Source organism: Dendrobates tinctorius, unplaced genomic scaffold, assembly GCF_039654945.1.
Source record: "Dendrobates tinctorius isolate UK_male_01 unplaced genomic scaffold, ASM3965494v1 ptg000456l, whole genome shotgun sequence".
Taxonomy (NCBI): Eukaryota; Metazoa; Chordata; class Amphibia; order Anura; family Dendrobatidae; genus Dendrobates; species Dendrobates tinctorius.
In genome coordinates this window covers 356812-428900 of record NW_027362118.1, presented here as the reverse complement: position 1 = coordinate 428900, position 72089 = coordinate 356812, and the positions used below count along the sequence as shown (strand labels likewise).

Here is a 72089-nt window from a genome sequence, read left to right as displayed (position 1 = left end):
CAGACACAGATCTAGCTTATTATTTGGGCAAAGATAAAAATACAAAGTGGAACAAAAAGGCACCCAAGAACAAACAGCGCAGAGAATCCCACAATATTATTACACACCTTCCTGGAGTTATTGGAAGTGCTAGAAAAGCTAAAACTGCAGTGGAATGTTGGAGTAATCTAATTACAGATAGCATGTTGGAAACTATTGTTCGGTTCACTAACCAGTATATTGACACAATCAAAGAGCAATTCTCCAGAGAGAGGGACATCAAAAACACTGATGTGATTGAACTCAAGGCATTTATTGGCTTGTTATACCTAGCTGGTGCTTTCAGAGCAAATAGGCAAAGTTTGGAGGAGCTGTGGGGGACAGACGGTGATGGCATCGAAAAATTCAGCCTTGTGATGAATCTGAAACGATTCAAAGTCCTGATCCGTTGCCTCCGTTTCGATGATCGAAGTACCCGGACAGAACGAAAAGGTTATGACCGGCTTGCACCAATTCGGGACATATTTCAACAATTTATTATGAATTGTCAAAAAAGCTATTGCCCGGGGCAAAACCTCACTATTGATGAGATGCTTCCAGGTTTCCGTGGAAGATGTGGTTTTCGGCAATATATACCATCAAAGCCAAACAAATATGGAATTAAAATTTTTGCCATGGTTGATGCAAGGATGATGTACACTATGAACATGGAAGTTTATTGTGGAAGACAGCCACCAGGTCCTTTCAATGTGAGCAACAAGCCTAGTGATGTGGTAAAGAGAATTGCTGAGCCAATGTTTGGATCTGGTCGAAATATCACTGCTGACAACTGGTTTACTGACTTTGATCTGAATGATTTTTTAAAAACGAAAAAGCTGTCATATGTGGGAACTGTTAGAAAAAACAAAAGGCAGTTGCCACCAGATTTTCTATATACAAAAGGCAAACAACAGTATAGCACTATGTTTGGGTTCAGTAATGGAAAGATTTTAGTTTCTTACAGCCCACGCGAGAGGAAAAATGTGATTTTGGTCTCTTCATTACATAATGATTACACCATTGATCCAGAGTCTGGGGAGCTAAGGAAACCAGAAATCATAACTTTTTATAATTTGACCAAAAGCGGCGTTGACACTGCTGACCAAATGTGTGGCAATTTCAATGTAAGTCGAAATACCAAACGCTGGCCGATGGTAATCTTCTTTACAATGCTGAATGTGGGTGGCATCAACTCACAAGTAATTTACCTTGGTAATGAACTTAAACAAATGCGCAGAAGAATGTACCTAAAACAATTGGCTAATGAACTGGTGAGTGGAGAACTAAGCCTAAGAAGTACAAAGACGGTTGGAATGCCCCTTGCCCTGCAACACCGGTTGAAGAGATATCGTCCCAAGGACGTTCCAGAACAAACACCGACTCTACCACCTTCTAAAAGACGCAGTTGTACTACCTGCTCATTTGTATCTGGTTTCAGAAGGCTTTCTAAATATGACTGCAAAATATGTAAAGAATCAATCTGCCTTTCCCATGCAACTTTCGTCTGCCAGCCTTGCTTTTCTAAGTGTACCTGTGCTGCTTCTGCTGCAATTGAAGCCACTGAAGATGAGTAGAAAATAATTAAGTAACATCTAAGTGCAATATCCTTTAAGTTTTTTTCCATAATTTTATATTTAAGCAATAGTTAAGTAAAGATAACTGGAGCCTATTTGGCGGTACTACCGAAAAGTGGTACTTTTAGTTTTAATAAGTTTATGGTTAATAAATGTTTTTTTTTGCATCTGATTTGGTGTAATCTCTTTTAATACATTCCTATGAAGGTCACTGACTACTTCTATAGTCCTGAAATTGAAATATGTAGCTACTATAGGTGGTTTTCTGACCTGTGCTTGTCAGGCACATTGCGCATGAACGGAGGAGAATCTATATTGCGCCTGACGGAGGGTTAAACACCTACCTATTGCCATATAGTAAAACAAAAAAGATTTTTACTTACTTTGGGGTCCCCCCCTCACCCTGGCGTTAGATCGTTGCCCCTACTTTCGTCCGTGTAACTATGGGCGCATATGCACACTGCTCTCACTTCTCATTTTAATCGTGATTTATATTAAAAAAAAACCTTTTGATTTAAATCAGTGATTTAAATCATGATTAAAATCATGATTTAAATCGATCCGATTTAAATAGAAAAAAATCTTTTGATTTAAATCGTGATTTAAATCATGATTTAAATCGGCGTGATTTAAATCAATCCACCCTGAGCAGCACCCTTGTTCGTTGGGTGAATTGACCTTTTAAGGGAGCCCGACGTACTCACTAAATTGTCCCTATCCCTAAGTTTTTTTGGATGCAGATTGCTCTCACACGAGTGTTTTTTTGATTTGGAAAAGAAAGAAATGAGGATGGAGAATCAAAACTTTAAGGCTAAAAAATATACTCACACATATATACACCAACTGTATAGACACACATATAAATATTTATGGTGTATACATTAGGCTATAAGACCTGGAGACTTATTACACATGCTGCCACTAGGTTTCTTTTCTTTAAAAAAAAACAAAAAAAAAAAAACTGTCGCTGTCAGGAGTGGGATTCGAACCCACGCCTCCACGTGGTGACTGTTATTACACATGCTGCCACTAGGTTTATTTTCTTTTCTTTAACCCCTTACCTACAATTGACGTAATATTCCGTCCATGTGACCATGGACCTAATTACCATGGACGGAATATTACGTCATCGCGATCAGCGGCGCCCACGTGGTGAGCGCCGCTGATCGCGGCCGAGTGTCAGCTAATTATCATAGCTGACACCCGGCACAATGTGTCAGGGGCGGTCACGGACCGCCCCCGACACGTTAACCCCTTGCACACCGCGATCAAACGCGATCGCGGTGTACCGGGGGTTAAAGGGAAGCATCGGCAGGGAGGGGGCTCCCTCCGTGCTTCCCTGAGCCCCCCACGGCAGCGCAATGTGCAGCGCTGCTGCGGGGGACTCCCTTCCTCCAGGCCCCCGAATCCAAGATGGCGACGGGGGCCTGAGGAAGCTGGCTTCCTCAGTGCCTGCAAAGCGCAGGCATGAGGAGGTCTGCAGCAGTGCCTGTGACAGATCGCTGATCTGTCACAGTGATCTGTGATGTGACAGATCAGCGATCTGTCACAGGACAGTGATGTCCCACCTGGGACAAGGTAATAAAGTAAAAAAAAAAAAAAAAAAAGTGTTAAAAATAATTAAAAAAAAATCGCTAAATAAATTAGTTAAAAAAAAAAAAATATTCCCCAATAAATCCATTTTTTGAAAATAAAAAAAAAACAAAACAATAAAAGTACACATATTTGGTATCGCCGCGTCCGTAATGACCTGCCCTATAAAACTGTCCCATTAGTTAACCCCTTTAGCGAACCCCTTAAAAAATAAAAATAAAAAACGAAGCAAAAAATAATGATTTATTATCATACCACCGAACAAAAAGTGCAATAACGCGCGATCAAAAAGACGCATATAAATATCCATGGTACCGCTGAAAACGTCATCTTGTCCCGCAAAAAACGAGCCACCATACAGCATCATCCGCAAAAAAATAAAAAAGTTATAGCTCGCAGAATAAAGCGATACAAAAATAATTATTTTTTATATAAAATTGTTTTCATTGCAAAAAACCGACAAAACATAAAAAAACGACCTAAATGAGGTATCGCTGTAACCGTACTGACCCGAAGAATAAAAACGCGTTATCAATTTTACCGCACGCGGAACGGTGTAAACGCACCCCCCAAAAGAAATTCATGAAAAGCTGGTTTTTGTTCATTCTGCATCCCAAAAATCGGAATAAAAAGCGATCAAAAAATGTCACTTGCCCGAAAATGGTACCAATAAAAACGTCAACTCGTCCCGCAAAAAATAAGACCTCACATGACTCGGTGGGTCAAAATATGGAAAAATTATAGCTCACAATATGTGGTGATGCAAAAACTATTTTTACAATAAAAAGCGTCTTTTAGCGTGCGACAGCCGCCAAACATAAAAACCACCATAAATCGTAAATCAAACCCCCGTTATCACCCCCTTAGTTAGAGAAAAATAATAAAACTAAAAGAAAATGTATTTATTTCCATTTTCAGGGTAGGGTTAGGGCTAGGGTTAGGGCTAGGGTTAGGGCTAGGGTTAGGGTTAGGGATAGGGTTAGGGCTAGGGCTCAGATTAGGGTTAGGGGTGTGTTGAGGTTAGGGTTGGAGTTATAATTGGGGGTTTCCACTGTTTGGGCACATCAGGTGCTCTCCAAAGGCAACATGGCGTCTGATCTCAATTCCAGCCAATTCTGCGTTGAAAAAGTCAAATGGTGCTCCTTCCCTTCCAAGCTCTGCCATGTGCCCAAACAGTGTTTTACCCCCACATGTAGGGTATCAGCCTACTCAGGACAAATTACAAAACAACTTTTGGGGTCCAATTTCTCCTGTTACCCTTAGGAAAATAAAAAACTGGGGGCAAAAATATAATTTTGCGGAAAAAAATGTTTTTTTTATTTTCACGCCCAGGCGTTATAAACTTCTGTGAAGCACTTGGGGGTTTAAAGTGCTCTCCACACATCTAGATAAGCACCGTGGGGGGTCTAGTTTCCAAAATGGGGTCACTTGTGGGGAGTTTCAATAGTTTAGGTACATCAGGGGCTCTCCAAACGCACATGACACCCGCATACCAATCCATCAAAGTCTGCATTCCAAAACGTCACTACTTCCCTTCCGAGCCCCGACGTGTGTCCATACAGTAGTTTTCTCCCACATATGAGATATCAGCGTACTCAGGACAAATTGGACAACAACTTTTGGGGTCCAATTTCTCCTGTTACCCTTGGGAAAATAAAAAAAATGGGGACTAAAAGATGATGTTTGTTGAAAAAATACGATATTTTTATTTTCACGCCCGGTCGTTATAAACTTCTGTGAAGCACTGGGGGGTTCAAAGTGCTCACCACACATCTAGATAAGTTCATTAGGGGGTCTAGTTTCCAAAATGGGGTCACTTGTGGGGGGTTTCCACTGTTTAGGTACATCAGGGGCTCTCCAAACGCAACATGACACCCGCAGACCATTCCATCAAAGTCTGCATTCCAAAACGTCACTACTTCCCTTCCGAGCCCCGACGTGTGCCCATACAGTAGTTTTCTCCCACATATGAGGTATCAGCGTACTCAGGACAAATTGGACAACAACTTTTGGGGTCCAATTTCTCCTGTTACCCTTGGGAAAATAAAAAAATGGGGACTAAAAGATCATGTTTGTGGAAAAAATACGATTTTTTTATTTTCACGCCCGGTCGTTATAAACTTCTGTGAAGCACTGGGGGGGTTCAAAGTGCTCACCACACATCTAGATAAGTTCATTAGGGGGTCTAGTTTCCAAAATGGGGTCACTTGTGGGGGGTTTCCACTGTTTAGGTACATCAGGGGCTCTCCAAACGCAACATGACACCCGCAGACCATTCCATCAAAGTCTGCATTCCAAAACGTCACTACTTCCCTTCCGAGCCCCGACGTGTGCCCATACAGTAGTTTTCTCCCACATATGAGGTATCAGCGTACTCAGGACAAATTGGACAACAACTTTTGGGGTCCAATTTCTCCTGTTACCCTTGGGAAAATAAAAAAATGGGGACTAAAAGATCATGTTTGTGGAAAAAATACGATTTTTTTATTTTCACGCCCGGACGTTATAAACTTCAGTGAAGCACTGGGGGGTTCAAAGTGCTCACCACACATCTAGATAAGTTCCTTGGGGGGTCTAGTTTCCAAAATGGTGTCATTTGTGGGGGGTTTCTACTGTTTTGGTACATCAGGGGCTTTCCTAATGCGACATGGTGTCCGATCTCAATTCCAGCCAAAAACGTCAAATTGCGCTGCTTCCCTTCCGAGCTCTGCCATACGCCCAAATAGTGGTTTACACCCACATGTGGGGTATCAGCGTACTCAGGACAAATTGCACAATAACTTTTAGGGTCCTGTTACTTTTGGAAAAATAAGAATTGAGGGTGAAAAGATCATTTTTGTGGAAAAAATATGATTTTTTAATTGTACTGCTGTACGTTATAAACTTCTGTGAAGCCCTTGGGGGTTCAAAGTTCTCACCACACATCTAGATAAGTTCCTTGGGGGGTCTAGATTCCAAAATGGTGTCATTTGTGGGGGGTTTCCACTGTTTTGGTACATCAGGGGTTTTCCAATCGCGACATGGTGTCCGATCTCAATTCTAGCCAAAAACGTCAAATGGCGCTGCTTCCCTTCCGAGCTCTGCTATGCGCCCAAATAGTCATTTACACCCACATATGGGGTATCAGCGTACTCAGGACAAATTGCACAAAAACTTTTAGGGTCCTGTTACCCTTGGAAAAATAAAAAATGGGGACTAAAAGATCATGTTTGTGGAAAAAATACGATATTTTTATTTTCACGCCCGGACGTTATAAACTTCTGTGAAGCCCTTGTGGGTTCAAAGTTCTCACCACATATCTAGATAAGTTCCTTGGGGGGTCTAGTTTCCAAAATGGGGTCACTTGGGGGGGTTTCCACTGTTTAGGTACATCAGGGGCTCGCCAAACGTGACATGGCGTCCGATCTGAATTCCAGCCAATTTTGCATTGAAAAAGTCAAACGGCGCTCCTTCCATTCTGAGCTCTGCCATGCGCCGAAACAGTGGTTCCCCCCCACATATCAGGTATCAGCGTAGTCAGGACAAATTGCACAATAACTTTTGCAGTCCAATTTCTCCTGTTACCCTTGGTAAAATAAAGAAAATTGAACCTGAAGTATTTTTTTTGTGAAAAAAAGTTAAATGTTCATTTTTTTTTAATATTCAAAAAATTCCTGTGACGCACCTAAAGGGTTAATAAACTTCTTGAATGTGGTTTTAAGCACCTTGAGGGGTGCAGTTTTTAGAATGGTGTCACTTTTGGGTATTTTCTATCATATAGACCCCTCAAAGTGGCTTCAAATGTGAAGTGGTCCCTAAAAATAAAATGGTGTTGCAAAAATGAGAAATCGCTGGTCAAATTTTAACCCTTATAACTTCCTAGCAAAAAAAAATTTTGGTTGCAAAATTGTGCTGATGTAAAGTAAACATGTGGGAAATGTTATGTATTAAGTTTTTTGTGTGCCGTATCGCTGTGATTTAAGGGCATAAAAATTCAAAGTTGGAAAATTGCGAAATTTTCAAAATTTTCGCCAAATTTCCGTTTTTTTCACAAATAAACGCAAGTTATTTGAATGCAATTTTACCACGAACATGAAGTACAATATGTCACGAGAAAACAATGTCAGAATCACCGGGATCCATGGAAGCGTTCCAGAGTTATGACCTCATAAAGGTACAGTGGTCAGAATTGTAAAAATTGGCCCGGTAGTTAACGTGCAAACCACCCTTGGTAGTGAAGGGGTTAAAAAAAAACAAAAAAAAAAAACTGTCGCTGTCAGGAGTGGGATTCGAACCCACGCCTCCACGTGGTGACTGCAGACGCTGAACACGCTCCCTGGTGCACAACAGCTTGCACCTCCAGGGACCAGTACTGCTGCTGTCAAGGAGTGGGATTTGAACCCACGCCTCCACATGTGGTGACTGCAGACGCTTAACACGCTCCCTGGTGCGCAACAGCTTGCACCTCCAGGGACCAGTACTGCTGCTGTCAGGAGTGGGATTCGAACCCACGCCTCCACGGGAGACTGTTATTACACATGCTGCCACTAGGTTTATTTTCTTTTCTTTAAAAAAAAAAAACAAAAAAAAAAACTGTCGCTGTCAGGAGTGGGATTCGAACCCACGCCTCCACGTGGTGACTGCAGACGCTGAACACGCTCCCTGGTGCACAACAGCTTGCACCTCCAGGGACCAGTACTGCTGCTGTCAAGGAGTGGGATTTGAACCCACGCCTCCACATGTGGTGACTGCAGACGCTTAACACGCTCCCTGGTGCACACCAGCTTGCACCTCCAGGGACCAGTACTGCTGCTGTCAGGAGTGGGATTCGAACCCACGCCTCCACGGGAGACTGCAACCTGAACACAGTGCCTTAGACCACTAGGCCATCCTGACTGCTGACATTGACATGCTCCCTGGTGACACAAGAGTTTGCACCACCAGGGACTTCAGTACAGATCTGCTGTCCAAATCAGACATTGGGGCCCCTGGTGGGACTTCTGGCAAAGCCAGAGGGGACATTGGGATGTCATTTGAAAGCTAATTACCAGACTGAGGTGAGGGAGCAGTTCTTGGGGCTGTGTGGTGCTCTGTTGGGCATTTGTGCACCCTCAAGCCTGCACCACAAGGACCACTTTTATCCATGGACAGCCAGGCTCTGACCCCCTGAATTCAAATTCCATTTGGAGCAGGGGGACAAGTGATGTTGCTGTATGTAGGTGGCCTCCTGGATGATGTTCCTGCCAAGCTTGATTTGCCTGACCCCTTCTGCAGAGTAGTTAAGGGGATTGAGAACCCCCAAGACTGCCCCAGACTGAAAATGTCTTTTCAAATCTGCTGTCCAAATCAGACATTGGGGCCTCTGGTAAAGCCAGAGGGGACATTGGGATGTCATTTGAAAGCTAATTACCAGCTTCTTTTTCATTACTTTAGTTCTGCAGACAGATGGTAAACGCCATTGTCTGTAAAGACCCCGTTACACACTGCGATATCGCTAGCAATATTTTTGAACCCCTCTCCATAATCTTTGAAAATTCTTGGAGAACAGGAGAAGTGCCAGAAGACTGGAGAAGAGCAAATGTTGTTCCTATCTTCAAAAAGGGGAAGAAGGTGGACCCAGGCAACTATAGGCCGGTGAGTCTGACTTCTATACCAGGAAAGATCTTTGAACAAATTATTAAACAACATGTATGTCAATACCTGGATAAGAATGAAGTGATTAAACAGAGTCAGCATGGGTTTCTAAATAATAAGTCATGTCAGACTAACTTAATTTCCTTCTATGACGGTATCACTGATTGGGTGGATCAAGGAAATGCTGTAGATATAGTATATCTTGACTTCAGCAAAGCATTTGACAAAGTCTCTCATACAATCCTTATTGAAAAAATGACTAAGTATGGAATGGACAAGGCAACTGTTAGGTGGATTCATAACTGGCTTAGTGATCGGACCCAAAGAGTGGTCGTAAATGGCTGCACATCCAGTTGGAAGAATGTCTCAAGTGGGGTACCACAGGGCTCTGTCCTGGGCCCTGTATTGTTCAACATCTTTATCAACGATTTAGATGAAGGAATTGAGGGGAAACTGATTAAATTTGCTGATGACACAAAGCTAGGAGGGATAGCTAATACTAGAGAAGAGAGAGAGAGGATTCAAAAAGATTTAAATAAACTGGAGAAGTGGGCAGCAACTAACAGAATGGTTTTTAACAGGGAGAAATGCAAAGTACTACATCTGGGCAATAAAAATGAAAAAAGCATATATAGAATGGGAGGAATAGGGTTAAGTGACAGCACATGTGAAAAAGACTTGGGTATACTAATAGATCACAGACTGAATATGAGTCAACAGTGTGATGCAGCAGCAAAAAAGGCAAATGCAATTCTAGGATGTATTAACAGAAGCATACAGTCTAGATCACGTGAAGTCATTATTTCCCTCTACTCCTCTTTGGTCAGACCTCATCTGGAATATTGTGTCCAGTTTTGGGCACCACATTTTAAAAAAGACATCAACAAACTGGAGCAAGTTCAGAAAAGAGCGACCAGAATGGTGACCGGTCTGCAAACCCTGTCTTATGAGGAAAGGTTGCAGGATTTGGGAATGTTTAGTTTGCAAAAGAGAAGACTGAGAGGAGACTTAATAGCTGTCTACAAATATCTAAAGGGCTGTCACATTGTAGAAGGATCAACTTTATTCTCATTTGCACAAGGAAAGACTAGAAGCAATGGGATGAAACTGAATGAGAAGAGACACAGATTAGATATTAGAAAAAACTTTTTGACAGTTAGAGTGATCAATGAGTGGAACAGGCTGCCACGAGAAGTGGTGAGTTCTCCTTCAATGGAAGTCTTCAAACAGAGGCTGGACAGACATCTGACTGGGATGATTTAGCGAATCCTGCTTTGAGCAGGGGGTTGGACCAGATGGCCCAGGAGGTCCCTTCCAACTCTACGATTCTATGATTCTATATTGCTGTAAAGTCACCGATTTTGTGACGTTGCAGCGATATTGCTAGCGATATCCCTGCATGTGATACTTACCTCCGACCGGCTCCCCCGCTGGTTATCACTGATCGCGCGAGAAGCTCCTGGTCCATTCCTCGTCGGCCACTTCCTGCTGGGCTTCCTGTGGCGCCCAGGGCGGGAGGACGCAGGATCGCCGCGTCTGACAGGTAAGTAGCGATCCCCGTCCCCAGCAATGTCGCTGGTGAGATCTGCCTGTGTAGCAGCTCACTAGCGACCACCTAGCGATGCACCAGCGATCCTGACCGCGTCATATCGCTAGTCGGGATCGCTGGTGCATCGCTAGGTGTAACGGTACCCTAAGTGTTACAATGAGTCACTTCTAACTGGCTAGATAGAAAAGTTGCAGACTCTGTAATCTCAGGATAAATTACCGTATTTTTCGGACTATAAGATGCAACGGACCATAAGAACACCCCAATTTTCAGTAGGAAAATAGGGGGAAAAAAAATAATGTGTCAAATGGGGGTCCGTCTTACAGTCCGAATTCAGCTTACCTGGGAAGGGATCTGGCACAGGTGAAGTAGTCACAGGGGTCATTCAGTGGTCCAGGCTCGTGCGGTGGCGGCTCTGTGCTAGGGCAGGTTGGTTGTGCTGGGGCAGCTGCGCTGGGGGAGAGGCAGCAGCGCTGAGGCAGGGGCAGCAGCAGCAGCGCTGGGGCAGGGGCAGCAGCAGCAGCGCTGAGGCAGGGGCAGCAGCAGCAGCGCTGAGGCAGGGGCAGCAGCAGCAGCGCTGAGGCAGGGGCAGCAGCAGCAGCGCTGAGGCAGGGGCAGCAGCAGCAGCGCTGAGGCAGGGGCAGCAGCGCTGAGGCAGGGGCAGCAGCGCTGAGGCAGGGGCAGCAGCGCTGAGGCAGGGGCAGCAGCGCTGAGGCAGCAGCGCTGAGGCAGGGGCAGCAGCGCTGAGGCAAGGGCAGCAGCGCTGAGGCAGCAGCGCTGAGGCAGCAGCGCTGAGGCAGGGGCAGCAGCGCTGAGGCAGGGGCAGCAGCGCTGAGGCAGGGGCAGCAGCAGCAGCGCTGAGGCAGGGGCAGCAGCAGCAGCGCTGAGGCAGGGGCAGCAGCAGCAGCGCTGAGGCAGGGGCAGCAGCAGCAGCGCTGAGGCAGGGGCAGCAGCGCTGAGGCAGGGGCAGCAGCGCTGAGGCAGGGGCAGCAGCGCTGAGGCAGGGGCAGCAGCGCTGAGGCAGGGGCAGCAGCGCTGAGGCAGGGGCAGCAGCAGCAGCGCTGAGGCAGGGGCAGCAGCAGCAGCAGCGCTGAGGCAGGGGCAGCAGCAGCAGCAGCGCTGAGGCAGGGGCAGCAGCAGCAGCAGCGCTGAGGCAGGGGCAGCAGCAGCAGCGCTGAGGCAGGGGCAGCAGCAGCAGCGCTGAGGCAGGGGCAGCAGCAGCAGCGCTGAGGCAGGGGCAGCAGCAGCAGCGCTGAGGCAGGGGCAGCAGCAGCGCTGAGGCAGGGGCAGCAGCAGCGCTGAGGCAGGGGCAGCAGCAGCGCTGAGGCAGGGGCAGCAGCAGCGCTGAGGCAGGGGCAGCAGCAGCGCTGAGGCAGGGGCAGCAGCTGCGCTGAGGCAGGGGCAGCAGCTGCGCTGGGGCAGGGGCAGCAGCAGCGCTGAGGCAGGGGCAGCAGCAGCGCTGAGGCAGGGGCAGCAGCTGCGCTGAGGCAGGGGCAGCAGCTGCGCTGGGGCAGGGGCAGCAGCTGCGCTGGGGCAGGTGGGCTCTGTGGTGGTGGCAGCGGGCGGCGCTCTGCGGTGCGGTGGTGGCAGCGGGCTGTGCTCCGGTACAGGGACGGCGGCTCCGCCGCGATTTCTTCGCAGCCCGGAGGCCCCCGCACTTCCCTTGCTGGCCGCCGCCATGTTGCAGTGGCCTCCGGGAGCATGGACGCCGGAAAGAATCTGCCGCAGACCTCAAAATTTGAAATCTCATTTTCAAAAGTGAGAGCCGGCTAATGGTGCCAAAAATGAGAGCAATAGCTTTAACAACCGGTTCCACCGAACCGGGGAGAACCCGCTGAATCCCACCCCTGGCTGCGCCCCGAGGGCTCATAGTGCTGCGCTGTGTGGAGTGGGATTCGAACCCACGCCTCCACGTGGTGACTGCAGACGCTGAACACGCTCCCTGGTGCACAACAGCTTGCACCTCCAGGGACCAGTACTGCTGCTGTCAGGAGTGGGATTCGAACCCACGCCTCTACGGGAGACTGCCCCGAGGGCTCATAGTGCTGCGCTGTGTGGTGCGGGGTGGGCAGGGTCAGCGCTGCGCCCCCAGGGCTCATAGTGCTCCGCTGTGTGGTGCGGTGTGGGTGGGGTCAGCGCTGCGCCCCCAGGGCTTATAGCGCTGCGCGGTGCGGCGTGGGCGGGGTCAGCGCTGCACCCCCAGGGCTCATAGTGCTCCGCTGTGTGGTGCGGGGTCATCTCCCATCTCCTCCCTGGCTCTGTGCTGCTGTGTAAGATCGCTTAGTGGTGGGGGAGGGGCGGCAGTGACTGGCCGGTGGGCAGGGTCACTGTGCTATGGGAACCAAGATCCGGCCTGCATAGAAGGTGGAAGAGGGAGGAGTCGTGTGACACGCCGAGCTGCCTGTGACTCATCCCCTGGCTCGGGGGGCGGAGTCAGCGCCGTGCAGCACACAAACAGTCTCTCCCTGGCTTGCAGTACAGTGAGGCTGGGGGATGGGCGGCCGGGCTCTGTGTCACGTGGCTCCGAGCCCACCCCCTGCTTTCTCGGTCTAACTGCAGCAACAATGACGTCACCTGAGCGCCAGATTTGAACCTTGGAGCTGCCGGCCGGTAACTGTATGCCTGTATGGGGTCAGCTGTGGGGGGAGGCAGGGGGTCCCTGCAGAGTGTATGGGGTCAGCTGTGGGGGGCACTGCGGGTAGACAGGGGGTCCCTGCAGAGTGTATGGGATCAGCTGTGGGGGGCACTACGGGGGAGACAGGGGGTCCCTGCAGAGTGTATGGGGTCAGCTGTGGGGGGCACTGCGTGGGAGACAGGGGGTCCCTGCAGAGTGTATGGGGTCAGCTGTGGGGGGCACTGCGTGGGAGACAGGGGGTCCCTGCAGAGTGTATGGGGTCAGCTGTGGGGGGCACTACGGGGGAGACAGGGGGTCCCTGCAGAGTGTATGGGGTCAGCTGTGGGGGGCACTGCGTGGGAGACAGGTGGTCCCTGCAGGGGGAGGTGAGGACAGTGTATGGGCACAGCTGTGGGGGGCATGGCGGGGTACAGGCGTTCCCTGTGGGGTAGGGGAGGGTTAGGGGGGCTGTGTTGTCACTCTGCTGTGAACACTAATTATGAATGCAATATTTCCCTTATTAATTATTGTTTTTTTATTTCTCTGTCTCTCAGTAGGTAACACTTGGGGCAGTCGCCCGCTCTCTGTGTGTCTGCTGGCAATATACGCTCGTAGAAAAAGGGGTTAATGTACCAGTACAATTCATAGGACTTTATTTTTATTCTATGTCAAAATTCAATAATTTCCTTTTCCCTTTTTTTTCCAATAGGTAACAAGGCATCGTGGACACTAAACTGGCTCAAGAACTGGCGGGACAAGGACACCAAGTTTGCCTAATGGACGACATCGCTATGGAGGAACACAGCTCTCCGGCCACCATCATCATGTGGAGCAGCTAAGCCTCTTCATCCTCGGTTTGGGTAAGTGACAATCCATGTATGTATGGTCTAAGGAGCGGTCATGGCACATGTACATACATGTATGTGTAAACATGTATATACAGTCAGCTGTCATGGCACTCGGGAAGTCACACCAGGGGGCTGTGTGGCCCTGTAGGCCTCTACACCACCACACAGCCTCCCGCAACCCGCTCTACAGCACCACACAGCCTCCCGCAGCCCCGTCTACACCACCACACTTCCTCCTCCAGCCTCTGTCTCCCCCCTCCAGTCCCTGACGCCCCCCCCCTCCAGCCTCCTTCCTAATTTAGAGCTTTTGGGTTTTTTTATCAGCATAAATTGTCATTTAAGAAACGATTGTCCATTCAAGAAGAGATTTGTGTTGGCAGATTATCCTAGGAAAGCGTGTTAGATGATAATAATCGTGCTGCCCATCTCACCCGACGAGCAAGCAGCACCCTTGTTCGTTGGGTGAATTGACCTTTTAAGGGAGCCCGACGTACTCACTAAATTGTCCCTATCCCTAAGTTTTTTTGGATGCAGATTGCTCTCACACGAGTGTTTTTTTGATTTGGAAAAGAAAGAAATGAGGATGGAGAATCAAAACTTTAAGGCTAAAAAATATACTCACACATATATACACCAACTGTATAGACACACATATAAATATTTATGGTGTATACATTAGGCTATAAGACCTGGAGACTGTTATTACACATGCTGCCACTAGGTTTCTTTTCTTTTCTTTAAAAAAAAAAAGATGCAACGGACCATAAGAACACCCCAATTTTCAGTAGGAAAATAGGGGGAAAAAAAATAATGTGTCAAATGGGGGTCCGTCTTACAGTCCGAATTCAGCTTACCTGGGAAGGGATCTGGCACAGGTGAAGTAGTCACAGGGGTCATTCAGTGGTCCAGGCTCGTGCGGTGGCGGCTCTGTGCTAGGGCAGGTTGGTTGTGCTGGGGCAGCTGCGCTGGGGGAGAGGCAGCTGCGCTGGGGGAGAGGCAGCTGCGCTGGGGCAGCTGCGCTGAGGCAGGGGCAGCAGCAGCGCTGGGGCAGGGGCAGCTGGGCAGGGGCAGCTGCGCTGGGGCAGCTGTGCTGGGGCAGGTGGGCTCTGTGGTGGTGGCAGCGGGCGGCGCTCTGCGGTGCGGTGGTGGCAGCGGGCTGTGCTCCGGTACAGGGACGGCGGCTCCATCGCGATTTCTTCGCAGCCCGGAGGCTGTGGGGGGGAGACAGGGGGTCCCTGCAGAGTGTATGGGGTCAGCTGTGGGGGGCACTGCGGGTAGACAGGGGGTCCCTGCAGAGTGTATGGGGTCAGCTGTGGGGGGCACTACGGAGGAGACAGGGGGTCCCTGCAGAGTGTATGGGGTCAGCTGTGGGGGGCACTGCGTGGGAGACAGGGGGTCCCTGCAGAGTGTTTGGGGTCAGCTGTGGGGGGCACTGCGTGGGAGACAGGTGGTCCCTGCAGGGGGAGGTGAGGACAGTGTATGGGCACAGCTGTGGGGGGCATGGCGGGGTACAGGCGTTCCCTGTGGGGTAGGGGAGGGTTAGGGGGGCTGTGTTGTCACTCTGCTGTGAACACTAATTATGAATGCAATATTTCCCTTATTAATTATTGTTTTTTTATTTCTCTGTCTCTCAGTAGGTAACACTTGGGGCAGTCGCCCGCTCTCTGTGTGTCTGCTGGCAATATACGCTCGTAGAAAAAGGGGTTAATGTACCAGTACAATTCATAGGACTTTATTTTTATTCTATGTCAAAATTCAATAATTTCCTTTTCCCTTTTTTTTCCAATAGGTAACAAGGCATCGTGGACACTAAACTGGCTCAAGAACTGGCGGGACAAGGACACCAAGTTTGCCTAATGGACGACATCGCTATGGAGGAACACAGCTCTCCGGCCACCATCATCATGTGGAGCAGCTAAGCCTCTTCATCCTCGGTTTGGGTAAGTGACAATCCATGTATGTATGGTCTAAGGAGCGGTCATGGCACATGTACATACATGTATGTGTAAACATGTATATACAGTCAGCTGTCATGGCACTCGGGAAGTCACACCAGGGGGCTGTGTGGCCCTGTAGGCCTCTACACCACCACACAGCCTCCCGCAACCCGCTCTACAGCACCACACAGCCTCCCGCAGCCCCGTCTACACCACCACACTTCCTCCTCCAGCCTCTGTCTCCCCCCTCCAGTCCCTGACGCCCCCCCCTCCAGCCTCCTTCCTAATTTAGAGCTTTTGGTTTTTTTTATCAGCATAAATTGTCATTTAAGAAACGATTGTCCATTCAAGAAGAGATTTGTGTTGGCAGATTATCCTAGGAAAGCGTGTTAGATGATAATAATCGTGCTGCCCATCTCACCCGACGAGCAAGCAGCACCAGGGTGGATAAAAATCTTGAATTTTTTAAAAAAATCAAAAAAATCAGATTTTTTTGATTTAAATCAGATTTTTTTGATTTAAATCATTTGATTGCAGTTTTCATAATGTGATTTCAAACGGTAAACAAGTCCTTGGATATCCTTTTGACAGTATTTGCACTTTGCTCTTGCACCTTTCTTTCCAAGATCTGCTGCTGGCATCTCAACAAAATGAACCCAAATAGGGTCTCTCTTACGACCTGCTGCCATGGCTCACACAGATCACTTATGAAGTTTGATTGTTACTACAGCCTGAGCCAAGCACTGCTGATGTTACTACAGCCTGAGCCAAGTACTGCTGACTATCCAACAAGTTTGGGCATGTCAACTGAATGCAGGGAAAAAGAAACTAAACCAAAACTGAAACCAAGCTAGAAGTGTGGAATTAAAGGGGCAGTATGAACAAAATGTGGAGGCTATTAATAGTTTATACAATTAAGACATGCTGCTTTTAAACACCTACCTATTGCCATATAGTAAAACAAAAAAGATTTTTACTTACTTTGGGGTCCCCCCCTCACCCTGGCGTTAGATCGTTGCCCCTACTTTCGTCCGTGTAACTATGGGCGCACATGCACACTGCTCTCACTTCTCATTTTAATCGTGATTTATATTAAAAAAAAACCTTTTGATTTAAATCAGTGATTTAAATCATGATTAAAATCATGATTTAAATCGATCCGATTTAAATAGAAAAAAATCTTTTGATTTAAATCGTGATTTAAATCGGCGTGATTTAAATCAATCCACCCTGAGCAGCACCCTTGTTCGTTGGGTGAATTGACCTTTTAAGGGAGCCCGACGTACTCACTAAATTGTCCCTATCCCTAAGTTTTTTTGGATGCAGATTGCTCTCACACGAGTGTTTTTTTGATTTGGAAAAGAAAGAAATGAGGATGGAGAATCAAAACTTTAAGGCTAAAAAATATACTCACACATATATACACCAACTGTATAGACACACATATAAATATTTATGGTGTATACATTAGGCTATAAGACTTGGAGACTGTTATTACACATGCTGCCACTAGGTTTATTTTCTTTTCTTAAAAAAAAAAAAACTGTCGCTGTCAGGAGTGGGATTCGAACCCACGCCTCCACATGTGGTGACTGCAGACGCTTAACACGCTCCCTGGTGCGCAACAGCTTGCACCTCCAGGGACCAGTACTGCTGCTGTCAAGGAGTGGGATTTGAACCCACGCCTCCACATGTGGTGACTGCAGACGCTTAACACGCTCCCTGGTGCTCAACAGCTTGCACCTCCAGGGACCAGTACTGCTGCTGTCAGGAGTGGGATTCGAACCCACGCCTCCACTGGAGACTGTTATTACACATGCTGCCACTAGGTTTATTTTCTTTTCTTTAAAAAAAAAAAAAAAAAAAAAACTGTCGCTGTCAGGAGTGGGATTCGAACCCACGCCTCCACGTGGTGACTGCAGACGCTGAACACGCTCCCTGGTGCACAACAGCTTGCACCTCCAGGGACCAGTACTGCTGCTGTCAAGGAGTGGGATTTGAACCCACGCCTCCACATGTGGTGACTGCAGACGCTTAACACGCTCCCTGGTGCACAACAGCTTGCACCTCCAGGGACCAGTACTGCTGCTGTCAGGAGCGGGATTCGAACCCACGCCTCCACGGGAGACTGCAACCTGAACACAGTGCCTTAGACCACTAGGCCATCCTGACTGCTGACACTGACATGCTCCCTGGTGACACAAGAGTTTGCACCACCAGGGACTTCAGTACAGATCTGCTGTCCAGATCAGACATTGGGGCCCCTGGTGGGACTTCTGGCAAAGCCAGAGGGGACATTGGGATGTCATTTGAAAGCTAATTACCAGACTGAGGTGAGGGAGCAGTTCTTGGGGCTGTGTGGTGCTCTGTTGGGCATTTGTGCACCCTCAAGCCTGCACCACAAGGACCACTTTTATCCATGGACAGCCAGGCTCTGACCCCCTGAATTCAAATTCCATTTGAATTCAAATACAACACAAAAAACACAAAAAGTTGTGCATACAACTTATACCACAATGAACAGATTAGTAATAAAACAATCCACCAGGAGTTAACAGTGGACATGTGGAGCTTTCATGTAGCCTCACTGTGCCCAGTAACATTGGCTGGTCACCCTACATGAGAAAAAATTGTAATATTCCAATATTCAAAACTCTGTCCCTGTCTAATTTCTTTGTAACAAGACATCAGATGATCGTAGATAAAGGCATTTTATTCAACTTTTCACAAAGTTAACAGAGAGGCTGTAAAAACATCAAGAGACATTTTTTGGCTTAAAAAAAAAAAAAAAAATGTAAACTGATGAATCAGCTGGTAAGTTTTTTTGGATGTACAGTGGTCAGATGGATTTGAGAAGGACGTTCTCTCGGCAGACGGGTGCCTGTTATACCCTATAGAATATATTCAGTGTACACGTCCTGGTGTGAAAAGAACCTAATATATATATTTTTTTTTTTTACTCCAAAAACAGAAAAAAAAACAGAGTGAAGGCCATCAGTTTCCACCAGACACAAACAAACCTAAGTTTGCTTCGGCCAGAAATCACTCGAAATAAAAGGGTTTCCAGGACCTTCAGGCCCCTGAAGCTTAAAACTAGCGAAGAGACTGGGGGGGGTGAAAACTAAATTATATATATATATATATATACACACCACCTGCCCAGACTGGACTGATGACGACCCGACCAGAACCCATGTGAGGCCTAGTCGGCCCCGGTAACTGAAAAGGCCACTACTGTTAGGCTTTTAATCCTTTCCCAGTCATATAAAAGAATTTAAAAAAAAATGGCCGGAGAGTTGCTATATGGCGCAAGTTCCCCACCCAAAAAAAAGTTTCTAACACATTCAGTTACAAATGTGTAATTTTCCTACATCTGAGGGGGAAAAGGCCACCATGGAGGTGTGTGTAAGAAGGTATGGCCGCTCCCAGGGTCCTCCATCACACACAGAGGCCTAGAGACATCACCGGCCTCACACGGCCCGAACTACGCGCACAGACTGAAGAAGAAGGGGCTCCGCCATTACCGGAGGAGATTGTGCGCCTCCATGCTGCGGTTCTGGAGCACACCACGGCCACACGGAGCGGGGTGGACGGCATTATGGTATCAGGCCGCCGAGATCTCCCCCTCACGAAAACCTCCTGACTCGGCGGAGACACGGTGAGGAGGACCGCAGCCGCTGCTACAGATGGCGGCACTTCCGCCTGTGCTCCGCCACCACAGGAACTAAAATGGCGGCCGGGCGGGGAAGTGACGTGTGGTGAGGAGACGTGGGAGGCCGGACTGAGTCATGGAGGAGGCGACGGTGGTGTCGTAATGTTTGCTGTGGAGAGAGCGCAGCAGAGGAGCGGAGCTGTCAGCGGGGAAGAGCGCGGCACAACACAAAGCCCGGAGGAGGGAGCGGCGACACCCCGCAGAGGACAGAAGGGAGACGGTGTGTGGGGGGAGAGAGTGGGGGGAGCAGAGGCTGAGCATGGGGGGGAGCAGAGGCTGAGCATGGGGGGGAGCAGAGGCTGAGCATGGGGGGGGGGGAGCAGAGGCTGAGCATGGGGGGGGGGGAGCAGAGGCTGAGCATGGGGGGGGGGAGCAGAGGCTGAGCATGGGGGGGGAGCAGAGGCTGAGCATGGGGGGAGAGCAGAGGCTGAGCATGGGGGGGAGCAGAGGCTGAGCATGGGGGGGAGCAGAGGCTGAGCATGGGGGGGGAGCAGAGGCTGAGCATGGGGGGGGAGCAGAGGCTGAGCATGGGGGGGAGCAGAGGCTGAGCATGGGGGGGAGCAGAGGCTGAGCATGGGGGGAGAGCAGAGGCTGAGCATGGGGGGAGAGCAGAGGCTGAGCATGGGGGGGAGCAGAGGCTGAGCATGGGGGGGAGCAGAGGCTGAGCATGGGGGGGAGCAGAGGCTGAGCATGGGGGGGGAGCAGAGGCTGAGCATGGGGGGAGAGCAGAGGCTGAGCATGGGGGGGAGCAGAGGCTGAGCATGGGGGGGGAGAGAGTGGGGGGAGCAGAGGCTGAGCATGGGGGGGGAGCAGAGGCTGAGCATGGGGGGGGAGCAGAGGCTGAGCATGGGGGGGGGGGGGAGCAGAGGCTGAGCATGGGGGGGGGGGGGGAGCAGAGGCTGAGCATGGGGGGGGGGGGGAGCAGAGGCTGAGCATGATGGGGGGGGGGAGCAGAGGCTGAGCATGGGGGGGGAGCAGAGGCTGAGCATGGGGGGAGCAGAGGCTGAGCATGGGGGGGGGAGCAGAGGCTGAGCATGGGGGGGGGAGCAGAGGCTGAGCATGGGGGGGGGGAGCAGAGGCTGAGCATGGGGGGGGGAGAGCAGAGGCTGAGCATGGGGGGGAGCAGAGGCTGAGCATGGGGGGGGAGAGAGTGGGGGGAGCAGAGGCTGAGCATGGGGGGGGAGCAGAGGCTGAGCATGGGGGGGGAGCAGAGGCTGAGCATGGGGGGGGGGGAGCAGAGGCTGAGCATGGGGGGGGGGGGAGCAGAGGCTGAGCATGGGGGGGGGGGGGGAGCAGAGGCTGAGCATGGGGGGGAGCAGAGGCTGAGCATGGGGGGGGAGCAGAGGCTGAGCATGGGGGGGGAGCAGAGGCTGAGCATGGGGGGGGGAGCAGAGGCTGAGCATGGGGGGGGAGCAGAGGCTGAGCATGGGGGGGGGGAGCAGAGGCTGAGCATGGGGGGGGAGCAGAGGCTGAGCATGGGGGAGCAGAGGATGGTGCTTGGGGGGCGGAGCCAGAGCTGGAGTGTGGTGGACGGGAGATAAAACACAACCTTAGTATGTAGGGCTGTGGAGTCGGAGCTCATTTTGGTGGAGTCGGAGTTGGTATAAAATGGACCGATTCCGACTCCTAAAATATATAATAAATTGGGTACAGTAGTTCAATGCAGAATGTGCTGAATATTTTTTCATAGGAATTTGGGAAAGTTATGAAATGTCCTATAAATGGCTGTTCTATTCCTGATCTAAGGCTACATTCGCACACAGCGTTTTTGCTGCGTTTTTTGAGGATACGTTTTTCAGTTGCAAAAGCAGATCAGCTTTTTAAAAACTGCATCACCTGAAAGGTTTTTGAGCTCATAGATAATGTTTTCAATATCAGAGCAGATTTCTAATCTGCTTTTATTTATATATCTGTCTATCCATATCATATCTGTACCAAAAAGAATGAAAGCCGGATAGCACACAGACTAACACTCCTTTTTTTTAGCACCAGTCAGGTCCACCTCATAGCTGCCCAAAAGGACGCCCAGGACAGGCATTGCTCGTCTTCAGTAACATCAACTGATAGTTGGAATAAATATACTGCATTCACCACCACATCTTCTTAAGGTGCAGGCTTTATTTTCAAGTGTAGGGGTGTGCAGTATGAGGTTCTGCCCCCCCCAGGTTTGATCCTGGCTACGCCCATGATGTGGATGTAGCCTGAGGATCTAGGCTTTGTCTTAGCCGAGATAAGTCATAGTGTGTGTGTGTGTGTATATATATATATATATATATATATATATATACACACACACACACTACAGACCAAAGGTTTGGACACACCTCAATCAAAGCGTATTCTTTATTTTCATGACTATGGTTTAATAAGTGGGATTTCTTGCCTTATAAATGGGGTTGGGACCATCAGTTGTGCAGAAGTCTGGTGGATACACAGCTGATAGTCCTACTGAATAGACTATTAGAATTTGTATTATGGCAAGAAAAAAGCAGCTGAGTAAAGAAAAACGAGTGGCCATTATTACTTTAAGAAATGAAGGTCAGTCAGTCCGAAAAATTGGGAAAACTTTGAAAGTGTCCCCACGTGCAGTGGCAAAAACCATCAAGCGCTACAAAGAAACTGGCTCACATGAGGACCGCTCCAGGAAAGGAAGACCAAGAGTCACCTCTGCTGCGGAGGATAAGTTCATCCGAGTCACCAGCCTCAGAAATCGCAGGTTAACAGCAGCTCAGATCAGAGACCAGGTCAATGCCACACAGAGTTCTAGCAGCAGACACATCTCTACAACAACTGCTAAGAGGAGACTTTGTGCAGCAGGCCTTCATGGTAAAATAGCTGCTAGGAAACCACTGCTAAGGACAGGCAATAAGCAGAAGAGACTTGTTTGGGCTAAAGAACTCAAGGAATGGACATTAGACCAGTGGAAATCTGTGCTTTGGTCTGATGAGTCCAAATTTGAGATCTTTGGTTCCAACCACCTTGTCTTTGTGCGACGCAGAAAAGGTGAACGGATGGACTCTACATACCTGGTTCCCACCGTGAAGCATGGAGGAGGAGGTGTGATGGTGTGGGGGTGCTTTACTGGTGACACTGTTGGGGATTTATTCAAAATTGAAGGCATACTGAACCAGCATGGCCACCACAGCATCTTGCAGCGGCATGCTATTCCATCCGGTTTGTGTTTAGCTGGACCATCATTTATTTTTCAACAGGACAATGACCTCAAACACACCTCCAGGCTGTGTAAGGGCTATTTGACCAAGGAGAGTGATCGGGTGCTACGCCAGATGACCTGGCCTCCACAGTCACCAGACCTGAACCCAATCGAGATGGTTTGGGGTGAGCTGGACCGCAGAGTGAAGGCTAAAGGGCCAACAAGTGCTAAGCATCTCTGGGAACTCCTTCAAGACTGTTGGAAGACCATTTCCAGTGACTACCTCTTGAAGCTCATCAACAGAATGCCAAGTGTGTGCAAAGCAGTAATCAAAGCAAAAGGTGGCTACTTTGAAGAACCTAGAATATAAGACACATTTTCAGTTGTTTCACACTTTTTTGTTAATTATATAATTCCACATGTGTTAATTCATAGCTTTGATGCCTTCAGAGTGAATCTACAATTTTCATAGTCATGAAAATAAAGCAAACTCTTTGAATGAGAAGGTGTGTCCAAACTTTGGTCTGTACAGCCATGGCTAAAAATTTTGAGAATGACACAAATAATAATTTTTACAAAGTCTACTGCTTCATTTTTTCTAATGGCAATTTGCATATACTCCAGAATGTTATAAAGAGTGATCAGCTTAACAGCAATTACTTGCAAAGTCAATATTTGCCTAGAAAATTAACTTTATCCCCCAAAACACATTTCAACATCATTGCAGCCCTGCCTTAAAAAGGACCAGCTAACATTGTTTCAGTGATTGCTCCATTAACACAGGTGTGGGTGTTGATGAGGACAGGGCTGGAGATCAATCTGTCATGATTAAGTAAGAATGACACCACTGGACACTTTAAAAGGAGGCTGGTGCTTGGCATCATTGTTTCTCTTCTGTTAACCATGGTTATCTCTAAAGAAACACGTGCAGTCATCATTGCACTGCACAAAAATGGCCTAACAGGGAAGAGTATCGCAGCTAGAAAGAATGCACCTCAGTCAACAATCTATCGCATCATCAAGAACTTCAAGGAGAGAGGTTCCCTTGTTGCCAAAAAGGCTCCAGGGCGCCCAAGAAAGACCAGCAAGCGCCAGGACCGTCTCTGAAAAGTGCTTCAGCTGTGGGATCGGACTACCAGCAGTGCAGAGCTTGCTCAGGAATGGCAGCAGGCAGGTGTGAGTGCTTCTGCACACGCTGTGAGGCGGAGACTCTTGGAGCAAGGCCTGGTCTCAAGGAGGACAGCAAAGAAGCCACTTCTCTCCAGAAAAAACATCATGGACAGACTGATATTCTGCAAGAGGTACAGGGAGTGGACTGCTGAGGACTGGGGTAAAGTCATTTTCTCTGATGAATCCCCTTTTCGATTGTTTGGGACATCTGGAAAACGGCTTATTCGGAGAAGACCAGGTGAGCGCTACCACCAGTCTTGTCTCATGCCAACTGTCAAGCATCCTGAAACCAGGGCCGCCATCAGGGCATGACAGGCCTTACATGTGTATGGGGCCCGGTGATTAGGGGGGCCCGACCATGCTGGCAGCCCGATCCGCGCTGGGGCCCCCCTACATTTTATACAGGCTTCTGCAGCTATATTTTAAATTCAGACTCGGCGCCTGCCGGGCCCCTCGGGCAGGCCCCCCCCCCGCACCATGGTCCAGCCAGTGCCGAAATCCCCCCCTGCACAATGGTCCAGCCACAGCTCCGCCCTCACCTGACGTCACACACTGCTCTGCTCCTCCACTTCCTCATTCAGTCAGTGTGCCACGTGGGACTGGGAGAGGGAGGGAGCCTCGCCGCTGGAGCACAGCCAGATAACAAGGTAAGAATTTTTTTTTTTTTTTTTTTTGAGAGCGGCTATCCAGGGAGCCTGGGGCATAATGCTGGACATGGGGCATAATGCTGGACACTGGGGGCAGAATGCTGGACACTGGGGGCAGAATGCTGGACACTGGGGGCAGAATGCTGGACACTGGGGGCAGAATGCTGGATATGAGGGCAGACTGTGAGACGGGGCAGAATGCTGGACATGGGGCAGAAGAATGCTGGACGCTGGGGCAGAATTCTGGACATGGGGCAGAAGAATGCTGGACGCTGGGGCAGAATTCTGGACATGGGGCAGAAGAATGCTGGACGCTGGGGCAGAATTCTGGACATGGGGCAGAATGCTCGAAGCTGGGGCAGAATGCTGGAGACTGAGGCAGAATGCTGGACATGGGGGCAGGCTGTGAGCTGGGGCAGAATGTTGGATACAGATACTGCACAGTACCACTCATCCTGTATATATATACACTGCACAGTACCACTCCTGTATATGTATATACTGCACAGTACCACTCCTCCTGTATATATACACTGCACAGTACCACTCCTGTATATGTATATACTGCACAGTACCACTCCTGTATATGTATATACTGCACAGTACCACTCCTCCTATATATACACTGCACAGTACCCCTCCTCCTGTATATATACACTGCACAGTACCCCTCCTCCTGTATATATATACACTGCACAGTATCCCTCCTCCTGTATATATACACTGCACAGTACCCCTCCTGTATATATACCCTGCACAGCACCACTCCTATATATACACTGCACAGTACCCCTCCTCCTGCATATATGCACTGCACAGTACTACTCCTGTCCTGTATATATACACTGCACAGTACCACTCCTGTTCTGCATATATGCACTGCACAGTACCACTCCTGTCCTGTATATATACACTGCACAGTACCACTCCTGTCTATATACACTGCACAGTCCCACTCCTGTATATATACACTGCACAGTACCACTCCTGTATATGTATATACACAGCACCACTCCTGTCTATATACACTGCACAGTCCCACTCCTGTATATATACACTGCACAGTACCACTCCTGTCCTGCATATACACACTGCACAGTAACACTCCTGTACATATACACTGCACAGTACCACTCCTGTCCTGTATATATACACTGCACAGCACCACTCCTCCTGTCCTGTATATATGTACTGCACAGTACCACTCCTGTCCTGTATATATGCACTGCACAGCACCACTCCTGTCCTGTATATATACACTGCACAGCACCACTCCTCCTGTCCTGTATATATACACTGCACAGTACCACTCCTATATATACACTGCACAGTAACCCTCCTCCTGCATATATGCACTGCACAGTACCACTCCTGTCCTGTATATATACACTGCACAGTACCACTCCTCCTTTCCTGTATATATACACTGCACAGTACCACTCCTCCTGTCCTGTATATATACCCTGCACAGCACCACTCCTGTCCTGTATATATACACTGCACAGTACCACTCCTCCTGCATATATGCACTGCACAGTACCACTCCTGTCCTGTATATATACACTGCACAGTACCACTCCTGTCCTGAATATATCCACTGCACAGTACCACTCCTGTCCTGTATATATACACACTGCACAGTACCACTCCTGTCTATATACACTGCACAGTTCCACTCCTGTATATATACAATGCACAGTACCACTCCTGTCCTGCATATACACACTGCACAGTACCACTCCTCCTGTATATATACACTGCACAGTACCACTCCTGTATATAGAAAGTACCAAACAAAGAAGCAGTCAAAAAATCCATAAAACTATGATATTTATTAAAGATAATTTAAAACATTAATAGATATGGACACACAGTGTTTGGACAGGGAAAAGGAACAGCATATAAATGAACACAATGGTCATGAAGGGCCAACGAAGCTGCAAACACCCCGCCAGGATAGTAAAATGCAGAGCTAGATGGTATAGCTAATAAGAGTTAAGGGGTTATATAAAGTATAATAAGACAAATCATACAGCAAGTGCTACAATCCTTCATAAGAAGTATACCCTGACAAAGTGCAAATGCGCACATGCAAAATTGATGTATAATACACGTCATACTAATGACCTAATAAACTGCATTACTATACCTGAAGTACGGGGGGAAGCAGCAAGGTCGGTCCTATCCCCGACGCGCGTTTCGGAGCTAGAAAAACAACTTCCTCAGGGAAGCACCACTCCTCCTGTCCTGTATATATACACTGCACAGTACCACTCCTGTCCTGTATATATAAACTGCACAGCACCACTCCTCCTGTCCTGTATATATGCACTGCACAGTACCACTCCTCCTGTATATATAAACTGCACAGTACCACTCCTGTCCTGCATATACACACAGCACAGTACCACTCCTCCTGTATATATACACTGCACAGTACCACTCCTCCTGTCCTGTATATATGCACTGCACAGTACCACTCCTGTATATATACACTGCACAGTACCACTCCTGTCCTGCATATACACACAGCACAGTACCACTCCTCCTGTGTATATATACACTGCACAGTACCACTCCTCCTGTCCTGTATATATGCACTGCACAGTACCACTCCTCCTGTATATATACACTGCACAGTACCACTCCTGTCTATACACACTGCACAGTCCCACTCCTGTATATATACACTGCACAGTACCACTCCTGTCCTGTATATATACACTGCACAGTACCACTCCTGTCCTGTATATATACACTGCACAGTACCACTCCTCCTGTATATATACACTGCACAGCACCACTCCTCCTATATACACTGCACAGTACCCCTCCTCCTGTATATATACACTGCACAGTACCACTCGTGTCTTGTATATATACACTGCACAGCACCACTCCTCCTGTCCTGCATATATGCACTGCACAGTACCACTCATGCCATGTATATATATACACTGCACAGTACCACTCCTGTCTATATACACTGCACAGTCCCACTCCTGTCCTGCATATACACACTGCACAGTACCACTCCTGCATATATACATTGCACAGCACCACTCCTGTATATACACTGCACAGTACCACTCCTGTCCTGTATATATACACTGCACAGTACCACTCCTGTCCTGTATATATACACTACACAGCACCACTCCTCCTGTCCTGCATATATGCACTGCACACTACCACTCATGTCCTGTCTATATACACTGCACAGTACCACTCTTGTCTATATACACTGCACAGTCCCACTCCTGTATATATACACTGCACAGTACCACTCCTGTCCTGCATATATACACTGCACAGCACCACTCCTCCTGTGATGTATATATACACTGCACAGCACCACTCCTGTATATATACACTCCACAGTACCACTCCTGCATATATGCACTGCACAGTACCACTCCTGTCCTGTATATATACACTGCACAGTACCACTCCTGTCCTGAATATATCCACTGCACAGTACCACTCCTGTCCTGTATATATACACACTGCACAGTACCACTCCTGTCTATATACACTGCACAGTTCCACTCCTGTATATATACAATGCACAGTACCACTCCTGTCCTGCATATACACACTGCACAGTACCACTCCTCCTGTATATATACACTGCACAGTACCACTCCTGTATATAGAAAGTACCAAACAAAGAAGCAGTCAAAAAATCCATAAAACTATGATATTTATTAAAGATAATTTAAAACATTAATAGATATGGACACACAGTGTTTGGACAGGGAAAAGGAACAGCATATAAATGAACACAATGGTCATGAAGGGCCAACGAAGCTGCAAACACCCCGCCAGGATAGTAAAATGCAGAGCTAGATGGTATAGCTAATAAGAGTTAAGGGGTTATATAAAGTATAATAAGACAAATCATACAGCAAGTGCTACAATCCTTCATAAGAAGTATACCCTGACAAAGTGCAAATGCGCACATGCAAAATTGATGTATAATACACGTCATACTAATGACCTAATAAACTGCATTACTATACCTGAAGTACGGGGGGAAGCAGCAAGGTCGGTCCTATCCCCGACGCGCGTTTCGGAGCTAGAAAAACAACTTCCTCAGGGAAGCACCACTCCTCCTGTCCTGTATATATACACTGCACAGTACCACTCCTGTCCTGTATATATAAACTGCACAGCACCACTCCTCCTGTCCTGTATATATGCACTGCACAGTACCACTCCTCCTGTATATATAAACTGCACAGTACCACTCCTGTCCTGCATATACACACAGCACAGTACCACTCCTCCTGTATATATACACTGCACAGTACCACTCCTCCTGTCCTGTATATATGCACTGCACAGTACCACTCCTGTATATATACACTGCACAGTACCACTCCTGTCCTGCATATACACACAGCACAGTACCACTCCTCCTGTATATATACACTGCACAGTACCACTCCTCCTGTCCTGTATATATGCACTGCACAGTACCACTCCTCCTGTATATATACACTGCACAGTACCACTCCTGTCTATACACACTGCACAGTCCCACTCCTGTATATATACACTGCACATTACCTCTCCTGTCCTGTATATATACACTGCACAGTACCACTCCTCCTGTATATATACACTGCACAGCACCACTCCTCCTATATACACTGCACAGTACCCCTCCTCCTGTATATATACACTGCACAGTACCACTCGTGTCTTGTATATATACACTGCACAGCACCACTCCTCCTGTCCTGCATATATGCACTGCACAGTACCACTCATGCCATGTATATATATACACTGCACAGTACCACTCCTGTCTATATACACTGCACAGTCCCACTCCTGTCCTGCATATACACACTGCACAGTACCACTCCTGCATATATACATTGCACAGCACCACTCCTGTATATACACTGCACAGTACCACTCCTGTATATATACACTGCACAGTACCACTCCTGTCCTGTATATATACACTGCACAGCACCACTCCTCCTGTCCTGCATATATGCACTGCACAGTACCACTCATGTCCTGTCTATATACACTGCACAGTACCACTCTTGTCTATATACACTGCACAGTCCCACTCCTGTATATATACACTGCACAGTACCACTCCTGTCCTGCATATATACACTGCACAGCACCACTCCTCCTGTGATGTATATATACACTGCACAGCACCACTCCTGTCCTGTATATATACACTCCACAGTACCACTCCTCCTGTATATATACACTGCACAGTACCACTCCTCCTGTATATATACACTGCACAGTACCACTCCTCCTGTATATATACACTGCACAGTACCACTCCTGTCCTGTATATATGCACTGCACAGTACCACTCCTGTCCTGTATATATACACTGCACAGTACCACTCCTGTCCTGCATATATGCATTGCACAGTACCACTCCTGTCCTGTATATATACACACTGCACAGTACCACTCCTGTCTATATACACTGCACAGTTCCACTCCTGTATATATACACTGCACAGTACCACTCCTGTCCTGCATATACACACTGCACAGTACCACTCCTCCTGTATTTATACACTGCACAGTACCACTCCTGTATATACACTGCACAGTACCACTCCTGTCCTGTATATATACACTCCACAGCACCGCTCCTCCTGTCCTGTATATATACACTGCACAGCACCACTCCTCCTGTCCTGTATATATACACTGCACAGCACCACTCCTCCTGTCCTGTATATATACACTGCACAGCACCACTCCTCCTGTCCTGTATATATACACTGCACAGCACCACTCCTCCTGTCCTGTATATATACACTGCACAGCACCACTCCTGTCCTGTATATACACACTGCACAGTACCACTCCTGTCCTGCATATACACACAGCACAGTACCACTTTTCCTGTATATATACACTGCACAGTACCACTCCTGTCCTGTATATATACACTCCACAGCACCACTCCTCCTGTCCTGTATATATACACTGCACAGTACCACTCCTCCTGTCCTGTATATATGCACTGCACAGTACCACTCCTCCTGTCTATACACACTGCACAGTCCCACTCCTGTATATATGCACTGCACAGTACCACTCCTGTCCTGTATATATACACTGCACAGTACCACTCCTCCTGTATATATACACTGCACAGTACCACTCCTCCTGTATATATACACTGCACAGTACCACTCCTCCTGTATATATACACTGCACAGTACCACTCCTCCTGTATATATACACTGCACAGCACCACTCGTGTCCTGTATATATACACTGCACAGCACCACTCCTCCTGTCCTGCATATATGCACTGCACTATCCACTCATGCCCTGTCTATATACACTGCACAGTCCCACTCCTGTCTATATACACTGCACAGTCCCACTCCTGTATATATACACTGCACAGTCCCACTCCTGTCCTGCATATACACACTGCACAGTACCACTCCTGCATATATACATTGCACAGCACCACTCCTGTATATAAACTGCACAGTACCACTCCTGTCCTGTATATATACACTGCACAGTACCACTCCTGTCCTGTATATATACACTGCACAGCACCACTCCTCCTGTCCTGCATATATGCACTGCACAGTACCACTCCTGTCTATATACACTGCACAGTCCCACTCCTGTATATATACACTGCACAGTCCCACTCCTGTCCTGCATATACACACTGCACAGTACCACTCCTGCATATATACATTGCACAGCACCACTCCTGTATATACACTGCACAGTACCACTCCTGTCCTGTATATATACACTGCACAGTACCACTCCTGTCCTGTATATATACACTGCACAGCACCACTCCTCCTGTCCTGCATATATGCACTGCACAGTACCACTCATGTCCTGTCTATATACACTGCACAGTACCACTCCTGTGTATATACACTGCACAGTCCCACTCCTGTATATATACACTGCACAGTACCACTCCTGTCCTGCATATATACACTGCACAGCACCACTCCTCCTGTGATGTATATATACACTGCACAGCACCACTCCTGTCCTGTATATATACACTCCACAGTACCACTCCTCCTGTATATATACACTGCACAGTACCACTCCTCCTGTATATATACACTGCACAGTACCACTCCTCCTGTCCTGTATATATGCACTGCACAGTACCACTCCTCCTGTATATATACACTGCACAGTACCACTCCTCCTGTCCTGTGTATATATACACTGCACAGCACCACTCCTCCTGGCCTGTAAATATGTACTGCACAGTACCACTCCTGTCCTGCATATATACACTGCACAGCACCACTCCTCCTGTGTTGTATATATACACTGCACAGCACCACTCCTGTCCTGTATATATACACTCCACAGTACCACTCCTCCTGTATATATACACTGCACAGTACCACTCCTCCTGTATATATACACTGCACAGTACCACTCCTCCTGTATATATACACTGCACAGTACCACTCCTGTCCTGTATATATGCACTGCACAGTACCACTCCTGTATATATACACTGCACAGTACCACTCCTCCTGTCCTGTATATATACACTGCACAGCACCACTCCTCCTGGCCTGTAAATATGCACTGCACAGTACCACTCCTGTCCTGTATATTTACACTGCACAGCACCACTCCTGTCCTGTATATATACACTGCACAGTACCACTCCTGTCCTGCATATACACACTGCACAGTACCACTCCTCCTGTCCTGTATATATATGCACTGCACAGTACCACTCCTCCTGTATATATACACTGCACAGTACCACTCCTGTATATATACACTGCACAGTACCACTCCTGTCCTGTATATATACACTCCACAGCACCACTCCTCCTGTCCTGTATACATACACTGCACAGCACCACTCCTTCTGTCCTGTATATATACACTGCACAGTACCACTCCTGTCCTGTATATATACACTGCACAGCACTACTCCTCCTGTCCTGTATATACACACTGCACAGCACTAATCCTCCTGTCCTGTATATATACACTGCACAGCACCACTCCTGTCCTGTATATACACACTGCACAGTACCACTCCTGTCCTGCATATACATACAGCACAGTACCACTCCTCCTGTATATATACACTGCACAGTACCACTCCTCCTGTCCTGTATATATGCACTGCACAGTACCACTCCTCCTGTCTTTACACACTGCACAGTACCACTCCTGTCTTTACACACTGCACAGTCCCACTCCTGTATATATACACTGCACAGTACCACTCCTGTCCTGTATATATACACTGCACAGTACCACTCCTCCTGTATATATACACTGCACAGCACCACTCCTATATATACACTGCACAGTACCCCTCCTCCTGTATACACTGCACAGTACCACTCGTGTCCTGTATATATACACTGCACAGCACCACTCCTCCTGTGATGTATATATACACTGCACAGCACCACTCCTGTCCTGTATATATACACTCCACAGTACCACTCCTCCTGTATATATACACTGCACAGTACCACTCCTCCTGTATATATACACTGCACAGTACCACTCCTCCTGTCCTGTATATATGCACTGCACAGTACCACTCCTCCTGTATATATACACTGCACAGTACCACTCCTCCTGTCCTGTATATATACACTGCACAGCACCACTCCTCCTGGCCTGTAAATATGCACTGCACAGTACCACTCCTGTCCTGTATATTTACACTGCACAGCACCACTCCTGTCCTGTATATATACACTGCACAGTACCACTCCTGTCCTGCATATACACACTGCACAGTACCACTCCTCCTGTCCTGTATATATATGCACTGCACAGTACCACTCCTCCTGTATATATACACTGCACAGTACCACTCCTGTATATACACTGCACAGTACCACTCCTGTCCTGTATATATGCACTCCACAGCACCACTCCTCCTGTCCTGTATACATACACTGCACAGCACCACTCCTCCTGTCCTGTATATATACACTGCACAGTACCACTCCTGTCCTGTATATATACACTGCACAGCACTACTCCTCCTGTCCTGTATATATACACTGCACAGCACCACTCCTGTCCTGTATATACACACTGCACAGTACCACTCCTGTCCTGCATATACATACAGCACAGTACCACTCCTCCTGTATATATACACTGCACAGTACCACTCCTCCTGTCCTGTATATATGCACTGCACAGTACCACTCCTCCTGTATATATACACTGCACAGTACCACTCCTGTCTTTACACACTGCACAGTCCCACTCCTGTATATATACACTGCACAGTACCACTCCTGTCCTGTATATATACACTGCACAGTACCACTCCTCCTGTATATATACACTGCACAGCACCACTCCTATATATACACTGCACAGTACCCCTCCTCCTGTATACACTGCACAGTACCACTCGTGTCCTGTATATATACACTGCACAGCACCACTCCTCCTGTCCTGCATATATGCACTGCACAGTACCACTCATGCCCTGTATATATATACACTGCACAGTACCACTCCTGTCTATATACACTGCACAGTCCCACTCCTGTATATATACACTGCACAGTCCCACTCCTGTCCTGCATATACACACTGCACAGTACCACTCCTGCATATATACATTGCACAGCACCACTCCTGTATATACACTGCACAGTACCACTCCTGTCCTGTATATATACACTGCACAGTACCACTCCTGTCCTGTATATATACACTGAACAGCACCACTCCTCCTGTCCTGCATATATGCACTGCACAGTACCACTCCTGTCTATATACACTGCACAGTCCCACTCCTGTCCTGCATATATACACTGCACAGCACCACTCCTCCTGTGATCTATATATAGACTGCACAGCACCACTCCTGTCCTGTATATATACACTGCACAGTACCACTCCTGTCTATATACACTGCACAGTACCACTCCTGTCCTGTATATATGCACTGCACAGTACCACTCCTGTCCTGTATATATGCACTGCACAGTACCACTCATGTCCTGTCTATATACACTGCACAGTACCACTCCTGTCTATATACACTGCACAGTCCCACTCCTGTATATATACACTGCACAGTACCACTCCTGTCCTGCATATATACACTGCACAGCACCACTCCTCCTGTGATGTATATATACACTGCACAGCACCACTCCTGTCCTGTATATATACACTCCACAGTACCACTCCTCCTGTATATATACACTGCACAGTACCACTCCTGTCCTGTATATATACACTGCACAGCACCACTCCTGTCCTGTATATATGCACTGCACAATACCACTCCTGTCCTGTATATATACACTGCACAGTACCACTCCTGTCCTGCATATGTACACTGCACAGTACCACTCCTCCTTTATCTATACACTGCACAGCGCCACTCCTGTATATATACACTGCACAGTACCACTCCAGTCCTGTATATATGCACTGCACAGTACCTCTCCTCCTGTCCCGTTTATATGCACCGCACAGTACCACTCCTATATATATACACTGCACAGTACCACTACTCCTGTCCTGTGTATATACGCTGCACAGTACCAATCCTGTATATATACACTGCACAGTACCACTCCTGTATATATACACTCCACAGTACCACTCCAGTCCTGTATATATGCACTGCACAGTACCAATCCTGTATATATACACTGCACGACATCACTCCTCCTTTCCTGTATATATACACTGCACAGTACCACTCCTATATATACACTGCACAGTACCACTCCTGTATATATACACTCCACAGTACCACTCCAGTCCTGTATATATACACTGCACAGTACCAATCCTGTATATATACACTGCACGACATCACTCCTCCTTTCCTGTATATATACACTGCACAGTACCACTCCTATATATACACTGCACAGTACCCCTCCTCCTGCATATATGCACTGCACAGTACCACTCCTGTCCTGTATATATACACTGCACAGTACCACTCCTGTCCTGTATATATGCACTGCACAGTACCACTCCTGTCCTGCATATATGCAGTGCACAGTACCACTCCTGTCCTGCATATATGCACTGCACAGTACCACTCCTGTCCTGTATATATACACACTGCACAGTACCACTCCTGTCTATATACACGGCACAGTCCCACTCCTGTATATATACACTGCACAGCACCACTCCTCCTGTCCTGTATATATACACTGCACAGCACCACTCCTGTCCTGTATATATACACTGCACAGTACCACTCGTGTCCTGCATATACACACTGCACAGTACAACTCCTCCTGTATATATACACTGCACAGTACCACTCCTCCTGTCCTGTATATATGCACTGCACAGTACCACTCCTCCTGTATATATACACTGCACATTACCACTCCTCCTGTCCTGTATATATACACTGCACAGCACCACTCCTCCTGGCCTGTATATATGCACTGCACAGTACCACTCCTGTCCTGTATATTTACACTGCACAGCACCACTCCTGTCCTGTATATATACACTGCACAGTACCACTCCTGTCCTGCATATACACACTGCACAGTACCACTCCTCCTGCCCTGTATATATATGCACTGCACAGTACCACTCCTCCTGTATATATACACTGCACAGTACCACTCCTCCTGTATATATACACTGCACAGTACCACTCCTCCTGTATATATACACTGCACAGTACCACTCCTCCTGTATATATACACTGCACATTACCGCTCCTCCTGTATATATACACTGCACAGTACCACTCCTGTATATATACATTGCACAGTACCACTACTCCTGTCCTGTATATATACGCTGCACAGTACCACTCCTCCTGTCCTGTATATATACGCTGCACAGTACCACTCCAGTCCTGTATATATTCACTGCACAGTACCACTCCTCCTGTATATACACACTGCACAGTACCACTCCTCCTGTATATATATACACTGCACAGTACCACTCCTCCTGTATATATACACTGCACAGTACCACTCCTCCTGTCCTGTATATATACACTGCACAGTACCGCTCCTCCTGTATATATACACTGCACAGTACCACTCCTCCTGTATATATATATATACTCTGCACAGTACCACTCCTGTATATATACATTGCACAGTACCACTACTCCTGTCCTGTATATATACGCTGCACAGTACCACTCCTCCTGTCCTGTATATATACACTGCACAGTACCACTCCAGTCCTGTATATATTCACTGCACAGTACCACTCCTCCTGTATATACACACTGCACAGTACCACTCCTCCTGTGTATATATATACTCTGCACAGTACCACTCCTGTATATATACATTGCACAGTACCACTACTCCTGTCCTGTATATATACTCTGCACAGTACCACTCCTCCTGTCCTGTATATATACACTGCACAGTACCACTCCAGTCCTGTATATATACTCTGCACAGTACCACTCCTCCTGTGTATATACACTGCACAGTACCACTCCTGTATATGTATATACTGCACAGTACCACTCCTCCTGTATATATACACTGCACAGTACCACTCCTGTATATATACACTGCACAGTACCACTCCTCCTGTATATATATACTGCGCAGTACCACTCCTTCTGTCCTGTATATATACACTGCACAGTACCACTCCTCCTGTATATACACACTGCACAGTACCACTCCTCCTGTGTATATATATATATATATACACTTCACAGTACCACTCCTCCTGTCCTGTATATATACACTGCACAGTACCACTCCAGTCCTGTATATATTCACTGCACAGTACCACTCCTCCTGTATATACACACTGCACAGTACCACTCCTCCTGTATATATACACACTGCACAGTACAACTCCTCCTGTCCTGTATATATACACTGCACAGTACCACTCCTGTATATGTATATACCGCACAGTACCACTCCTCCTTTATATATACTCTGCACAGTACCACTCCTCCTGTGTATATACACTGCACAGTACCACTCCTGTATATGTATATACTGCACAGTACCACTCCTCCTGTATATATACACACTGCAGAGTACCACTCCTGTATATGTATGTACTGCACAGTACCACTCCTCCTGTATATATACACTGCACAGTACCACTCCTATATATGTATATACTGCACAGTACCACTCATCCTGTATATATACACTGCACAGTACCACTCCTGTATATGTATATACTGCACAGTACCACTCCTCCTGTATATATACACTGCACAGTACCACTCCTATATATGTGTATACTGCACAGTACCACTCATCCTGTATGTATATATATATATACACTGCACAGTACCACTCCTGTATATGTATATACTGCACAGTACCACTCCTCCTGTATATATACACTGCACAGTACCACTCCTGTATATGTATATACTGCACAGTACCACTCCTCCTATATATATACACTGCACAGTACCACTCCTGTATATGTATATACTGCACAGTACCACTCCTCCTGTATATATATACACTGCACAGTACCACTCCTCCTGTATATGTATATACTGCACAGTACCACTCCTCCTGTATATATACACTGCACAGTACCACTCCTCCTGTATATATACACTGCACAGTACCACTCCTGTATATGTATATACTGCACAGTACCACTCCTCCTGTATATATATACACTGCACAGTACCACTCCTGTATATGTATATACTGCACAGTACCTCTCCTCCTGTATGACTGTGTTGACATAGGGCTAAACAACCCCTTGGCGCATTTCCTCAGCCCCACTTAACCATACAAATCAAAACTCAGAGACCAAGTGATGGGTGAAGGTCAGTCACAGCTTTATTAAATGTTTTCTTACCAACCATTTGAAAAGGCACTTAGCTTTCTTAAAAACGCGCTCGCTGCCTAATGCCCTACTCCATATTCGCAGGCAAGTCAGCCAGCAAGCCGTAACTTATGTGCCATTACTTCTCCACCGCCACGGAGGATCCTGTTTCTCAAACAGGACTCCGACCCCCACCCATCAGTAGCAATGCCTGCTCTATGCCATCTTGGAGACCGGATAAGATATCGAGCCCGATATTGTTCAAGTGCACCCCGTCAGGTCTCAATAAAGCAGCATTATCCCCTTCCAGTTGTCTGTGTCTAACAACCAAACCTCTCACGCACCATCTTAGAAATACAGGCGTGTATGGTCCTCCTAGTGCGCTCAACGGCAATACCATCCCTAGCTCCTTGCCACACCGCCCTCGGGACAATCTCAGACCAGACTAGCACCAATTCCTGAAAAAAAAACCATGGAAACGTTCCATATCAGCCCCCATCATTGTGAGAAGCTCTGCCACCTGTACGATCATAGATCATTCCCCCCGCGTGCAGAATCCAAAATTATAGGACCCCTGGCTCCTCTTGCAATCGATACCACTTCCGGTAGAACTTGCGGCCATTGCAAGCCCCTGATGCCTCTCCACATGAAGGCCACGTCACGGAAACCTAGATGCCTCCCCCCAGGGCGGCACTCAGCTCGCTGTGCTGCTCAAAATATGTAGGAGTGTCCTAGTAACCAGACAGTCGGTCTAACGGCATCATAGGCTTGCCACGTAGACGAAGTCACCGACGAACGAACCAGCGACATCAAATGCTCGCGACCATCTCCTACAGATGCACCCGGGTCCGCTGATGGAGGAGGGACTCCATCCCCAGCATATTTATCGGGCAACGGGAGGCGGGTAACTGTCGGCGCAAGGGTGGACATGGACATACGCCCTACCGCGTCCGTAAGTGCCTGGACGGCAGCATCTGTGGCCTGCGCAGCTGCGAGAGACCTCTCAAGGGTAGCAAGACGAGCCTCGAGCTGACGCACAAGCTGTAACAGCTGCTTCTGATCTGCCATCTCTAGCCAGACCCTGGCGCTAGTATTATGTTACGGCGGCGGTACACGCTTAAAAAAATATAAATAAACGTGTTCGCCGCCCGGGGTCCACCGTGCGCCAGGTGATATAACCGCTGCTAGAGAGGCAGAGCACTATGGCGGTAATGTGCACGGGGTTAACTGCACTCTAAGTGCACAGAAGAGAGCTCTGTTATGCTCACAGAGCTGCAGGGAAAAGAATAAAGTGACACGCTACGTCTGTTCGGGGACACAGAATAACAGCGAAACTGTCACGGTAAAAATAGTCACAGAAGTAGCCTTAGGCAGCAGGACTACTCCCTCTAGACCTACCGTGAAATCAGACAGGAGGCGTCGCAACTGCACAGTACCACTCCTGTCCTGTATATATACACTGCACAGTACCACTCCTGTCCTGCATATATGCACTGCACAGCACCACTCCTGTTCTGCATATATGCACTGCACAGTACCACTCCTGACGTAGTATGCAACCATCCGCCCCAAGTCAGTCCCCAATAAAACATCAGTGGGCAGGTTTTCAGACACTCCCACCTCCCTCAACCCGCTCCCAGCACCCCAATCGAGATAAACTCGTGCCACTGGCAAAGGACAACGGGTGCCTCCAATCCCGGTGACAGTCAGGGTTTTCCCCTCAACAAACTCTTCAGGGGCCGCCAGTCCAGGACGGATGAGGGTTCGTTCAGCCCCGGTGTCCTTGAGGCCTGTAGCAAGACGGGCCCCCACCTGAACAAGTTGAACGTTGTCGTCAGCCCTCCCAACCACACCTCCCACCAAAAGAACAGAGGCGTTGGGCCCGGGGGCCTTGGCTGGGGGGTTCTTCGGCCTGTTCGGACAGGCGTAAAAGAAGTGACCAGGCCGCTGGCAGTGGTGACACAGGCGACTGTCAGTAGCCGGCCTGTTGTTGGCAACAGGGACAGGGCCTCCGGAGGGACGGCTAGCTGGGGCATTGGGGTTGGTTGCTGGCTTACCCCCTTTCCAGCTGGTGGCGACTGGCCTCCGCGTCTCGGGCTTCCGGTTGGCCTCGTGGTTGTCGGCGATCTGCGCCGCTTTGTCCGCGTTCGTTGGTTCGCGGTCCAGGATGAACTGTCGGACCTCAGCTGGGCAGAGATGCAGGAACTGGTCTTTGATCATCAGGTCCCGTAGCTGCTCAAAGGTTTCAACGGACAGTCCATGGATCCACTGGTCAAAGTGGGTCCTGAGTCCTTGCACCACATCACTGTAGCTATCATGTGGGCCACGTTGGAGGTGTCGGAACTTCTTTCGGTATACCTCAGGTGTCAGCCGATATTTGGCGATCAGCGCCTCTTTTATGGCGCGATAGTCATCATCATGCGCTTGCGGAAGAGAAGCAAACGCCTCCAGAGCTTTGCCTTTTAGCCCTGGGGTCAAGTACCTGGCCCATTGGTCTTCGGGCTGTCGGTACTGTCTGCAGGCTTTCTCAAAGGCTCGCAGAAACGTGTCCAAGTCCCCGTCCTTTTCCATCACGGGAAAATGCTCTGTCCGGGGTTTAGGAGTCTGGACGCTGCTGGGCTCACTGGTTCGGGCTGTGGGGGCATTCCACCCCCGCTGGAGCATCTCCAGCTCATGGGCCCTCTGAGCTTCTGCATGGCGCTCAGCTCTCTCAGCCTGGGATTGACGCTCACGTTCGGCTCTCTCAGCCTGGGCTTGACGCTCGGCCTGGGCCTCCTGCCGATAATGCCGGATCAGTGTCAGACGACCCTCACTGTCTTCGGCAGGGAGTTCGTCCAAGGCCATTTGCAGATAGGGGTCCACCCCGTTATGGTTGAATGTGGGGCCAGCGCTCATGAGTGGAGCCTCTGCTGCAGCCCCATTGTTACTTGAGCCCGCTTCTGCGTTCGCTGGGCTCTGGTCGTTTTCCCGTTGCACCAGAGCCGCGATCATTTGGGCTTTGTTTTTTGTTCGTGGTGTCGATCCGCCACACCCCGCAGAGGGCAATAAGAGATGCCTTGTTATGCTGCTTATACCACTCTGCTCCCATCGTAGCCATGGTTGCCAAATAAAAGACAGAAAAGAAAAACGGAGAAAAAGGGAGGGAATACTTGCAAGTACACACTAATGTCTCAGGACTAGTAACCACTGAGTCTGTTCTCCAAAACCTATGATGCAGGATTCCCGCAGGAACCGTGCAGGTCTTTAGTGAGAGGAATGATTGCTCAAACCAAATCACTAATGCTCTAGGATTATCCCACCGCTCTGCCACCAATATGTGACGAACAGCCCACCGCCGTTCATCCACTTACGGGCGACACTAACGGGGGTCCCGCTGCCACCAAAACGCGACGGACAGCGGACCCTGTGTCACCACTGTCACAATCCCACCACTGACACCGGTGTATCAGCGGACGGAGGGGCGTGACACAATGCCGGCACACGGCTATCACAGGCGCAGTGGGGCTTATCTTAGTTATCCCAACACTGGCACCATGTGACCAAAAATATCCAGCAAGCTAATCTCGCTCTACAATTTGCCGCAGGGGGAGTTTAATTTGGATGCCCCACCACTGCTATCAATCTTCCAAGTACTGCGGGGATTTATGTATATCCCACTTTCTCAGTTCCACTTTTGAACTTGCAGCTCTCCGGCACCCCCCTTACCCTCAGGTCAGTCAGGGAACTGCACCTAGGATAATTGGTCGCCGGACGGGCTGCCTGTTGTGAACCGGCAATTAGGCTTCTGCAGTAAGGGAATTATGAATGCTGGTGCCGCAGACCCTTATTCAGCTCTATAAGACCCTTCTAGACTGCCAGCAAGCCGCAATAGCCGTGCACAACGCGCTGCCACCAGTCACGGTTACTTAATTCACAGTGTTAAATTAAGAGGGTCCGTGGCACACCCCTTGAATTAGTAGCCATTATCTATCAAAGGCGTATAGTTCGAGTCTTAGAGCATAGAGACAGATCTAAATAATTATTTCATTTATTTTCCGAAAGAGGACAGTGATTACAGATAAAAGTTGCTATAAAATTGAGACATAAAATATGTACAGTACAGGTATAAAATAAAAGTGGAGAAAACAAAGAGATTATACTCATGGTTCCATATTGTTGTTAGGCAGACCATGCGGCTAAGGTGGGTGGAGGCGGAGCTGCACTTCTCCGCTCATCTGGGTCTTTCTAGCACGACGACTTGAGCTGTTCTGCTCTGGTTTTGTCCAGGAAATGCTTTAAAGACTTGCTATGTGACATCACGGAGAGATGCATGCTGGGTTAATCCCACCTCTCTCTTTTGGATGTAGAATTACACTAGAAAACTTATACTAATCATAACTCCGTGGGGGCAGCCCGCACAGACACATATAGGGCATCATTGGTTGTGATTTGTTGAGTACAATAATTCAAGACCAAATATGCAGTAGTTCTGATACACCGTTTAGCTGGAACACATATCTCAGGTTCTGAAAGGATTACACTTCGCCAGAACCACGGTAGCGACGCTGTGACCGTCCGGATTACAAAAATGTGATTTTCATATCTCTAGGGTATTTGGTTCTTATGGTATAGTCTCTCATAGTTTTATTCGTTTCAAACAAAGAAGTTTTTCCCGCTCTGAAGAGGAGAGAAGGAAACAAATGGTTGTAACAGCAGGGGGGTCTCCTATTACTAGTGCGAACACAGGCTGTAGAGGAGGGGGGGTGGCACTGCTCTGTGTGTGTGTGAAGGGAGGAGGAATGAAGCTGCAGAGCTAGCAGCCTGGATTGTCATATCTGCCGGATCTTTCTGGAAAGTTACAACAGAAAACATCATATTTTGTGGACAAAACCCCATACCTCACAGACATTGTACATCACATGCCTTATCTGTTTTTCCATTGACAGATGATGGACCTGAGTGGGGACTTGTTTTTTGTGAGATGAAAATTGGTATTATTTTCGCCTACATATCATTGATTGATTTCTTTTTATTTGATATTTGGGAGGCAGAATGAACAAACAGTTGAACACCACACACTACTGGCTCATCCAACAAGGTTTTCTATTAGACTGTGAACTGTCATTGTCTTGGTAAATAATTAAAGTTTTTTACATAGCTTGCCATTTTTATGTACAGTTTAAGTAGAAATGATCAAAAATATAAAACTCAAGGATATTTTATTTAAAAAAAATGTTGTTTTTTTTATCTTAGATGACTGTACCAGGAGATCAGAGGGACAGCTGACATCTTCAATTTTTAAATTTGATGATCTTAAGATCCTACAAGATACAACTGAAGTGATTGCTGTTACTCCAGATATAGCATCATCCATTCACAGCAAAGATCTGTCATCTGATCCTATGAAACAGGTCCCATCTTCTGATTCATTACTGACTACTAAGGAAAATCAAAGTCACAAAAGAGGCATTACAAAACAAACTGCTCCTAAAGCAAAGAAGTCATTCTCATGTTCAGAATGTGGGAAATGTTTTAACAAGAAATCACTTTGTGCTACACACCATAGAACGCACACAGGGCAGAAGCCTTTTTCATGTTCAGAATGTGGAAAATGTTTTAACCAGAAAGGGAATCTTGTTAAGCACCAAAGAACTCACACAGGGGAGAAGCCTTTTTCCTGTTCAGAATGTGGAAAATGTTTTAACCAGAAAGGGAATCTTGTTCAACACCAAAAAACTCACGCAGGGGAAAAGCCTTTTTCCTGTCCAGAATGTGGAAAATGTTTTAACCAAAAAGGGAGTCTTGTTGCACACCAAATAACTCACGCAGGAGAGAAACCTTTTTCATGTTCACAATGTGGGAAATGTTTTGCACATAAATCACTGCTTGTTTCTCACCATAGAACTCACACAGGGGAGAAGCTTTTTCATGTTCAGAATGTGGAAAATGTTTTCAAGGGAAAACACGTCTTGATCGCCATCAAAGAACCCACACAGGGGAGAAGCCTTTTTCCTGTTCAGAATGTGGGAAATGTTTTAACGAGAAATCAAATTTTGTTACTCACTATAGAACCCACACAGGGGAGAAGCCTTTTTCTTGTACAGAATGTGGGAAATGTTTTAACAAGAAATCAGATTTAGTTAATCACCAGAGAATTCACACAGGGGAGAAGCCTTTTTCCTGTTCAGAATGTGGGAAATGTTTTAACCGGAAATTAAATTTGGTTATTCACCATAGAACCCACACAGGGGAGAAACCTTTTTCCTGTTCAGAATGTGGGAAATATTTTGCGCACAAATCATATTTTGTTAAGCATCACAGCAGTCACACAGGGGAGAAACCTTTTTCATTTTCTTAATGTAGGAAATATTTTACTTGGAAATCAACTGTTAATAAACATCAGAGATGTCACATAGGGGAGAAGCCTTTTTTTTGTTCATAATGTTGGAATAGTTTTAACCAAAATTGCATCTTCTTAAATAGGTTGTCTCTTGTCATTCCTCATGTTTGCTGACAAAAGGATAAAACTAAACTTTATTAATTTCAAATGTAAAATTATACAAATAATTCACCCCTTGAAGGTTAGTCAGAAGGTGATTGAGGCTATGTGCACATGGTGCGAATTCTGCTGCAGATCCACAGCGCATTTGGCCCTGCGGATTCGCAGCAGAACTGCATGTGATGTACAGTAGCATTAAAGGCTATGTAAAACAAAATCCGCAGTGCACATGCTGCGTTTTTTTCCGTGCAGATTTGGTGTGGAATGAAAAATGCAGCATGTCACTTCTTTTGTGCCGGTTTGCTGCAGTTTTCCACCTGCTCCATTCTAGAAATCTGCAGGTGGAAAACCGCAGGGGAAAACCGCACAAAATATGCAGTAAAATCGCACAAAAAATGCACTAAATCTGCAGGAAAAATGCAGGTCATTTGACCTGCGGATTTAGTAAATTTTGCGTGGAAAATTCCAAAGCAGAATACGCACCGTGTGCACATAGCTTAATAGACAAAACATATATCCCACATTTCCAAGCCTCTCATTTCTACGGGTTTCATCGTCCTCACCAAAGGCGACTCATCAGGAGACTATTTAATATTGACCTATATTCAAGAGAGACTAGACAAAAAACTAAAATCATGTATCATGTTATCCGAAACAGTCAGAAAACTAGCCCCATATTGGCAGATCCCAGACCTCAGACTATATACTGTGTAAGTTTATAACCCACTCCAGTGTCAGGAATAGATAGTATGTGACAATACAGTATAATTCTTGTGTTTTCTCCTATAGGGACTGCCCTAGTTTGGTAATGTAACTGCTGTTAATTAGTAGTGCAGACAAATTGTCCTAGACTAAACTCAGTCTTCAGACGGCCCAATATGTACCACTCAGGGAAAACTTACCTGCTCCAAAGATCATTAGCAGCTTCTAACTAATGGCCATGCTGCGGTCTGTCAGGGAATGAGTGCAATATCGTTATAAAGACTAGAGATATGTGCAGTCATAATGTCTGGGAGATCTGTGCCATTATTTAGTATGAATATGGAAATTATCTCTGAATGGTAAGTGTTCCCTGAGCGGTATATACGGTATTATCACATACTATCTATTCCTGACACTGGAGGGGCTTATAAACTTACACAGTATATAGTTTGAGGTCTGGGATCTGACAATATGTGGCTAGTTTTCTGACTGTTTCAGATAACATGATTTTAGGGTTTTCTTCATCTAGTCCTGCTTGAATATAGATCAATAATAAATAATCTGATGAGTCGCCTTTGGTGAGGACGATGAAACCCGTAGAAATGTGAGGCTTGGAGAGTGAGTGTGTATACGTCACCTTACCCTATATGCTGAGATGTGGGGTACATGTTTTTTCTAATAGTCACCTTCTGACTAACCTTCAGGGAGTGAATTATAGTTTTACATTTGGAATTAATAAAGTTTAGTTTTATCATTTTGTCAGTGAATCTTCTAATCAAGGGATAATTATGTGTGTGTATGTGTGTGTGTGTGTATATATATGTATATACACTACCGTTCAAAAGTTTGGGGTCACCCAGACAACTGTGTTTTCTATGAAAACTCATACTTTTATTAATCAAATGAGTTGCCAAATTAATTTAAAATCTCGTCCAGACATTGACAAGGTTGGAAAAAAAGATTTTTATTTGAAATAATAATTTTCTCCTTCAAATTTTTCTTTCGTCAAAGAATGCTCCCTTTGCAGCAAGTCCAGCATTGCAGACCATTGGCATGCGTACCATACGGTCAAGCTGCTCCCACAACAGCTCAATGGGGTTGAGATCTGGTGACTGCGCTGGCCACTCCATTACAGATAGAATACCAGCTATCTGCTTCTTCCCTAAATAGTTCTTGCATAATTTGGAGGTGTGCTTTGGATCATTGACCCGTTGTAGGATGAAATTGGCTCCAATCAAGCACTGTCCACAGGGTATGGCGATGCAAAATGGAGTGATAGCCTTCCTTATTCAAAATCCCTTTTACCTTGTGCAAATCTCCCACTTTAGCAGCACCAAAGCAACCCCAGACATCACATTACCTCCACCATGCTTGACAGATGGCGTCAGGCACTCTTCCAGCATCTTTTCAGTTGTTCTGCGTCTCACAAATGTTCTTCTGTGTGATCCAAACACCTCACACTTGGATTCGTCTGTTCATAACACTTTTTTCCAATCTTCCTCTGTCCAATGTCTGTGTTCTTTTGCCCATATTAATCTTTTCCTTTTATTAGCCAGTCTCAGATATGGCTTTTTCTTTACCACTCTGCCCTGAAGGCCAGCATCCCGGAGTCGCCTCTTCACTGTAGACGTTGATACTGGCGTTTTGCGTGTACTATTTAATGAAGCTGCCAGTTGAGGACCTGTGAGGTGACAATTTCTCAAACTACAGACTCTAATGTACTTGTCTTGTTGCTCAGTTGTGCAGCGGGGCCTCCCACTTCTCTTTCTACTCTGGTTAGAGCCTGTTTGTGCTCTCCTCTGAAGGGAGTAGTACACACCGTTGTAGGAAATCTTCAATTTCTTGTCAATTTCTCGCATGGAATAGTCTTCGTTTCTAAGAACAAGAATAGACTGTAGAGTTTCACATGAAAGTTCTTTTTTTCTGGCCATTTTGAGAGTTTAATGGAACCAACAAATGTAATGCTTCAGATTCTCAACTAGCTCAAAGGAAGGTCAGTTTTATAGCTTCTCTAATCAGCCAAACTGTTTTCAGCTGTGCTAACATACTTGCACAAGGGTTTTCAAGGGTATTCTAACCATCCATTAGCCTTCTTACACAGTTAGCAAACAAAGTGCCATAAGAACACTGGAGTGATGGTTGTTGGAAATGGGCCTCTATACACCTATGACGATATTGCATTACAAACCAGACGTTTGCAGCTAGAAAAGTCATTTACCACATTAACAATGTATAGAATGTATTTCTGAATCATTTAATGTTAGCGTCATTGTAAAAAACTGCTTTTCTTTCAAAAATATGGAAATTTCTCAGTGACCCTAAACTTTTGAATGGTAGTGCATGTGTGTGTGTGTGTGTGTATATATATATATATATATATATATATATATATATATATATATATATATATACACTCACTGGCCACTTTATTAGGTACACCATGCTAGTAACGGGTTGGACCCCCTTTTGCCTTCAGAACTGCCTCAATTCTTCGTGGCAGAGATTCAACAAGGTGCTGGAAGCATTCCTCAGAGATTTTGGACCATATTGACATGATGGCATCACACAGTTGGCGCAGATTTGTCGGCTGCACATCCCTGGTGCGAATCTCCCGTTCCACCACATCCCAAAGATGCTCTATTGGATTGAGATCTGGTGACTGAGGAGGCCATTTGAGTACAGTGAACTCATTGTCATGTTCAAGAAACCAATCTGAGATGATTCGAGCTTTATGACATGGCGCATTATCCTGCTGAAAGTAGCCATCAGATGTTGGGTACATTGTGGTCATAAAGGGATGGACATGGTCAGCAACAATACTCAGGTAGGCTGTGGCGTTGCAACGATGCTCAATTGGTACCAAGGGGCCCAAAGAGTGCCAAGAAAAAATTCCCCACACCATGACACCACCACCACCAGCCTGAACCGTTGATACAAGGCAGGATGGATCCATGCTTTCATGTTGTTTACGCCAAATTCTGACCCTACCATCCGAATGTCGCAGCAGAAATCGAGACTCATCAGACCAGGCAACGTTTTTCCAATCTTCTACTGTCCAATTTCGATGAGCTTGTGCAAATTGTAGCCTCAGTTTCCTGTTCTTAGCTGAGAGGAGTGGTACCCGGTGTGGTCTTCTGCTGCTGTAGCCCATCTGCCTCAAAGTTCGACGCACTGTGCGTTCAGAGATGCTCTTCTGCCTACCTTGGTTGTAACGGGTGGCAATTTGAGTCACTGTTGCCTTTCTATCAGCTCGAACCAGTCTGCCCATTCTCCTCTGACCTCTGGCATCAACAAGGCATTTCCGGCCACAGAACTGCCGCTCACTGGATTTTTTTTTTTCCGGACCATTCTCTGTAAACCCTAGAGATGGTTGTGCGTGAAAATCCCAGTAGATCAGCAGTTTCTGAAATACTCAGACCAGCCCTTCTGGCACCAACAATCATGCCACGTTCAAAGGCACTCAAATCACCTTTCTTCCCCATACTGATGCTCGGTTTGAACTGCAGGAGATTGTCTTGACCATGTCTACATGCCTAAATGCACTGAGTTGCCGCCATGTGATTGGCTGATTAGAAATTAAGTCTTAACACACAGTTGGACAGGTGTACCTAATAAAGTGGCCAGTGAGTGTGTATATATATATATATATATATATATATATATATATATATATATATATATATATATATATATATATATATATATATATACCATCAAGTAAATGTCCAGAAGAGACAATAAAGATATATGGCCCTTCAGCATAAATATTTAACTCCAATCCTTCCTTATGATAATGTAAGGACAAAAGAAGAGATCCATAAAAATAACATTTTTGTTTCAAATATTAAAAACAACAATTTATGTAAAATTAAGCAGAATGCCTCAAAAATCAGGACGGAACAACTCGTGCAAAAATCAGTGGAAAATACAAAGGTAATGAATGCCCATATATCCAAAGTTTAATGCCAAAAATATGCAAATAATTGTTTATCATAAAATGCACAGTGCCAGATATATGAAAACATATATTATTCTTCGACTAAAACGAAATTAAGGCATTATTTTCCATTGATTGTGCCACATCATATAAGGTCAAAAGACCAAACAGCCACTTAGCATAGACAGTATTCACTACAATGAACAGCTGAATAGACGACTGCTAAGTAATCCCAAAAGTCAATAGCAAGAGGTGTGAATAGTAAAGGGAAAGCAGTGCATCTAATTCACTGATTATACCATGCCATGTAAGGTAATAGACCAAAATGTCACTAATTCTAAACAGTATGCATACTATAATCAGCTGACTGAACGCTAAATAATCCCAAATGTCAATAATAAAAGTTATAAGTAGTAAAGGGAATTGCCGCGATTCCGCACCCATAGGAATGCATGAGAATCGCTGACTTCCCGCATGTGGCTATGTCCACCATGCGGGAAGTTAAGAGTCTCATGTGCGGTTGGTACCCACGGTGTGGAGGAGAGGAGACTGTCTTCCAGGCCCTGGGTACCATACCCCTGTAAAAAAAAAAAAAAAAAAATCGGGGTATATTTACCTTCCGATGTCCCGCGCTGCATTCCCGGCCTAAGCGTTCCCAGTAATGCTTTGCGGCAAGGTCCTGTGATGACATGGTCTCGTGAGATCGCTATAGTAACGCGAGACCAACGTCATCACAGGTCTCGCAAGGCATTACTGGGAACGCTGAGGCCCGGGATGGCAGCGCAGGACGCCGGAAGGTAAATATACCCCGATTTTTTATTTTTTTATCATTTTTAACATTCTGTCTTTTACTATTGATGCTGCATAGGCGGCCTCAATAGTAAAAAGCTGCTCACACTTGTCAAACACTATGTGTGACCAACCTGTCAATCACTTTCCAAGCGATGCTTCAAATCGCTTGGAAAGTGCTTGAGAAAATCGCACGCGAAAATCGCGGCAGAATCGCGGTGAAATCGCGCTGAAAAAAAACGTGCGATTTCTGGGAAGGAGTCCGATTTTCACTGTGCGTTTTAAAACGCTACGTGGGCACATAGCCTTAGTTAATTTGTGTTGCAAATCTGTAGTGTTGAATATATGATGTGAAATGTTTTTATGTGCAATATAATCATTATAATTTGTGATAACTAACCACAGTTGGTTACTATGCCCGGGCAGCGCCGAGCCCTTCAGCTAGTGGTAAATAAAGACACAGCCAGAATAAAGTCTTTTATTAGAAATAAAACAAAACAGTTTTCCTTTTTTATTTAAAAATAACAAACACAGTTATACTCACCTAACGCCTATTTCCACCGAAGACCTCGTTCTCCTGTAATAAAAATAAAAATCAACACTATACCATACCTAATAACCAACAAACCAGACGAATACACATATTTACCAATAAATCTCATGGGTCATGTGCATATGGATTAAATACGCCCATCATCAAAATACAGATGAAGCTCAACAAAAAGATGATTTATAGGCAATAATTGTATATAGCAAAGTAAGTTTATTAGAAAACCATTTAAAACCACATGCCAAGATATGGGGAAAGAAGGGAGTGGGCTATAGGCTCACCGCCATGATCATAAATAAACGTGCATAGCCAGTCAACAGACGGTACAATAATATATAATATATAAGATAATGTGTCTGCCATAAATAATTAAATCAACATCATACCATAATAACATGGACAATTTCAAATGAGACCCTCATCTCCTTATGATAGTAACATCTGTGCACCCTAGGTAACATATAGCCAAACGGCATAACAGAAAAAAATTCCTAATGATAAAATTACCTCCAAGGGATAACACAGCAGTACCGCTGTCGGCTGGGGGCTGCACGTGTAGCCCCCAGCCGACAGCGGTACTGCTGTGTTATCCCTTGGAGGTAATTTTATCATTAGGAAAGGAATTTTTTTCTGTTATGCCGTTTGGCTATATGTTACCTAGGGTGCACAGATGTTACTATCATAAGGAGATGAGGGTCTCATTTGAAATTGTCCATGTTATTATGGTATGATGTTGATTTAATTATTTATGGCAGACACATTATCTCTCTTATATATTATATATTATTGTACCGTCTGTTGACTGGCTATGCACGTTTATTTATGATCATGGCGGTGAGCCTATAGCCCACTCCCTTCTTTCCCCATATCTTGGCATGTGGTTTTAAATGGTTTTCTAATAAACTTACTTTGCTATATACAATTATTGCCTATAGATCATCTTTTTGTTGAGCTTCAACTATACCATACCTGTCTGTCGCTCTGTCACACGCCGTAATTCATGTCTGGGGGATAATTAGTTTTCAACCTGGACGGTGCCAAGATGCAACCATGCAGGCAGAGAACCACTGATGAATGAGCTGCTGCAAGCGCAGCATCATTGACCAGCGGTGACTAGGGATGGGCGAATCTACTCGTTAGGACTCGTTACTCTTCGAGTAGTAGGGGACTCGCAGGAGTCGGTACTCTGCGAGTTTCCAAGCGATTACTCGCACAGTAACGAGTCCAATGCAAATGCTAGCGTTTTCCAAGCGATCTCTAGCATCGCTTGGAGAACTGATTGACAGATTGTTCACACTCGTCAAACATAGTGTTTGACAAGTGTGACCAACTTTTTACTACTGAAGCCGCCTATGCAGCATCAGTAGTAAAAGATAAAATGTAAAAAAAATAAAAAATATTGTTATTCTCACCCTCCGACGTCCCGCGCAGCCTTCCCGCCTCTCCACGCATCCGTTCCCAGTAGTCCTTTGCAAAAATGCCCGCGATGGCGTCCGTTCTCGCGGGATCGCGATGTCTCGCGGTGATTCGCGATGACATCGCGCGAATGACCGCGAGACTTCGCAATCCCGCGAGAACGAACACCATCGCGGGCATTTTCGCAAAGGACTACTGGGAACGGATGCGTGGAGAGGCGGGAAGGCTGCGCGGGACGTCGGAGGGTGAGAATAACAATATTTTTTATTTTTAAATTCTATTTTTTACAGGGATATGGTGCCCAAAGCCCGGAGGACAGTCTCCTCTCCTCCGGACCGTGGGTACCATCCGCAATTGTTCTGCTTACTTCCCGCATGGTGTGCACAGCCACATGCGGGAAGTAAGCGGAACAAAAAAGATGGCAGCACAGGAATCGCTGCAATACTCGCATCCCCATTCATTAACATTGGACTCGCTAGACTCGCATCGAGTAGCGAGTTTCCGAGTCAGACTCGTTAGAGTCTAGCGATTCCAAGTATTTCAGGATTCGCCCATCCCTAGCGGTGACATCATCGAGGTTTCCAGCCAGGCTGAACTGCAGTGACCTCAGGACCGAAAGAAAAAGGCAGTGATGAGGTCACCACAGTTCAAGCTAAGTGACTTCACAGCAGATCACCGTGAGAATTCTCTGTGTTATTTTTAAATAAAAAATGAAAACTGCGTTTTGTTTTATTTCTAATAAAAGACTTTATTCTGGCTGTGTCTTTATTTACCATATAACTATAGGATTAGTAATGGAGAGTTGTCTTCTAGACACCTCTCCATTACTAAGCCGTGGGCTTGATATCACCTGACAATACAAGGGTAACATCAACCCCATAAATATGAACCCCACTTGCCACCACTACAGGGCAAGTGGGAAGAGTCAGGCAAAATGCCAGAATTGGCGCATCTCATAGATGTGCCTTTTCTGGGCAGCTGCAAGCTGCTTTTTTATCCTGGGAGGGTCAATATCCATGGCCCCTTACAAGCCTGAGAATACCAGCCCCCAGTTGTCAGCTTTAGCAATGCTAGTTGTCAAAAATGGGTGGGACCCCATGCTGTTTTTTTAAATTATTATTTAAATAATTAAAAAAACAGTGTTGGGACCCCTCTATTCTTGATAACCAGCCTTGCTGAAGCTGACAGTTGAGGGTTGCAGCCCCCAGTTGTGAGTTTTGTCAGACTGGTTATAGAAAATACAGGGGAACCCACACTGTTTTTTTCATTCATTTATTTAGTTATAGTGCAGGCAGTGGGTGAGGAATACTCCCTTCATCCGCTCCTGCTGTCACTGGTCTTAGCAGCAGCAGGTGTAGGTTGATGGGAGTAATAGTCCCAAAAGCCCCCACCTGCTGTCATCATTCTGACTTTAATATAACTCTCATCATTCTCCCTGCCGGCAGAGCAGAGGAGAATGATGAGAGCGTCTTCAGCACCCGCCACCGGGGAACAGCGCTTACTGTACCGCTTCTTCCATGTGGCCATCCATGTGGTACTGATGCTGCACACGGATGTCACAAGTGTTACACACATGTGCCACAATTGTTACACACATGGACATCTCCGGTACCAGAAATATCAGGACGAGTGAAACCGGCCTTATACACAGTTCTCTTTAATTGCCTAATATTTCTTTTTGAAACTCATCTGACAGAAATATTGGAGCTTAGGATAGTATAGATTGTGAAGTCTCCGAGACCCATACTCTAATTACCCCAGAGAGGTTTCACCACTAGTTACTCATTTATTACTGATGAAGACTGTTGAGTTTGATCATTTCAGTAGTTCCTAATCAGGCGCCATTATTAATATCTGACGTGTGTCACTTTATGTGGTGGTAAGTTTGGAATTCTTCACAAAGAATAATAGGAAACAAATGGATCTTACAAATTATTTTCCAGCTTCGCACTATACCCTACATACGGTTGTACACTACTGTCTGGGCACATGGCAGTGTTCAGAAGGGAAGGAGCGCCATTTAGCTATTTGAATGCAGATCTAGCTGGAATAGTTTGCAGGCATAATGTATCGGGAGCACTGTTCATGGTCACCTGGCAGCTCAAAAGATGTCCACCATGAACATGCTTGGCACTTTCTTCTCTGCTTTCCATATCCCAAGGATTGCCTTGCTCATCGCCCTTTAACACCATTACGTGGATCTGGACTTACACTGGGACCCCTAGGCTTGGACCATGGTGTTACCTGCTATTCTGTGGTGTTAGATGGCAAGAAGAATAGTCAGGTAGCCGGGTCAGAACCAGAAGGACAGAATACAGAATCAGAAGACACAAGAGTAGTCAGTAAACGGGCCACGGTCACAACAGGGGATAAATACACAAGCCGCAAGCTGAGCACAGAGGACTGAACCAGAGGAGAACAGCGCTGTATCTGGCAGATTCCGGCCATGTGCTTTGCGCTTTAGTAGGGTGTGGTACTTTCCAATTGGCTGAAGTAGTGAGCAAATTACTCCAGCTGGACAGCAGGAACAGATCCCAGATGAGATTGGACACACCATATGCAGAAGCCCTAATATAACTAAATGACAGAAAACCAGAATAGTAGAAATCCCCATAAAGTGATTCCATGTTATAAATTAATTCACTGAGGGTTATAATCTATAGGAGGAGTGAATATTTTGACTCCACAGTCACTTTCTGGAAATTAACACACAGTGGATGTTGGAGAGTGAAAATTACACATTTGCCATTTTATTACCCAGCACATAGTGCCCAGATTGTGCTCCAGGAGACACACACCAAAAATTAAGTGGATTCTTCTCACTATAATATTGCTAAATACAGGGATCCTAAATGTTGTTTGCGCACACTGCAAGACTCCGAAGTGAGAGCGGATTTTGCTGGATTGGTTTATAGAAACCTTGTTGCTTTTCAACAGCCTTTGAGCCACTAATAGTGTGGGAACCTCTGTTTTTCCATTGACAGATGATGGACCTGAGTGGGGACTTGTTTTTGTGAGATGAGAATTGGTATTATTTTCACCTACATAACATTGATTGGTTTCTTTTTATTTGATATTTGGGAGGCAGAATGAACCAACAGTTGAACACCACACACTACTGGCTCATCCAACAAAGTTTTCTATTAGACTGTGAACTGTCATTGTCTTGGTAAATAATGAAAGTTTTTTACATAGCTTGCCGTTTTTATGGACAGTTTAAGTAGAAATGTTCAAAAATATAAAACTCAAGGATATTTTATTAAAAAATAATTGTTTTTTATCTTAGCAGATGACTGTACCAGAAGATCATCGGGACAGCTGACATCTTCAGTTTTTAAATTTGATGATCTTGAAATCCTACAAGATATAACTGAAGGGATTGCTGTTAGTCCAGATATATCATCATCCATTCACAGCAAAGATCTGTTATCTGGTCTTATGAAACAGGTCCCGCCTTCTGATTCATTACTGACTACTAAGGGAAATCAAAGTCACAAAGGAGGCAATAAAAAACAAACTGCTCCTAAAGCAAAGAAGCCATTTTCATGTTCAGAATGTGGGAAATGCTTTAACAAGAAATCTAATTTTGTTATACACCAGAGAACTCACACAGGGGAGAAGCCTTTTTCCTGTTCAGAATGTGGGAAATATTTTGCACATAAATCAAATTTTGTTACCCACCACAGAACTCACACAGGGGAGAAGCCTTTTTCCTGTTCAGAATGTGGGAAATGTTTTGCACATAAATCAGATTTTGCTACCCACCAGAGAACTCACACAGGGGAGAAATCTTTTTCATGTTCGGAATGTGGGAAATGTTTTAACACTAAATCATATTGCGTTAAGCACCAGAGAACTCACACAGGGGAGAAGCCTTTTTTCTGTTCAGAATGTGGGAAATGTTTTAACAATAAATCAGATTGTGTTAAGCACCAGAGAACTCACACAGGGGAGAAGCCTTTTTCCTGTTCAGAATGTGGAAAATGTTTTACCAATAAATCAAATTGTGTTAAGCACCAGAGAACCCACACAGGGGAGAAACCTTTTTCCTGTTAATGTGGGAAATATTTAACCAGAAAGCGCTTCTTAATCGCCATCAGAGCAGTCACACAGAGGAGAAGCCTTTTACATTTTCTTAATGTGGGAAATATTTTACTTTTAAATCAACTGTTAATAAACATCAGAGACGTCACATAGGGGAGAAGACTTTTTTCTGTTCATAATGTTTGACTAGATTTAACCACAATTAAATCTTCTTAAATGGGTTGTCTCTTGTCATTCCTCATGATTGCTGACAAAAGGATAAAACTATATACAAAGAATGGTTGCACTCTATCATGCTAAGGCATGTCAATGTGGAATATATGTAATTAGATTTGCAATACAGCTTTAGAATTATAGAAAAAATATATGAGACTCTTAGCATAAAATTTGGCCAAATATCTGCCCACCAGCCATCGTCAAGGCAGCCTCAAATCTGATGGGTACCTACACTGTGTGAATACCTCTCTAAGGCCGGGGTCACACTAGCGATTAAAACGGTCGAATGCAATGCGATAAAAAATCGCATTGCATTCGAACCCATGTTATTCTATGGGGCAGCTCCCATCATGCGATTTTTTATCGCATCCGATCCTCTGACCGAGACAATCGCAGCATGCTGCGATTGTCACCGATTTTCGGATCGGATTCGACAATGCATGTCTATGGGGGCGAGAAAAAATGGAAGTAAAAACGGAACCGATGTGTGAGTTGCGATAAAAATCGCACCAAAAGCCGGCAATTTTTTTTCCCTAAAGACAGTAAAATCACAGTGTTCAGTTAAATAAAGCAACGAATTAATAGATATAGACACATTAAATAAATATATATATATATTTTATACATGTTATAGAGACACATTAATATCTATATTTCTAGTTCATACAGTTCTTAATTGCAGAATAGCCGCTGACACATTAGCCGGCTTTTGTATAATTCTGCTCCTGCCCGACATGAAATGACACATGGTTTACATATAGTTAACCATTTCATTTCATGTTTTTTATTTTATGTCTCTCACTATTAATTATATGAGGGCTTGTGGGTTAAATTTTGGGCTTGTAGGGGTTCATTTAAGGGGTTAATTTGTTGTAAATTATGGGGACTCTCTGCAGCCTCAGTGACGTCAGCGGGAGTCTCCGCAATTTAATACAATGAATTAACCCCTTAAATGAACCCCTACAAGCCCAAAATTTAACCTACAAGCCCTCATATAATTAATAGTGATAGACATAAAAAAAACAAAACATGAAATGAAATGGTTAACTATATGTAAACCATGTGTCATTTCATGTTGGGCAGGAGACCCTGATGGGCCTAAACAGTGGAAACCCCCCACAAGTGACCCCATTTTGGAAACTAGACCCATTAAGGAACTTATCTAGATGTGTGGTGAGCACTTTGAACCTTCAAGTGCTTCACAGAAGTTTATAACGTAGAGCCGTGAAAATAAAAAATCCATTTTTTTTCCACAAAAATGATCTTTTCGCCCCCAAATTTTTATTTTTACAAGGGTAGCAGGAGAAATCATACCCGCACAGTTGTTATGCGATTTGTCCTGAGTACGCCGATACACCATATGTGGGGGGGAACCACTGTTTGGGCGCATGGGAGAGCTCGGAAGGGAAGGAGTGCCATTTTGGAATGCAGACTTTGATGGAATGGTCTGCGGGCATCATGTTGCGCTTGCAGAGCCCCTGAAGGGCCTAAACAGTGGAAACCCCCCACAAGTGACCCCATTTTGGAAATTAGACCCCCTAAGGAACTTATCTAGATGTGTGGTGAGCACTTTGAACCCCCAAGCGCTTCACAAAAGTTTATAAACGCAGAGCCGTGAAAATAAAAAGTCTTTTTTTATTTCCACAAAAGTGATTTTTTAGACCCCAATTTTTAGACCCCCAAAGTTGGCAAATAGTGGAAACCCCTCAATTCTTGCTCCAACCCTAACCCCAACACACCCCTAACCCTAATCCTAACCCTAATCCCAACCCTAATCCCTAATCCTAATTCTAACCCTAATTCTAGTTCGCCCTAACCCTAATTCTAACCCTAGTCATGACCCGAGCCCTAACTCTAGCCCTAGCACAACCCTAACCCTAGCCTAACCCTAACCCTAGCCCAACCCTAACCCTAGCCCAACCCTAACCCTAGCCCAACCCTAACCCTAGCCCAACCCTAACCCTAGCCCTAACCCTACCCTAACCCTAGCCCTAACCCTAGCCCAACCCTAACCCTAATGGAAAACTGAAAAAAAAAATATTTTCTTTATTTCATTATATTGGCCTCTATAAGGGAGTGATAAACGGGGAGGTTATGTACTTTTTTTTTATTTTGATCACTATGATCGTTTATCATAGTGATCAAAATAATGAATGGAATCTGCCAGCCGGAGCCGGCAGATTCCCGGCGGGCGCACTGCGCATGCGCCCGCCATTTTTCAAGATGGCGGCGCCCATTGGAGGATGCCGGCGGGACGTGGGACCACCGGGAGGGGACGGAGGGCCACGGAGAGGTACCGGCGGGGGATCAGGGACCCTATTTCTCTCTCCTCTGATGTGCGATCACATCAGATGAGAGAGAAATTAAATGTAAAATCGTGGCTTTTTTTTTTTGCGGTCGCCGTTATAGGGTTAATAACGGCGATCACAAAAGTGGGGGTCGGTAAAAACTGACCGATTCATGTTCTCTGGGGTCTCGGCTACCCCTAGCAGCCGAGATCCCGGAGAAAATCCGACACTGGGGGGCGCTATTCACTTAAATCACAGCGCCGTGAATTAACGGCGCTGTGGTTTTAGTACCCTTAATTACCGCCATTAAAAGGCATATCGGCGGTCGTTAAGGGGTTAATAACAGTGATGGATAATAAAATCTATGGGAAGTGTTTGTGGTGAAGTGTATACACTCCTAGAAATGTTTCCTCTACAATATAGAGATATAAATGATCAGTATTAGGACGTGTAACAAAGAGGAATCTGTTATTATATAGAGAGAATGTAACGAGCAATAAATGACGGGAATAATCGGGAATGAAATTGTTATTAATAATATAATGAGATCCCAGCACCTGACACTTCCCGGGATATATGGGATTATATTAGAATCCCAATTACCAACTGGAAAGATAACAACAAAGGGAAAAGGGCGGAACAAAAAACAAGCCCCAAACACCTCATAACCCACAATGTAAGGGCAGAAAAATACCGGAAATATAAGTGTCTATTCACACTGCAATATTAGTCACCTGTGATCTGTGTCTCTCCCAGAAGAGAAGTCATCACAGCGTCATTCCCCGTAATAACCGTATAGAGGAGGAAATGATGGCGGAGAGAGCGTCCATTGTTAGAATAGTGGGGAGACACAGGTGGGATCCAATGCTCCTGACTGTCCGGATGTCTAGAGGATCGTCACCATCGGAGAGTAAAGTGCAGATCGGCGATCTTGTGACCGTTGTATTATGGGGAGATAAGAAACAAATAAGACACATTGAGATCAGAGAAAACTGTTCTATGTAATAAAGAGTGTAGAGAGCGAATTCCACCAAACCCCCTATAGGAAAGGGGAGAAGCGGAGAACTTCATCTACACCATTGGGATGTCAGGGATTTAATTGCCGGATCCATTTAGTCTCTAATTGTGACCAGATCTTTTCCCAGTCGCCCCCTATTGGTAACCAGGACCCTATCGGTGCCAGAGACACGGAGTAAGCTGGAATCACAGGTATGTGTTTTATAGTCAACTCCTCTAAATCAGAAGCCATGAACATAACGCTGACCTGACACAACTAATTTCTAACTTTCCCTGTAAGCGGCAGAAAGACGCAATTAACCCCTTCATGCTGCGGCCCATTTTCGTTTTTTGTTTCTATTTTTTCCTTCCCTTCTTCCCAGAGCCATAACTCTTTATCTCTCTGGCCACATAGACATATGAGGGCTTGATGTTTGCGGGGCGAGTTGTACTTTTCAATGACTCCCTTAATTTTACCACATAGTGCACTCAAAAACGAGGGAAAAATTCCAAGTGCGGTGAAATTGTGAAAAAAGCAGTTCTGACATTGTTTATTGTGAATTGTTTTTGTACATTTTGTGGTATAATTGACCATGTAATATGATTCTCCTCATCACTATGATTACGGTAACACCGAACATGTCCAGTTTTTATTATTCTTTTAGTGGAGAAAAAAAATCTGAGGTTTGGAAAGAAACATTTTTGGAGCAGTTCCTCCATTTCCCGAGCCCCGTAACATTGTTATTTTCCTCCGGTGGAGCTGTATGATGGATTATTTTCTGCAGGACGAGATAACGTTTTTATTAGTACAATTGTGATCGCTCGTTACAGCATTTTATGTGGAATTGTGACATCCATAAATACGTAATTTTGTTATTCTCACATTTTTTCTATTTCCGGTGTTTACTGATCGGGTTAATTGTTTTTATGTTTTTTACAGAGCGGTAAAAGACACACAGGCAGTGCTGTACAAAAACAACAGATAATGTAACAAAAAAGAACAGCGAGCACCGAAGGAGATAAAAACTGCCAAGATCCTGTTATTAGAGAAGCCGATAAAGGCAATAATGTAGTGTTAGTAGCAATGGACAATATAGTAAGGAGCAGAAAGACAGCGATCAGAGAGCAGCACAGAGAAAAACAAGCGCTGATCCCACAAATAACGAGAAGGAACAACTAAGATCTTCTCTGAGATTTCACATAGAGAAGGGACGATTGTCTAAGAAATATCAGGGAAACTCTTCCCTGAATTTCCACACAAGCCGCATTGGTATTATATTCCTAAAGTCCACAAAGACGCAGCGCCCCCACCAGGCCGCCCGATAGTGTGCGGGGTCGGATCAGTAACAGAATCTTTATCTACATTTATAGACCGGTGTCTGAGACCATTACTGAGAATAGCACCTGCTCACATCAAGGACACCGGAGATTATAGAGAATTGTGTCCGGTATAGATTGGCAGGAGGGTTATAAATTGGCTTTGATCGACATCGGGAGCTCCTGTGACTCAGCTCCACCAGCGCTGCCGATCCCCCCCCCCGGGTTTACTGAATTCAGACTGTGGGACAGACCCCCATTTGACACATTAACTTTTGCCCTATTATCCTTCTGAAAATTTGGGGTGCGTCTTATGGTCCAGTGCGGCTTATAGTACAAACCAATGAAGGGACTGCTTGAACCGTAATGGGGTCCATCTGAGACCCCCATGCAGAAGCCAAATGTCCTGAGAACTGGACCTGCTGGACCACAAATTGACATTTCTCCAGGTTACGAAATAAATAGTCACGTAGAACTTGGAGAACCTGTCTGACATGCTCAGCATGCTCCTCCGGAGGACGCGAGTAACTTAATATATAGTGTTGAGCATTCCGATACTGCAAATATTGGGTATCGGCCGATATTCGCTGTATCGGAATTCTGATACCGAGTACCAATATTTTTTCAATATCGGATACCGGTATCGGAAGTCCCCATAATGCAATGAGCCACTGTTGTGGCTGTGATTGGCTGCTGAAATGATGTCATCATTATGCGCGGTCTGTGCTGACTGCGGGGGGTCTGCGCCTACAGCGGGGGTCTGTGCCGACTGTCGGGGGTCTGTGCCGGCTGCCGGTGGTCTGTACATGCCTCTCGGGGGTCTGTACAGGCCTGTCGGGGGCCTGTGCCGGCTGCCGGTGCCCTGTATGGGCCTCTCGGGGGCCTGTGCTGGCTGCCAGTGGTCTGTACGGGCCACTTGGGGGGCCTGTGCCGGCTGTCGGTGGTCTGTGCCGGCTGCCGGGGGCCTGTGCCGGCTGCCGGTAGTCTGTAGGGCCTCTCGGGGGCCTGTGCCGGTTGTCGGTGGTCTGTGCCAGCTGCCGAGGGCCTGTGCCGGCTGCCGGTAGTCTGTACGGGCCTCTCGGGGGTCTGTGCCGGCTGCTGGTGGTCTGTACATGCCTCTCGGGGGTCTGTACAGGCCTGTGCCGGCTGCCGGTGGTCTGTATGGGTCTCTCGGGGGCCTGTGCTGGCTGCCAGTGGTCTGTACGGGCCACTAGGGGGCCTGTGCCGGCTGTCGGTGGTCTGTGCCGGCTGCCGGGGGCCTGTGCCGGCTGCCGGTAGTCTGTACGGGCCTCTCGGGGGCCTGTGCCGGCTGTCGGTGGTCTGTGCCAGCTGCCGAGGGCCTGTGCCGGCTGCCGGTGGTCTGTGCGGGCCTGCCGGGGGTCTTGTGTGTGTGCAGGCATCATCCGATGGGACTACAAGTCCCATCGGGCGATGGCTGCTACAATGACAATGATTGACATATTAGCCAATGATGGGACAGTAGTAGTCCCATCATCCGGCTAATGTGTTGAATGTAAAAAAAAATACTACATGCATACTACATATATACTACATTCATACAACATACATACATACTACATACATGCTACATACTACATATATACTACATTCATACAACATACATACATACTACATACATACTACATATATACTACATTCATACAACATACATACTACATACATACTACATATATACTACATTCATACAACATACATACATACTACATACATGCTACATATATACTACATTCATACAACATACATATATACTGCATTCATACAACATACATGCATACTACATACATGCTACATATATACTACATTCATACAACATACATATATACTACATATATACTACATTCATACAACATACATACATACTACATACATGCTACACATATACTACATTCATACAACATACATACATACTACATGCATACTACATTCATACAACATACATACATACTACATACATGCTACAGATATACTACATTCATACAACATACATAGATACTACATACATACTACATAAATACTACATTCATACAACATACATATATACTACATACATACTACATATATACTACATTCATACAACATACATACATACTACATATATACTACATTCATACAACATACATACATACTACATACATGCTACAGATATACTACATTCATACAACATACATAGATACTACATACATACTACATAAATACTACATTCATACAACATACATATATACTACATACATACTACATATATACTACATTCATACAACATACATATATGCTACATATATACTACATTCATACAACATACATACATACTACATGCATACTACATGTATACTACATTCATACAACATACATACATACTACATGCATACTACATTCATACAACATACATACTACATATATACTACATTCATACAACATACATATATACTACATACTACATACTACATATATACTACATTCATACAACATACATATATACTACATACTACATACATACTACATATATACTACATTCATACAACATACATATATACTACATATATACTACATTCATACAACATACATACATACTACATACATGCTACAGATATACTACATTCATACAACATACATACATACTACATACATACTACATAAATACTACATTCATACAACATACATATATACTACATACATACTACATATATACTACATTCATACAACATACATATATACTACATATATACTACATTCATACAACATACATACATACTACATATATGCTACATATATACTACATTCATACAACATACATACATACTACATACATACTTCATATATACTACATTCATACAACATACATACATACTACATATATACTACATATATACTACATTCATACAACATACATACATACTACATGCATACTACATGTATACTACATTCATACAACATACATACTACATACATACTACATTCATACAACATGCATACTACATACATACTACATTCATACAACATGCATACTACATACATACTACATACATATATACTAATCCAAAACAAACAAAGAGACCTGCACTAAAAGGATTAAATAGAGGCAGCAAAAGTGGACAAATGATGTACAAAGGCACCTAAGTAAACATGTACCAGTTCAATAAAGGTACAAACTATAAATACTATACATAATCACACATAAAACAATAGCACTAAACACTCATCATCAAGGAAACAAGCATGCACTCACCAGAAAAAAGGGGGATGATGATGAAGAAATGGCCGGAGTGAGCCTCCCGACCCCCTGGAGGAGGCGTGGGCAGAGGCCATCATGACGGGGGGTTGTAAGTTTAGTGAGGGAAGGGTTAAAGGGGAGGGGGAGCTAGGGGGTATTTAAGACGGTGACTGGGGGGTGCCCGCCCTCTGTTCCTGTTTCTCCCAGCTCCAGAACAGTCCCACCCTCCCTTTTTTCTTTTGGGACAGTGGTGCGTGATTCTATTTTGGGTCATGGCGGTTTTGGGGGAGGGGGGAGTCCTTGAAGTCGGTGGAAATTGGTTTTGGAGACTGTGGGTAGGGTCTCCTTTGTTTAAAGGTATGCTGGTCGTGATCTGGTGAAAGGTGGATGGGGAGTTTTCCGTCGGAAGAGGGCGGATCTCCAAGGAGTTTGTGGACAACATCTATTGGTGTGCTGGTGCTCCCGAGCCTGTGGGGTAACGGCTGGAAGCAAATGGTCGGGGGTTGTTCACAATATTTTGGACTATTTCACCATGATCTTGTGGCTTCAAGGACTTCTCCTTCCAGGGTTAAATTCATTGTACTTATGTTATTTATGATACAGTGTTTATTGTTTGTTTGTTGTTATAATAAAAGGCTGCTGTGGCCATAAAATTCCAAAAGAAATACCGGTGTCTGTGTATTAGTTGGCGCCGAGGTGGTGGTGGTGGTTTTATGGTCACGGTGGGGTTTTTGGGGGTAAGTCAAGATGCTTGTTATCCCCACGAGGTAAATACTTGACAATACCAACGTCATGAGAGCTGCAGAGGGTCAATCACACAGTCGCGGTAACAATGCTGATTTGTGCATGAAACAACACTGTGGAAAAAAAGCTGAGTGTGTCTCGGAATAAACAAGGACATATGTTACAAAGACAGCAGGGGTTACATACCAGGCAGAAGTGACTGGAGCACAGTACAGGACGATAATGACTTAGGAAGTCCGTGCACAGATGGCGTGCTGCCAAAACAAGAAGCGTGTGCACAAGGCACAGGGGAGAGCAGGAAGTGAAAGGAGCGGGAAGGGAAAGCCCTGGCCGAAGGCTTCCCTGGAAACCCGCTTAGAAACGGCCACCCGAGAGTACCTGGGCGTTTGACGTCACAGCCTGTACGGGGCAGTAAACAGGCCAAAAAGCAAACCAACGCATTTCGAAGGCGCAAACTGCCTTCTTCATCAGGGACATAGATACTACATATATACTACATTCATACAACATACATATATACTACATACATGCTACATATATACTACATTCATACAACATACATACATACTACATACATGCTACATATATACTACATTCATACCACATACATACATACTACATACATGCTACATATATACTACATTCATACAACATACATACATACTACATACATGCTACATATATACTACATTCATACCACATACATACATACTACATACATGCTACATATATACTACATTCATACAACATACTACATACTACATACATGCTACATATATACTACATTCATACTACATACTACATACATGCTACATATATACTACATACATACAACATACATACATATATACTACATTCATACAACATACATACATACTACATACATGCTACATATATACTACATTCATACTACATACTACATACATGCTACATATATACTACATACATACAACATACATACATATATACTACATTCATACAACATACATACATACTACATACATGCTACATATATACTACATTCATACCACATACAAACATACTACATACATGCTACATATATACTACATTCATACAACATACATACATACTACATACATGCTACATATATACTACATTCATACAACATACTACATACTACATACATGCTACATATATACTACATTCATACAACATACATACATATATACTACATTCATACAACATACTTACATACTACATACATGCTACATATATACTACATTCATACAGCATACTACATACTACATACATGCTACATATATACTACATTCATACAACATACTACATACTACATACATGCTACATATATACTACATTCATACCACATACATACATACTACATACATGCTACATATATACTACATTCATACAACATACTACATACTACATACATGCTACATATATACTACATTCATACAACATACATACATACTACATACATGCTACATATATACTACATTCATACAACATACTACATACTACATACATGCTACATATATACTACATTCATACAACATACATACATATATACTACATTCATACAACATACTTACATACTACATACATGCTACATATATACTACATTCATACAACATACTACATACTACATACATGCTACATATATACTACATTCATACAACATACATATATATTACATACATTCTACATATATACTACATTCATACCACATACATACATACTACATACATGCTACATATATACTACATTCATACCACATACATACATACTACATACATGCTACATATATACTACATTCATACAACATACATACATACTACATACATGCTACATATATACTACATTCATACAACATACTACATACTACATACATGCTACATATATACTACATTCATACAACATACATATATATTACATACATTCTACATATATACTACATTCATACCACATACATACATACTACATACATGCTACATATATACTACATTCATACAACATACATACATACTACATACATGCTACATATATACTACATTCATACCACATACATACATACTACATACATGCTACATATATACTACATTCATACAACATACTACATACTACATACATGCTACATATATACTACATTCATACAACATACTACATACTACATACATGCTACATATATACTACATTCATACCACATACATACATACTACATACATGCTACATATATACTACATTCATACAACATACTACATACTACATACATGCTACATATATACTACATTCATACCACATACATACATACTACATACATGCTACATATATACTACATTCATACAACATACATACATACTACATACATGCTACATATATACTACATTCATACCACATACATACATACTACATACATGCTACATATATACTACATTCATACAACATACATACATACTACATACATGCTACATATATACTACATTCATACAACATACTACATACTACATACATGCTACATATATACTACATTCATACAACATACTACATACTACATACATGCTACATATATACTACATTCATACCACATACATACATACTACATACATGCTACATATATACTACATTCATACAACATACTACATACTACATACATGCTACATATATACTACATTCATACAACATACTACATACTACATACATGCTACATATATACTACATTCATACCACATACATACATACTACATACATGCTACATATATACTACATTCATACAACATACATACATACTACATACATGCTACATATATACTACATTCATACAACATACATATATATTGCATACATGCTACATATATACTACATTCATACCACATACATACATACTACATACATGCTACATATATACTACATTCATACAACATACATACTGTACATACATACTACATATATACTACATTCATACAACATACTACATACTACATACATGCTACATATATACTACATTCATACAACATACATACATATATACTACATTCATACAACATACTTACATACTACATACATGCTACATATATACTACATTCATACAACATACATATATATTGCATACATGCTACATATATACTACATTCATACAACATACATACATACTACATACATGCTACATATATACTACATTCATACCACATACATACATACTACATACATGCTACATATATACTACATTCATACAACATACTACATACTACATACATGCTACATATATACTACATTCATACAACATACATACATATATACTACATTCATACAACATACTTACATACTACATACATGCTACATATATACTACATTCATACAACATACATACATACTACATACTACATACATACTACATATATACTACATTCATACAACATACATACATATATACTACATTCATACAACATACATGCATACTACATACATGCTACATATATACTACATTCATACAGCATACATATATACTACATACTACATACATGCTACATGTATACTACATTCATACAACATACATACATACTACATACTACATACATGCTACATATATACTACATTCATACAACATACATATATACTACATTCATACAACATACATACATACATACTACATACATGCTACATATATACTACATTCATACAACATACATATATACTACATTCATACAACATACATACATACTACATACATACTACATATATACTACATATATACTACATTCATACAACATACATACCTACTACATATATACTACATTCATACAACATACATATATACTACATACATACTACATATATACTACATTCATACAGCATACATATATACTACATACATGCTACATATATACTACATTCATACAACATACATACATACTACATACATGCTACATATATACTACATTCATACAACATACATACATACTACATATATACTACATTCATACAACATACATACATACTACATATATGCTACATTCATACAACATACATACATACTACATATATACTAAATTCATACAACATACATATATACTACATACATACTACATATATACTACATTCATGCAACATACATACATACTGTAAAAAAATAGTCCCTGGTCTCACTTTATGGCAAAAGCTGCGTGGGAACTTTCTCACACAGCAATGCCAAAAGTGAGACTAGGGACTATTTTTTTACAGTGGCGGAGGAATACAGTGCGGAAGGATACCTACCTCCCATCATTGGATTATTGAAGCCCCTAGAGAGCGGTCGCATCAGCTGATGCTGCTGTTCTCCACGGGAAATCGGCGTGGGACACTCGTGGATTTCTGCGGATCAGGAAGTATATCGGTTGTTTGTTATTTTCTAATTTTTTATAGATGACACTGGCTTCGGGGATCAAAGCGACAAGTGATGGTGAGTATGTACTCTATGTTATATGTACTGTATGTCTATATGTATGTATTGTATGAATGTATGAATGCATTGTATGTAGTATGTATGTAGTATGTTGTATGTAAGTTGTATGTCTGTAGTAGTATGTACTATGCATGTATGTTGTATGAATGTAGTATATATGAAGCATGTATGTAGTGTGTATGTATGTATGTATGTAGTATCTATGTATGTTGTATGAATGTAGTATATATGTTGTATGTCTGTAGCATGTTGTATGTATGTAGTATGTCTGTAGTATGTAGTATGTATGTATGTTGTATGAATGTAGTATATATGTAGCATGTATGTAGTATGTATGTATGTTGTATGAATGTAGTATATATGTAGTATGTATGTAGTATATATGTATGTTGTATGAATGTAATATACATGTAGTATGTATGTAGTATATATATATGTTGTTTGAATGTAGTATATATGTAGTATGTATGTAGTATATATGTATGTTGTATGAATGTAGTATACATGTAGTATGTACAGTATGTAGTATATATGTATGTTGTATGAATGTAGTATACATGTATGTATGTAGTATATATGTATGTTGTATGAATGTAGTATATATGTAGCATGTATGCAGTATATATGTATGTTGTATGAATGTAGTATATATGTAGCATGTATGTAGTATGTAGTATGTATGTATGTTGTATGAATGTAGTATATATATAGCATGTATGTAGTATATATGTATGTATGTTGTATGATTGTAGTATATATGTAGCATGTATGTAGTATATATGTATGTTGTATGAATGTAGTATACATGTAGTATGTATGTAGTATATATGTATGTTGTATGAATGTAGTATATATGTAGCATGTACGTAGTATGTAGTATGTATGTTGTATGAATGTAGTATATATGTAGCATGTATGTAGTATGTAGTATGTATGTATGTTGTATGAATGTAGTATATATGTAGTATGTATGTAGTATATATGTATGTTGTATGAATGTAGTATATATGTAGCATGTATGTAATATATATGTATGTTGTATGAATGTAGTATATATGTAGCATGTATGTAGTATGTACAGTATGTATGTTGTATGAATGTAGTATATATGTAGCATGTATGTAGTATGTATGTATGTTGTATGAATGTAGTATATATGTAGTATGTATGTAGTATGTATGTATGTTGTATGAATGTAGTATATATGTAGCATGTATGTAGTATGTATGTATGTTGTATGAATGTAGTATATATGTAGTATGTATGTAGTATTTTTTTTTTTTACATTCAACAAATTAGACGGATGATGGGACTACTACTGTCCCATCATTGGCTAATGTGTCAATCACTGTCATTGTAGCAGGCATCGCCCGATGGGACTTGTAGTCCCATCGGATGATGCCTGCACACACACAAGACCCCCGGCAGGCCCGCACAGACCACTGGCAGCTGGCACAGGCCCCCGGCAGTCGGCACAGGCCCCCGAGAGGCCCGTACAGACCATCGCCACAGGCCCCCAGCAGCCGGCACAGACCACCGACAGCCGGAACAGGCTCCCGAGAGGCCCGTACAGACCACCGGCAGCCGTCACAGGCCCCCGGCAGGCTTGTACAGACCCCCGAGAGGCCTGTACAGACCACCGGCAGCCGGCACAGGCCCCCGACAGGCTTGTACAGACCCCCGAGAGCAGGGGCGTATCTAGGGGGGGCAGCCGGGGCAGTTGCCCCGGGTGCAGCCAGCAGGGGGGCGGAGTCGGGCCGCCTAATGCAGCGGTCCGCAGTGTCCTCCTTGGCGGCTGCGTTCTGCCGCCCCCCGCCTGAGAGTCGGCGGTTCTCTGTGTCAGCTATCAAGCTGACAGCCGGGGCAGAGAAGGAGGCCGTGCCGGCTCCCAGGGAACAATTGTACTGGCGTCTATACAGACACCAGTACAATTGAAGCTCTGACCGCCGGGCCAGAGCGACGTCAGCAGCGTGATCAGGTCATGTGATCACGCTGCTGACGTCACTCCCCGGCGCCCAAAGCAAACGCTGGTGGTAAGTGTGCTCCTCTGTGGAGCTGAAGAACCACCGAAGATGGGAGATCAGGGGGAGTTAATGAGTGGAGATGGGGGGGGATTTGTAGAGGGGATGGCGGTTAATGTGTGGGGGTATTTAGAGTGGGGATGGGGGTTAATGAGTGGGGATGGGGGTTAATGTGTGTGGGGGTTAATGAGTGGGGATTGGGTTAATGTGTGCGGGGGTTAATTAATGGGGATGGGGGTTAATGTGTGGGGGCGTTAATGAGTGGGGTTGGGGTTAATGTTTGGGGGTATTTGGAGTGGGGGTGGGGGTTAATGAGTGGGGATTGGGTTAATGTGTGGGGGGATTTGGAGTGGGGATGGGGGGTTATTTAATGTGTGGGGGGGATTTGGAATGGGGATGGGGGTACTTAATGTGTGTGGGGGATTGGGGATGGGGGGATTTAATGTGTGGGGAGATTTGAGGACACAAAATAAAGAGTATGTATGAGGAAACAGTATGGGGGATTGGTGCAGACAGTATGGGGAGCAAATGGGTTAATGTATGTGGATGGACACAGTATGGGGAGTCGGGGATATGTGTGAACAGACAGTATAGCGAGTGAGGGGGTAAATATATGAGGAGACAGTATGGTGAACAGGTGGGATGTTAGAGGGGAATAGTGTGAGGTGACAGTATATTGCAGACATTTTTATTTAGGAGCATTATAATGACACTTC

At 44.8% G+C, this 72089-nt stretch overlaps 1 non-coding gene and 1 pseudogene across 1 annotated transcript; one reads left to right on the top strand and one right to left on the bottom strand.

Moving 5' to 3' along the window:
* Positions 1-7977: 7977 nt before the first annotated feature.
* TRNAL-CAG (transfer RNA leucine (anticodon CAG)) lies at positions 7978-8060 on the bottom strand. The gene has a single exon. It is a non-coding gene; the product is annotated as a tRNA-Leu (tRNA).
* An 11116-nt stretch (positions 8061-19176) lies between these two features.
* On the top strand, positions 19177-56364 carry LOC141077567 (uncharacterized; annotated as a pseudogene).
* Positions 56365-72089: the final 15725 nt, after the last annotated feature.